Source organism: Carya illinoinensis, chromosome 1 (assembly GCF_018687715.1).
Source record: "Carya illinoinensis cultivar Pawnee chromosome 1, C.illinoinensisPawnee_v1, whole genome shotgun sequence".
In the NCBI taxonomy this organism is placed as follows: Eukaryota; Viridiplantae; Streptophyta; class Magnoliopsida; order Fagales; family Juglandaceae; genus Carya; species Carya illinoinensis.
In genome coordinates this window covers 40,296,824-40,367,947 of record NC_056752.1, presented here as the reverse complement: position 1 = coordinate 40,367,947, position 71,124 = coordinate 40,296,824, and the positions used below count along the sequence as shown (strand labels likewise).

The 71,124-nt window shown below is 34.1% G+C and overlaps 7 protein-coding genes, 1 long non-coding RNA gene, 1 other non-coding gene and 1 pseudogene across 11 annotated transcripts; 5 read left to right on the top strand and 5 right to left on the bottom strand.

Annotated features, from left to right (window-relative positions):
• The first annotated feature begins 1,119 nt into the window (after nt 1–1,119).
• On the top strand, nt 1,120–2,197 carry LOC122318859 (60S ribosome subunit biogenesis protein NIP7 homolog). Its single transcript, XM_043136558.1, has one exon. The coding sequence runs from the start codon at nt 1,217–1,219 to the stop codon at nt 1,778–1,780; it is 564 nt and encodes a 187-aa protein (XP_042992492.1). The 5' UTR covers nt 1,120–1,216; the 3' UTR covers nt 1,781–2,197.
• Nucleotides 2,198–6,176: 3,979 nt separating this feature from the next.
• Nucleotides 6,177–6,247, bottom strand: TRNAG-CCC. Its single transcript has one exon. It is a non-coding gene; the product is annotated as a tRNA-Gly (tRNA).
• Nucleotides 6,248–8,915: 2,668 nt separating this feature from the next.
• Nucleotides 8,916–9,679, top strand: LOC122302729 (flowering-promoting factor 1-like protein 3). The gene has a single exon (XM_043114134.1). The coding sequence runs from the start codon at nt 8,988–8,990 to the stop codon at nt 9,324–9,326; it is 339 nt and encodes a 112-aa protein (XP_042970068.1). The 5' UTR covers nt 8,916–8,987; the 3' UTR covers nt 9,327–9,679.
• A 4,474-nt stretch (nt 9,680–14,153) lies between these two features.
• Nucleotides 14,154–17,899, bottom strand: LOC122318849 (vesicle-associated membrane protein 724). Its single transcript, XM_043136547.1, has 5 exons — nt 17,441–17,899; nt 15,544–15,685; nt 15,322–15,442; nt 14,687–14,749; nt 14,154–14,607 (listed from the first exon to the last, which is right to left on the bottom strand). The coding sequence occupies exons 1-5, from the start codon at nt 17,628–17,630 to the stop codon at nt 14,458–14,460; spliced, it is 666 nt and encodes a 221-aa protein (XP_042992481.1). The 5' UTR covers nt 17,631–17,899; the 3' UTR covers nt 14,154–14,457.
• A 3,064-nt stretch (nt 17,900–20,963) lies between these two features.
• On the top strand, nt 20,964–23,477 carry LOC122318844. The gene is made up of 7 exons (XM_043136535.1): nt 20,964–21,309; nt 21,391–21,429; nt 21,688–21,741; nt 21,862–21,915; nt 22,874–22,927; nt 23,013–23,087; nt 23,215–23,477. Exons 1-7 carry the CDS (start codon nt 21,256–21,258, stop codon nt 23,338–23,340), a joined length of 456 nt encoding a protein of 151 aa, XP_042992469.1. The 5' UTR covers nt 20,964–21,255; the 3' UTR covers nt 23,341–23,477.
• A 3,428-nt stretch (nt 23,478–26,905) lies between these two features.
• Nucleotides 26,906–28,719, top strand: LOC122302715 (heavy metal-associated isoprenylated plant protein 35-like). Of its 2 annotated transcripts, none has more exons than XM_043114115.1 (3): nt 26,906–27,156; nt 27,258–27,333; nt 27,700–28,719. In XM_043114115.1, exons 1-3 carry the CDS (start codon nt 27,109–27,111, stop codon nt 28,461–28,463), a joined length of 888 nt encoding a protein of 295 aa, XP_042970049.1. In that variant the 5' UTR covers nt 26,906–27,108; the 3' UTR covers nt 28,464–28,719. The 2 variants fall into 2 exon arrangements, with proteins under 2 accessions (XP_042970049.1, XP_042970055.1); XM_043114121.1 differs by having other exon boundaries at nt 27,096–27,156; nt 27,690–28,719.
• A 3,260-nt stretch (nt 28,720–31,979) lies between these two features.
• Nucleotides 31,980–33,903, bottom strand: LOC122318836 (40S ribosomal protein S21-2). The gene is made up of 4 exons (XM_043136522.1): nt 33,751–33,903; nt 33,202–33,292; nt 32,968–33,100; nt 31,980–32,229 (listed from the first exon to the last, which is right to left on the bottom strand). Exons 2-4 carry the CDS (start codon nt 33,249–33,251, stop codon nt 32,164–32,166), a joined length of 249 nt encoding a protein of 82 aa, XP_042992456.1. The 5' UTR covers nt 33,252–33,292; nt 33,751–33,903; the 3' UTR covers nt 31,980–32,163.
• A 4,862-nt stretch (nt 33,904–38,765) lies between these two features.
• Nucleotides 38,766–52,535, bottom strand: LOC122298836 (annotated as a pseudogene).
• Nucleotides 52,536–56,156: 3,621 nt separating this feature from the next.
• LOC122318832 (protein RALF-like 33) lies at nt 56,157–56,728 on the top strand. The gene has a single exon (XM_043136508.1). The coding sequence runs from the start codon at nt 56,204–56,206 to the stop codon at nt 56,588–56,590; it is 387 nt and encodes a 128-aa protein (XP_042992442.1). The 5' UTR covers nt 56,157–56,203; the 3' UTR covers nt 56,591–56,728.
• A 1,731-nt stretch (nt 56,729–58,459) lies between these two features.
• LOC122318830 lies at nt 58,460–62,325 on the bottom strand. Of its 2 annotated transcripts, none has more exons than XR_006244913.1 (4): nt 62,220–62,325; nt 59,939–60,013; nt 59,534–59,619; nt 58,460–58,778 (listed from the first exon to the last, which is right to left on the bottom strand). It is a non-coding gene; the product is annotated as an uncharacterized LOC122318830 (long non-coding RNA). The 2 variants fall into 2 exon arrangements; XR_006244914.1 differs by lacking the exon at nt 62,220–62,325 and adding an exon at nt 60,106–62,209.
• Nucleotides 62,326–71,124: the final 8,799 nt, after the last annotated feature.

Genomic DNA, 71,124 nt, shown 5'->3' with positions numbered 1-71,124 from the left:
AACAATGATGAATATCATGATTCTTGTTAAGTAATGTCGTACCATTGGCAGCAAACCTTGATTGAGTACTAGGTCTTATAACTTATAATTTTGTGCTCTTAATAGAATCAAGGACAATTAACCAGTACTTAGCACGCAAGCACAAGGATGCCGGGATCGATCTTCTCCTATCAAATAGCCTGTCGGAGTCGGCGCTTGTGGAGACATGGATGGAAGTGGAAGCACATCGATTTAATAGTCCAATTTCAGAAATCCTCCGCCAAATAATAGTCAATCCCATGTATGGGATGGCTAGTGAGAAGCAAAAGATGGAGACTGAAATGGGGAAGCTAGGAAAAGTGCTGGACGTGTAGGAGGAGAGGTTGTCCAAATCATTTACCTAGCAGGAGAAAGTTATAGCTTGGTTGACCTTCACCACATCCCCACACTTGTTTACTTCATGCCAACTCCCAAAGCCAATGCCATAACTTCTCGTCCCCATTTGAATGCTTGAACTAGAAGCTTTTTGGGAGGTCGAGGAATGTGTCAAACCAGCTTGTTTTTTCGTTGATAAGCATGTTAGAGCAACTTGAATGTCTTGTGTCTCGGTCTCCTGCTTATTTGCATTTCCTCGAAACAACCCACTTTTCTATTGCAAGAAATGTGTTTTGAAGTTAAAACTTGATATGTAATCATTTAAGTGTCATAATCGCTATGTCTTTTACATTTATGAATTTTAGCGTTATGATTTATATGATAAATAAATTTTTATGTTATTGGTATTTAAATATGATGAATGGGATTATGAGAAGATTAAATGAGAATGACTATATCTACAAATGATTTATTATATTTATTTTATAATAAAAATAATTTTATATTTTGATAAAATATATTAGTTTATAAAATTATTTTTGTATAATTTATTTATTGTTAAAAGTATTTCTCAATTTAAATATGAGAATTATTGTGAAACAGTTATTAACTTATTATTAAGAAAATAATTGGGCTCTTTGTCGTGGGCCTCTCGAATAGGTGGGCCTATATCGGCAAGTTTTTTTTTTCTTTTTTTCCTCCTTCTGGACACGGCCTCCAACAAATAATTATTATGGTGTGGGTTCACGTTTTATGAATAAATAGAGATGAAACCCTACTAGGAGGAAGGGAAGCCGCTAGGCACTAGTTGAAGCAGCCGGGAGAAACAAGCTCCTTCAAAACCTCATTGTTCCAGATCGAGATGAGACCTCTGGACGAGAAGGAGACGACCTCAGTCTTCGAGAAGCTCTTCAAGTTTACCGGTAACAACCTCAAGAGCATCGTCGAGAACCCCTCTCACGAGGGCCCCGAATCCAACCCCGGCCGCTACTGCTTCCGCCTCCACAAGAACAAGGTCTACTATGTCAGCGACTCCCTCGTCAAGCGCGCCACTAACGTCGCTCGCCCCCAACTCGTTTCCCTCGGTACCTGCATCGGCAAATTCACCCACGGCGGCAGCTTCCACCTCACCGTTCAGTCTTTAAGTATCCTCGCTCCAAATGCCAAGCACAAAGTTTGGCTCAAACCCACCTCCGAGATGTCGTTCCTGTACGGGAACCACGTTTTGAAAGGTGGGTTGGGGAGGATTACCGAGAATATTGCGCCCGGTGACGGCGTCGTGGTGTTCTCCATGTCGGATGTGCCTCTGGGTTTTGGGATTTCCGCCAAGAGTACCCAAGATTGTAGAAAGCTGGACCCAAATGGGATTGTGGTGCTACACCAGGCGGATATTGGGGAGTATTTGAGGATGGAGGATGAGCTTTGAGTTTTAGGGGGAGGACTTGCAGCTGATTTGTGGTTTTTGGGAGGTCTTGGTGAGTGGGTCGGTGGTATGTTGTGGATCTTAACTGATTTTGGTTAATACGAGGTAGAGTCATGTGGAGTTTTGATTATCATGTTGGACGCCCTGGCGTATGGTGTGTTGCTTGAGTTATAAATGTGGCTGAATCACACTTGTGGCAGGTTTTGATCAAGACTAACTTTTTATTTATAATCGATCAAAACTAACTTAAAAGTTCGCTTAGGATTTTGAATAGGCTAGTAGTTTATAGTTGATTTGTGGGCTGAAAGTCTCTGTTTGTGCTTCTTAATGGTGTAAATGTGACGAAATTTCAACCGACATATGCATCTTCTTTTCTTTATGCATTCTATGTTAACCTGGTAATGTAAGTTTTGTTTCAAACTGTGATTTATGGCTTAGGGTTTCTTTGTTTGGCTAGGTTTAGAATTGAGTTGTTGTAGTTTTAATACATAATTGATGCATATTGCTACTAGATCGCCTATGCTGTAAAAGTACGTACTAAGCCGTCTAGAATGGAACTATTCCATTCTATTTCAAGGTGATGGGATGTCTTTGAGCCCTAAATGAGAGAGAATTATGAAACAGCATTAATGGCTTCCAAATTCAGGTACTGAAAAAGGCTTATCTTTGGCCATGTCTTTTGGGGAATTCGTATCTCTCTCCCATGTGCATTATTTATATTAGTGTCTTTTACCTGATCGAACATCCAGACATAGTCAAGTTTCTATTGTGGCCATTATGGTAGGGACTGTTACATGTCTGGAAAAGAAAATATGGAGAGAAAAATCCGATGGATGGGCTTCCCATTTTCGTGATTAATATCTCCTGAAGGTGTCCATCGTTGCCCGGTTATATTCTCTAATTATTATTCGAGCTACATCTGGATTCTACACATCCCGATTAATGTACCTAGACTACTTACCCCAAAAAATGAGTCTTTTTCTCAATTTTATTGTAGTTTATTTTTCTTTATAATAAATTTTATCATCCTCAGCCAAACCGACTGATGTATCACCCTTAGCAGCAACCGACTAAGTGTACCTACTTTTTCTCAACTAAGTGTGACACATAAGTTATAAAAAAAGAAAGTGTGACACATAAGTTGGTGTGCCTAAGGAGGATGAAATTCAGGATCTAACTAGACTTTGAATCGAAAAAAGGGATCTAACTACAGGTTTAAACTCCCATATCACTCATGTGATTGCACTGCAACACATTTTTTGCTTAGACATGGTCTTTCTCTGGTTTCTATGTTAATTTTGTGCTTCAAGTTTTTATTTAAACAGTGATGGATGGGATTAAGGCCAATTTGTAGATTGTGTCAATAATTATACTAAGTTATAGATAATAAGATATGTCTTTTGAATCGATGACAATTTGTGCATCCGTACTAAGCCATTTAGACATGAATCATTCCCTACTAATTGAAGGCAGCATCTTTGACCCCTGACTGTGACAATAAGGATAAAAACACGAAAGGCTTCCCAATGCAGGGACTGCAACTCTGCTTATAGATGTCCCTACCTAAGCCCATCTGTTTCTCTGTCACATGTGTGTTATTTGCATTGGTAATTACTACTGTATCAGTCATCCAGACATAGTCAAGTTTCTATCGTTTCTATTATGGTAGGGACTGTTACATGTCTGGAAAACAAAAGACGGAGAGAGAAATCTGATAGATGGGCTTCCCATTTACCTGATAAGCAACTCCTTAAGGTGTCCATCGTTGCCCAGTTTTATGCTCTATTAATTATCTGAGCTACATCTGGACTCCACATCCCAACTTATGTGAGCTATACCAGTTCAGTTTTTGTGTTTCAAAAATTCTTTGTGCAGTCAATTCTGCATATTCTTTTGCGCATTCCACTAATGTGATTGGTTGAGTACAAAAAATTAATTAATGCAGCCAATCATATTAGTGGAGTACTCAAGAGCACGCAAAAGTGATTATATGTAGTATTATTTTAGTAACTTTTTGCATATATCAATGTATAAAGAGAAATGTTTTAGCCATAAAGGGATATCACAAAAGTAAATCTACAAGTTGATATGGTTTGATGTGGTATGTCAGATTGTAAAATTACTTTTATTGTAAAGTAGATCTAACGTATCATATAAAACCATATCAGTTGCTGAGTTTACTTTTAAGAAATCTTTTTTTAGTTGTAGCACTTCTCATATATAAATATTCTAACTTGATTCTGGACGCCCTCGTGGGGTTGGAAATCTTATTTTGCTAGTACAAGTTTAAGCATCCATTAGGATCCCGGCACGACTTAGCCTAATCGTTGCCTTGGGTGCACAGCTCTATAGAATCCTACCTTTTTCTTTGAATCGACTTAACAAAATTAAAATAAAGCGGTAGAGATCTAACAATGAGATCTTGGAGGTCAAATATTTGCATGCTTTTCAAGCTTGGTCTCATGTGATCTCCATAACACTATTTTCATGATTCATTGTTTCTCCTGTTTCTGTTGCTCGTTTTCAGTTGCTGCTGGTGTTTGATTCAATCTCATTGATTAATTAGTGTACGATTTTAATCAGGCTATACTCGCTTGCTTGATTTTATCTTGTGTACATGGGAAACATGGGATGTGTTTATTGCTAATTTGTGTGTTCTTAATTTTTTCTTAGTAAAAAGAACATGTTCTAATTTGTGTGTTTGTATGTCTTAATTTTAAAAGCTTTTGCAGTGATTCTCTTTTGTTTACTTCAGTTTCTGTGTGCACCTTGTTTAGTCCTCCTTTTTCACAATCATTTGGCATGGAGGCTTCCACTTCCTATTATTGCAAACACAACAATACTACAATTGAAAGAGTGTAAAATGTTTTTGACTCCAGACATCTGGCATCCCATTTGGTTGCTCAATCCTCAACTTGGAATGCAATCTATTGTAGTGGATTGTGCTATGGAGGGTAACAGAAGTGGAACTTGACATAAATGATAAAACCCACAGTACTACTGACTGTATGCAATGAGATAATGTGGGAACTTTCATACCCTCTATGTGGAAGTCTGCATTTTTCAAACTCACAATAGTGGCGGTACTGTACAAGAGTGGGGATCATATCTCTAGCTAGGATCTTGTTCTGCAATATATGGTAAGATTACAGTATTTATTTCTGCTTCTAATGGAATTTTGGTGTTCATGTTTGAGATAAATATTTCCCTATCAAAAACATTAATTGATTGTGGATGTAGAATGTCGAATCCTGTTCCTAATAGGAGTTTGTGCTTCATCACTTCGAATTCAAGAGGTGTGTACGGTAGAGGATTGCCATACAAGGCTTTGTATTTTAGACGGCTGTTATATTTGCTTCTCTCTTCTTTTTTCTTTTTGGCCATAAGATTGTATTGTACACATAGATGCATGTTATCTAGTTTTATGAATCATATATCGGACTTACGTATATCAGACTGGTTGACAAATGATTCTTATAAATGATGTTGACATTCAGATCGTTGATCGGTCTTCTTGACATGCTTTACAGAGGTTTTATAAGCTGACTGTTGACTTACTGCCATGATAGAGAAGGGCTTTATATCCCATTTCGCTCGGCTTGGGGGATATAGAACTTGAAATGAAGAATCAGAGTTGTGCATGTTCTCTTAATAGATTGTGACTGATTTCCTTTTAGCAAGTCAATTCTAGATTCGCCTATGGGTTGAACTTACCCCTCTCCCGGTTGCGTAGTTTCTTTCCTTTTTTTAAAAAAGAGGGGGGAAAAAAAAGAAGGGAGAAGAATGAATTCACTAGAGCCCTATCGAGTTTTCTCAAAATTGGGCCTTCCTCTCTTCTATTAGACCAAGTGAAGAAGTGACCCAAAATCATCAAGATCAGCTTCAATGATGCACTCATCAAGGGAGTCTATCCAGTTCGGCCAATCTTGCGAACTGCCCACCCTTCCATTCTGTTTTCTTATCGCATTAACCAGGGGCCGCCTCTGAAAGCAGAATCAAATTCAATTAGACCACGCAGTGATCAACACAAGGAATGTGGAAGATCCATATGTCTGTATTGCATTGCCGGTATGGAGACGGACCTCTTATCATATCACCTTCTGCCATAAAACTTTTCCGACATTTTCAACTTTGACTTCCGAGGATTTATTGAATCATTGCTATTAAGTAATTAACTAATTCTTGACAAAATCCATTCAAATTATCAAATTATACTGTACAAAAGAATAAAAACCGCTGTTCGAGGAGCAACTTTGAAGTTCAAAAAATATGAATTGGCGTGGCACAAGAAACATGAAATGGTGGAACGGTGCTTGCTTAAATTTTTCTCTTTATTGCTGACCTGCCTATATGCACATGACTGCAGTGTCATCACGGACAGACAAAAACTTGAAGAAAATGCACATCCGGGGAATCGAACCCCGGTCAGTACCGTGGGAGGGTACTATGATACCACTACACTAGATGCGCTTTGTGAGCTAAACTTGTGTATCATTTTCAACACATCACTGAGTAATTTTAATTGTAGTTTGTAGCTACTTCCAAAACTTGCGGTTCCTCATGAATGCATGCAATATTAACGGTCTTTTCGTTTTCAACAAATTTATTACGGGATACGTCGACTAAATTCCTGGCCCTGGCCTTATTGATCGATTTGTTCTCTGATCACGAGGGAATCGATCCTGCATTCCAAATGTTTGGTACTCGATCTTTTTTATCATGATAATAATAATCAACGTCGTAAATAGCTGGCCTCGCCTTGTTCCATGCATCCTTTTTTCTTTAAGAATTAAAGTTAAGCATAAACCTTGCTATCCCTTTAACATGATCATGAAATTAATACGTTCTCTGATTGATCATCACCTTGCATATATATGCATGGCAGACCAGACAATTAAGTTCGCAATCATGAATATCTGATCTGCATAAACACCATTAATTAGAAGCACTACGCACAACTTTGATAATCCCAATGATTCTGATCATATTATTCTATTACGACCATATGTAATGTAGAATATGTTCAAATAAACAGATCGATGGGGCCCCCCGGCGGCCAGTAAGACCGGTAGTTTATGGAAAAGAAGAGATTCTATATGCATATATGGAAAGGCAAGGCGAGGCATATACAATATTGATTTAGAAAAGATGATCATGCAAAGTACCGTACGTACGTATATCTCACTACTAAAATATAGCAGCCAGGACTCACACTACAAGGAAATCAGATTTTTATGATTAATTTATTGTAACTAAAAGACTATTTACAATCAATTTTAGCTAGAAATAACCATTTTGTTGAAATTTACTGATCGCAAATAAACAATTTTCTTATAGTGCCAGATAATTTTGACATTAATTTTTGAGCAAACGTCAATAACACGCGATATATATATATGATCTCTGACATGAATTTTCCTTGTTTGAAAGGCTGGAGAGAATTAATTAATTAGGTGATACTTATGAGGGTATGATCACCATCATGTCTATGCAAAGTAATTACTTTAATTACAGATCTAGTAGCTTATTTCCTTGATTTGTTGTTGAAAGTGATACGTACTTAGGTATCATGTACGTACATGATATTGCAATTTATTTAACAAATCGAATATATAGCTTTCCTTTTGTTCTTGGAAATGACCCATGCATATATGCAGCTCGATCTTTAATTAATTAGATACACACACACACATATATATATATATATATATATAGTTCCATGCAATGCAATTAATTATAAGCTGCATATATATATATGCAGTTGCATGAGCTGCTAATTCATGCTTCAACAGTACTAATTTGGATCTACAACATTTGTTAGGAAACTGGTGTACGTACGTAGAGATTATTAATGAAAACCAAGATCTAGAAACCAAAAAAGAGAGAATTTAATTTAAGGTTGTTCTTTATTAACAAAAATGCTAGAATTAGAGTGGAATATATAGTACGCGTACTAGTAGGGGCATGCATGGCAATATTGCCGGGTCTGGTCGGGTGAAGTTTTCATGCAGGAGGCCAGTACCATGTGGCCACGACCGAGGAAGGTAGGCCAGGTATACGTACGTACGTAGTCAGGGCAAAATCTAGCTAGCTAGCAGGCGTACGTAGGCATAAAACCATATTAATATTAATGCTGGATAAAGGAAGTAAATATTTACAACGCGTCTTAAGCTAGCTCGGCCTACGTACAAATCATGATCTGAAATCCTTGATCATTAATTACTTTGCATGCATGGTTTGAATATATAATAGGAAATTGAAAGGAAAACATTTGTTTTTGTTTGGGGTTTCAACAGTATTTAGGCAAACAAAAACATAGTTAAATAAATTAGATAAGGTACTAATTATTGCATAAAGTTAGGCCAAAAAGTACCGTAGCTACGTACGAAAAAGCCGAACATTAATGTTGGCGCCATACTGCATGCAAAAGATCAACTCGATCTCCATTATACTCATTATACGAATACCGACAGCAGCTAGGCCAGCTAGTGTAATAATATGTATGATATAGTCATGTAAATTATATAATTTTGACAACTATCATGTCAACATTGATGAATAATAATACACAGTATTCAAAGCCATTTTCTGTTAAAATTTTCTAGCTAGATTTAATCCATGTCTTATAATTAATATATATATATATATCGTCACTACAAGAAAAATAATTTTTTACATCACCTAAATTGGATGTAAAAAATAGAAAGTTGTTGTAAAAAAATTTTTGATAACCATTTTGTATTTTTTATATCCAATTTAAGTCACGTAAAATGTCATTTTTCTTGTAGTGAATATTTCTTCAAACAAAAGAAATTAAGATTCCATGGTAGACTTAAAAGAGTTGCAAGGAGAGATTAAATAAATTACAGGGATTCGCCTCAATCAATCCGATTATATATGCATAGATGCCCACACATGCAGATAATTAATGCATATATAGTAAATATTAATATATATATATATATATATATAATGTGTGACCCGCCCGAATGTATCCTCTGGACCCTCTACCTAGCTAATTATTGGACCCCACATATGACCTAGCTATACCTTCACCAAAACATATATACCCATACATTAAAAAATATAAATACCATACATGTATGCCACACGACTGAATTCACCCCTATATAAATACCCTACTCGACTACTCCATCTCCAAGCTAACAAGGTGATCATAAATATCCTCACAAAAAGAAAGAGAAGAGAAATGTCTGGTGTTTGGGTTTTCAAGAGCGGGGTTGTTCGTCTGGTTGAGAACCCTGCGGCCGAATCGTTGGAGGGAAGCCAGCAAGGTTCACATGCTCGGCGCAAGGTGCTGGTTCACACTCCTAGCGAGGAAGTCATAACCTCCTATGCTGTCCTTGAGCGCAAGTTGTTGTCGCTTGGGTGGGAGCCGTACTACGAGGACGCGGACATCTTTCAGTTCCACAGACGAGCTACAGTCCACCTCATCTCTCTCCCCAAGGATTTCAACAGGTTCAGGTCCTTGCACATGTACGACATCGTCGTCAAAAACCGCAACATGTTTGAAGTAAGGGATATGTAGGAGTTCTTGTCCCTTGCGCTAGCTAATTAATTCGTGGTCTGGTTTGCTCCTGTTTCAATGCAATTTCTTCATTGCCTCTGATGTCTACTCGTATCATATGTAACAGCTAATTTCTAGGATTATATATGTCGGTCTAGTTTAGTTGGTCTATGTTTTACATATATGGTGTTTCTTTTTTGTCCCTAAATGATCGATCATTTAGGTCAAGTTTGTACTCAAACAGGGAAGCTATCCATATGTAGTTAAAGGGTCGTCGTCTGCTGCTTGGTGAGCAATATTGCCCGTTATGGATCTGTAAACTCTTTTAGTACTCTCTGTGCATGGAATATTAATGGAAATTTGGTTGTTTTTCATTCGTCCCCACTTCTTTCTGAGAAGACATGGCAATTCGTGTTCATGACTTCTTTGCTTAATATATATGAACGTGTAGTACTTCTAAATATCCATTGGAATGCTTGTTAATTAAGAAAGCTCAAATTAGGTAAAAAAAAAAAAACTGTGGAATATTGAAATGCAGTTGTACAATATCTATATAGCAAGTAGTTGGGTGGGGGCATGAATTAAGAGAATATATTTTCCTTGGCTCACAGACTCATAGCATTAAAGAGGTTTCATTGTTTCCTCTTAGTTGTTGGCATATAAAATAATTAAAAAGAATGTGGGAGGCAAGAAGGGTACAGGGTCACTTTTCGTGGAGCCAACTATTTTGCTTTGCTCGTTCTGCGACGTACGTACGTGTTGATACTCAAGTGGCCGACAAGTCTATCTTGCTATTTTGATCTAATGGAGAAGAGAGGAAGAGTTCGCATATTCTGATCTCTCTAATTCTTTGAATAAGAGCATGCATGACCAGATCTGATCTCCAAACTGGAATATGGATATTGACGTAAAACTAGAAAAGTTGCGTTATTTTTACTTGTCGTGAAGTAGAGGGAGCTAGCTAGCTGGGAATATTTTATCTGGGCATAGCAATTTATAATGTGCTTTCCCAAAATAGTTATACTTTACACAAATGGAAACTAACCATGGATGATAGATATAATCAAAGGGCCAGGTCCCTTATTAGCCCTTAAGTTGCCCAAGCATTGTTAAGAAAATTATAACTCTTTAGTAGTACCTACTCATGAACTAATTAAAAACAAATTATCAGTTATATATTTATTACTCATGAAGATCTATCACTAGTTAATATTATATATATATATATAGTTAATGGTAATATATTTATAAGAAAGAGTAGATATATAATTAACGCTTAGAGAAGAATTAAGTAAAGCGACAAAATTGATAAATTTAAAACTAATATTGAGAACAAAAACTCTTTATACAATCACTTTTGTATACTTTTTACACATTCTATTAATTTATTGAAAAAAAAGTACGTATACGTAATATTTTGATAGAACAAATCGATCATGATCAACATAATTTAAAAAAAAAAATTAATTGATCCCTTTTAGGAGGACATGAAAGTTTGTACAAATTATGATCAGAAAAGAAAAAAGGCCGGAGCTGCAGCTATCTCTAACAAGAATAATATTGCTACGTAGAATATGCGAGTCTCACGTACTCTTAAAAAAAGATACGATACGTACGAAATCGGTTTGTCGCTTATATAATATTGATAACGAGTTAATTTATGCCAACACGGACAAGTTTAACCAAATTAGAACACTTTTATATTAATTGCATCTTTTAAGTACAGTTTTTACTGTCAGTATATTGCATGTCCTTTCGTCATGACCGAAAACCCCCTTTTTTTATTTTTTTATATATCCTTTTGGTTTACGAAATAAGTTCAAATTGCTCAATGCGTCCATTCGACAAAAGGACAGACAAATATATAATAATCACAGTATATTGAAGCAGCAACGAACCAACGATGCATGAATCCAAACTTTTGGCAAAACGTCCATGCATGATTAATGCTTCCAAACAACAAGTGCTTCGAGAAAGATATGATCCATTAATATTCCTGATGATCGATCTACACTCCATGACAAAGATCGCAGGAATTAGTTCATACTTTCTAGTGTGGATAGAGACTTATCAACACGTGTCCAAATACTGTAGAAGCAAGCCCATAAATTTATAAATTAAGAAGGGGTCACGAAAGATCAGCTAGCTGTAGAGTCTTTCCTCATTCAAAGCTACTCCCAACCCATTCCTGCTCTGAATGGGCTACAATGCACTTCTCATTGAGTAGTCATTGCTAGCTAGCTCGTTCTTCATCATCTATTACTACTAAATGATGATAAACTCACCAAAAAGTCGAAAATCAGGATGCAGGAATACTCTTGTCTTGATCATCTTTTTTTCAGTAGTACTACCTTATCCACAAAGGATGGGTCAGAGAGATCTTTCTTTAATTTGTCTTCTCATGAGTTTGATTTAAACCACCGGATAAGAGCTTGTCTTATCATGATCCAAAGCATGCATGCAGCTAGGTCTCAATCATTGCTCAATATTTTTCATTTTTTCATCAGTACGGGGTTAAAAGTTTTACCTAGCTAATTTGATTTTCAGTCATAAATCTTCTTCCATGGCAAAGGATTTGTGATGCTTTACATTGCTTTGTGATGAAGTCCAGAAGTAATAGGATTTGGGCAATTTGTATAAACTCATGTTAGCCAAATCTGTAGATAATTTTATATATACTATATGCTCCTCTTTTCTTTTCTGTCTCTTTCTCTTTCTCTTTCTTTTTTTGTGCGTCATATGGTGACATCAATGCATCATTGTTTCATGGAATTTCTATCAAGCACATCTAAGACAAGTGTGCCAATGGTATATGTAAAATGAATACCGAGATGATGCTTTTTTGACAAAATTAAAAGGAACAGAAAGTGGCCGTATCAATTAGGTATATAGGGATGTCAGGTAGGAAAGACCTAGCTAGCTAGTACTGAATATAATCACTACATCAATTTTTGTGACACTCAACTTTACGTGTAAACATAGATTACTCTATATACAACACATGATGGGAAACATTCACGTTAAATGGTGGAGAAAAATGGCATTAGGTTTCAATATTTTAACATGAGAAAAATAATAACTTTTATGATACGTAAAGTTTGTATAATGAGTTAAGATGAAAGTTGAAAGTTAAATAAAATATTATTATAATATTTTATTATTATTATTATTATTATTTTAGAATTTGAAAAAGTTGACTTGTTTATTATATTTTATGTGAAAATTTGTAAAAGTTGTAATGAGTAGATGAGTTGAAATGATTTTAGTATCCAAACTGAGCCTTAACGTGCTAATATCGTGTAAAATAACCGGTTGTTTCAAAAGTTTAAAATGATGAAAATAGATAGATTTTATTATTTATATTTACATCTTTTAACAACAAAAATTGCTTGAAGATAATCATTTGTCATGCAATTATATATGCTTCCATAGGCTACCCCCCATCATGATTAATTTTCTGATGCCCATGACAGGCCGATGCCTCTAGGAGGTTGTCATGACTTTTAATTCCTTCAAAAACAACCGAAAGAGTTGTTCCACTTTTCTGCACAGCCAATGATGTATGAATATTATACCAAAGATCGATGGAAAAGAAAGTAGCATATATATTTTAGTAGTTTAATTAGTCTAAGACTCTAAGCACCGCCCTCAAATATTCTATCAACATTAATGAATCATATTCGATCGAGAGTTTGAATTTCTGTGATTTATAATCAATGTTTCACATAATTCTAATTTTCAAACTGCACGCGTACTGGAACATGAAAGACAATTCCATCACAACATTAGTATGCTTTCCCGGCTGGCGCCTACCTTAAGTTCATCCCATTTAGACACCCTAAAAGTGTACTAGAGTGCCGGTTGGCAAGCAATAATGACTTGTGACGACTCTAAAGTTATAAACTTTTTCTACTCGTTTTCGTCGAAAATAGTCCTTTTAATTGTAAAATTTTAGTCGTAAAAATCCGTTTCTCTAATAGTGTTGCTAATATGTATATATGTGTGTATATGTATGTATGTATATATATTTATATATATACTTAGTTAAAATTTGAAGATATGTAGCAAGGAACGTTACAAGGACCCTTTATTTCCTAGAGTTCAACCATGGCCGGAATAACAAAAACTCTGAAAATCTTTCCCTAAGATAACCTTTAAAAGTGACAAACTCTTCAGTTTTTTCTGAGTTTCTTTTTCATTTATCTGGTGTTGAGAAATATTCACTGGATATACATGATCTCCGTGTATGTAGAAGAACTTCTGAAGAGTTTTCCAAGAGCATACACCAATATTATGAAAAAGCACTGAACGATGCTACTCATAATTTATTTTACGTTGATGTTTAGCTTAGCCTAGCCTTTGCCTTCAAATGTGGCAATATCCAAAGTACGGGGAGCACTTGGACCCCTATTTGTCAGATTGTCGGACCAACAATGAAAGGATGAAGTAACACTCGCAATGTCTAAGCAACGTGTATTTTTATTAAGGACATAGGGTCCGCCCATTTTAGAAGAGTTTAAAGGCTTGGATAGTCTTCGGCCCAATGATGGACCCCATAAAAACCACTCGCTGTTGCAGTGAATATCAACTTCTGAGCTATATACTTTTGGGTGAATCTATTTTCGAACAATTTGCTTGCCAAAAAAGGACAAGAAGGTCCAGAACCTGTTAAAATAGTACGGAAGTATACATTCGACTAAGTCCCTCGTTGTATGAAAACATCTGAGCGAGCAATTGATTAATTGGACCTAAACAAAGGACGAGTGATAAAAGACAATTGCTGTTGAGCATGCAAGATGTTAGGTTGATTTAATGTAACAATATCCAGAACTGTAACTGGACTTTGAATATCACAAACTATTGCTATATTGGATTCAAAATAACATCTTGATGTATTATTTGACAAGACCTACCATGACCCAGCTCTCTCTCTCTCTCTCTCTCTCTCAACACTGAAAAAAATAAAAAAATAAAAATAAAACAAAACTCCTACACCGACTTGCAAAGAATTCCTGGACTTTACTGTTGAGCACAACTTCACTTGTGATTTTGAAGATACACCCCAAATTACAGAACATGGTTCATGCGCACAAATTGTTTAATCTAAGTCTATGTAATTTTGTTCCCATTGCTGTGTACTGAAGAATTTCTACTAGTTGGTGCAGTCAAATCCATGGCAAATAGAAAGCCAGATTATCAGGACCAGAAGGAACAAGATTCCAAGAACCACCAGCTTTATTTTCATGTTTTGATACCACATCTTTCGTCTAATTTGTGTTCCTTTTTCTTTGTACAATTGGGCCTGAAATTTCCAAAGAAGAATCTTGTTCAGTATGAAGAAGAGAGATAAAGCCAAAAGTTGCTCTTGTTCTGTCAATTACCTGCTTACGCAAGTCCTCAGTCTTGTCAACAATATTCGCTAGGTGTTCCCCCCTATCAAGAGCCTGCAACGCATATATAAAATCAAATCATATATCATGCAGCTTCTGTTGCATGGTTTTCTTATAATGTAAGAAATGGTGCAACTTTAGCAAGCAAAGTTGATGTTAGAGATATTTGCTAGCCGCCCTACCAGGGTGGGTCTTTGGCACTGAGGAGTGGCTTGGAGGCAACAAAGCTGCCGTTAGTTTATTTAACAGAGTATGAATGGGATGATTCAATGGATAAACTTTGCAAATTCATGAAGCAAAATAATATATATACACACATATATATATATATAGAGAGAGAGAGAGAGAGAGAGAGAGAGAGATCCTGTTTTAGTACTTGGCCCAAAAGGAAAGCCAATTTTCACTCAATTTAAAATAAATAGTAAAAAAAAGGGCACAAAATTCTGTATTGGTTCCAGCATAAAGAGAACCATGGATGCATATGGTTAAAGCATCATATAAAGAATCCCCAAAAACAAAAGAGTAAATGTACAGTATTATTTTATGACACGAAACCTAACCAAGGCAGGGATACACAGTATTGTGGTAAAAAGAACAAATTTTAATTAAAAAAACTAAACTATTACCTTGTCAATATTCTCCAACATGATACTTTTAACTTCTGAAACTTGAGCCTTCACTTTCAACAACTTCTCAATCTCTTCAGCATGGTCAATAATATACTTCATGTGCTCTTTCATGATTGGTCTGTAAACTTAAACTCGCTTTATTTTTCACCTCCCGGTAAGATTTTCTGTTCAAATGCATGGATATTTAATGCATCATATTCAAGAGTCAAACTTACATACCCGAATTCCTTGTTAAGACTTTTGGCCATAGCTGTATCTGCTTTACCGCCCCCATATCTTTTCCTAAAGTCTGCCTTCATCCGTTCCAAGAATGCAATAGATATCTGCTTGCCAACAGATTCATTGGCCACAACACAGTAAGCTGCAAATCACAAAGATCCACAATAAGACAGTCAACCTATTAAGAGCTAAACTCAATGGTTAAATTCTCAACTATTTTATCTAAGTAACTAAAACATCTCCGGTTAATTTAAATCACTCTGTGCAATTATGTGCTCGAGAGAAAATATAAGATTCCTTATTCATCATATCAATATCCACGCATCAGATCTGGTGAACCACTTCAAGTACTGAACAAAAAAACATGTGGTATTCCGCCACAACTATTTTGGCCACTTCACATAGATTCGAAAACCTCTAGATTCAAAGATTCTTAGAAATAAATTATGAGAACAAGACATTATGAAACAGGCATATAGCTATGGTAAGGGTCCATCTAGTGTCATATACCAATGTGGGATACATTGTCTGATATGTATCCGGTATCCAAAACACAAAATGCTCTAATGTTGAAGAATGGGAGACACATGGCCAAGGTATATCCCATGAGAAAGGGTTTGACACTCTGTGGGGCATCCAAACCAGTGCACTTCATAACATAGAAAAATGGTTTCATATAAATCCGGCTTTTATATCAATCCAGCAGTTCCCCTCACCCCCCAAAAAAACACAAATCCTCCCTCACGTCATGCATGTGGTTCTCTATCCTATAAACTGGTAAAATACTTCAAACCAGTATATTTCAGCTTCAATGGCATAACAGGACAGAGCCCATTCACAAGTTCCATATTAACGGAATTCCTTACCTCACATGCGTCCTTAATGGTAAACCTCATCGGAAAATCAAAAAAAGAAGACGCCTCATACAAGGAAATTTCCCCACAGTGAAGCAAAGCTTCAGCATTAATATTTTAGTCATGAAGTCGGAGATTATAAGTTCAACTGGAGCATTAAAAAAGGTAAACACTTGAGTCATGCACGCATGCCTGGATTTACCGAACATCCTGATTATCCTCCTTCCGCTAACTTTAAATATTTATTCTGATTTTCTTCATCACATACCCACGAATAGCACATTCCACGCCCAACAGCATATATGATATATCCATCAATCAATCAATCAAATAAAGGTCAGCCCTACAGACTAATACTTCTATTATAAGAGAGGAATTCATACAGATTAATACCGATCAATCTCAGTCCATCTAAACGTGTTAGTTGGCAATTTGAAAGCACGATTTGTCCCGTATACTTGGGCATTTTGTCTCTCTTTTGATCAATAAAAATTTGTTTACCGATAAAAAAAAATTGATAGCACGATTTCTTAGGAAAAACTTGAACTCGTGCTACGTCACAACGGGCATCTGAAACAAGCTAAATTTCCATTAAGTACGCAGAAATTATGAATATTTAACACTTCAATGAGCGTCAAACTCTGCTACAAAAGAAAAAGAACTTTTTTTTTTAATAGAAAAACAAACAGAAATAACTCAACTAATTCACTCTCTGGGGCTAGAAACAAGTACCGCTCATTGAATTTTCCGGAATATAACTACTTAGCTCACTTTAGGAGACTCTTTAATTCCTTGGAAACCAAAACGACATGGGAACCCCTGAATGCAAAGAGTTAGATTTTCAACTATTTAGTATTTTCCTCAGTTTTTTTTCCAAGCAGTCAAACATCTGCTTAACAAAAACTATAAGAAAACACGAAAACGGAAAGAACCCAGAAAACAAAATATACATGTGAGTGTTTCGGGCCAGATCCAGGTACTTCCTCTCGCAATTCAACTTCCAACTCAAATAAAAAGAGTGAAATGAAAAAGGGAAATTTTACCATAACCATCTTCGACGAGAAAATTGAAGGTGTGGTGGTCGCAGGTGTAGGTGAACTTGTTGTTGGAGGAAGGGAGTTTCTGCAGGCACTGAGCCGCAATCGCTGGGAAGTTGCCGGTAAACTCGGTGTACTCGGCCAAGACCACGGTGCCTCGGGCCACAAAGGTGTATATGAACGATTCCTGACTCATTGTTTTCTCTCTCTATGCAATGATTTAGCTCCGAAGCAGGACAGAGATGGAGCAAAACGAGAGAGAGAGAGAGAGAGAGAGAGAGCCCTGAGCTTTTTTTTCCCCTAAGCAAGATCTATTCATTAACCAAAGCAGCAAAGTAACATAGTCTTGTTAATTATACAGAATTGCTGGGAGGGTCTTTCCCACTGTGAAAAGATAACAGACATTGGGAAATGTTCAGAGCTTGTTGTTCCTACGTTCGCAATTTCTGGGATCTTTTGGCCTGTTTCTTTACTATTGGTTCTTTTATTGGTGGCCTGTTTCTTTATTTATATTTAATATATATATATTTATTTATATAAGAAAATGATAGTACGAATATTTGCCCATCTAGTCATATATTTTTATATTTTTTAATAGTTAAGTAAGTAATTATTAATAAATTTATATTTTTAATAATTAAAGATATTTAAAAATTTCTTAAAAAATAAAAATAATAAAATTCATTTATATTAATATGCACATTTGATAGATATATTTAATAATCATTTTCCTATTTTAAAATTAGCAAAAAGAAGCAATACAAAAACCAAAACAAGGGACCAAATTCAAGTCCTAACAGAATCTGTGTGGGGGCGGGATGGACGCGTGATATATAACCTGTAAACAGCAGGGTTGTAGGCACTAAAATTAGCATTTTTGCTCGGCTTATTACCTAACATCTTCTAGAAGATATATATATATATATATATATATATTTTTGATAATTCTAGAAGATATTCTTTTGCTTCTACAACATTAGATCATTGCGTGGACTCTTCTCTTTTGGGTCCAAGTCTGAAAAATCTATACATCTTCTCTTTTATCAATTATCGTTTGAGATAGTTTTTTACGCTTCCTTACAGTTTCTGTAATTCTCTTTAACTGTATTGATCCCAGTCACTGTGTTAGAAATATCTTGATTGTGTACCCTTTTGTTCTTTACGACTCAAATTACATCCATAGCTTAGCTTAGAGTTAAGAACAATCCAAATCCAACATTGGATTGACCAATATGATTGATTCTCTACACAGCATCTAAGCAGGAAAAGTTGTTCAACAGTTTCAGACAGTACTAAGCTACTCAGATCTTGGACAGAATCCAGATTACCACGTTACTTCTTTATATCTATTAACATGTTATTGTGTGACCATTTCTTAAAAAAGAGATTATGTTCATGTCTGCACAGCATAGATGAATTAAATGTATACATGGAGTTGAAGTAGGTAACCTAACCAATACCTACAACAGAGTACTTAGATTCGTAAAAATATTTTTATGTGTGTATTTATCCCTCACTATCATAAGGTTTGGAGAAACATGCATTGGTCCATTCACACGAGTTGTTCATTAATTCATGAAAATAATAAATCGTGATGAGTCAAAAGTAGCTATGAATGTGGTTTGATGTCTCCTTCCTGCCTAACCATATTATTCCCAAAATTTGGAAAAAAAAATTAATTAATTAATTCATTTTTTATTTGGTGGCAAAGCATAACAAAATTAAAAACTCACTCATCCAGATTGAGTCTAATTTGCTTAATCTTTGATTTCTTTTTTATTTATTTATTTATTTAAAGTAGGTATGCTTCCTATGAATGCTTGATCCACCACTTCCATAGGTCATTTTCTCTGACCTCTTGTTTCTACCCTTGATAGGGAAGTAGAGTGAATTTAAAACTTTTTATAATTTTAAATATCAGGGTTACCAATAATATTTAATATAGTGAAGTCTCTATATTCAAATTATAAAAAATATTTAGATCAGAAAATTATATATATATATATATATATATAATGTAGATTCAAGTAAAGCTCTGTTTTTTATTTTTTATTTTTTTTTTAGAGTTAGAAATAATGAGGATGGAAGGCATGGGTTATGTTATGATGATGAGGATTTTGGTAGTGGGTAACAAGGTGAATGTTAAAATTCTTTCCTTTCCTTAATCATGTATTTAAAGGTAGGATTAAAGTTAAAGAGAATAAAGTAGTAAGCTAATAATGATTGGATGTTTAGTGCTCTAAAATTTGCCAATTACAAGGAATGATGCCCCCATATACATATATCTATATATGTGCGTGAATAACAAAAAAAAAAAAGCTTTGAATCCATCCCCAACGGATCTAGAAGCCTCTAGATCTCCCTTTTTCTGTGTCCAATTACTTCAATTCTCGAACCTTCTTCCTCATACATATAACTTTAAAAAAATATTAAAAAATCAAGCGGATCTAAAAAGTGGTAGCTAAATCAGTTGCTCAGCTATCTAAATAATTATAAATTAATATAATTTTATGGAATACGTTCTATCTAGTTTATAATAAATATAATGTTACGATTCGACGTATCACATTAATTTATAGATTTATTTGTATATAATATTTTTGTGTCTAAAATATTTTTTATTATAAAATATATCTAATGTATTATATCAAATTATATTATTTTGTAAATTTATTTATATAATATTTTTGTATAAATCTAACATATTTCAAATCTAAGGTCAGATCGTAGATTTGATAATGGGTTCTCTGGTCGTGAACTATGTGAGTTTTTTTTCTTTTTTTAATTGTTCTGAATGTAAAACTATAGGTAGTGCTACAGTTAGATTATTCATAGCATGCATCTAGTGATAATTTGACCCAAACATATTTTCTCTTTTTCAAAACACCTTTTCAAATTCTAATAAAAAAAAAAATATATCTGGCAAGCATTCTCAAACAACATATATTTCTTCGTAACATCGTCATTTCCATGAACCTTAAAAATAAAAAATCTCTAGAAAAGGTTCTACTATTTAAAGATGCATATGTTAACAAATCCCTTATTATATGAATAATTATATTTATAAAAAAATTAAATTACAAATGTTTTCATATTGAATAAATCTATTTACTATTAATTTTTTCATCATTTTAATAACCTCCAGTTATATAATATTATATTATGAAACGATGAAAGAATGATAAAAATTAAGAACAGTACTACAAACACCGTTGGTGGCTCCCGCCACTGTTAGGTAAAAAAAATTTTTATTTTTTTGTTTTTTAATTATTTTTTAATACTTTTAAATATTTTAAAAATATATAAAAAATTTATAATAATATTAAAAAAAATTCCTTAATCATTAAAGAAAAAAATAAAAAATAAAAAACTTTGACCAGCAGTAGCCCCAGCGAGAGCCACTAGCGGTGCCTTAATGCTTTTCAAAAATTAATATAAAGAGAATATTTCTCTTTCATATTATATTAATAAATAAATAAATATAAAAAGACATATTAAAAGACAATAAATAAGGTTGTCCCTCAAAAATGGTACTAAATAAGGTTGTCCCTCAAAAATGGTACTGAGAGTCTGTGAGATTCAGAGTGGAAGCTGCCATTAACTTGTACGAACTGCCCGCCCAAACACATCCTTAAACTCAAATTTCAAAATCCGGAAGCACTGTTTTGTTCTGTTACTCTGTTCCACCGTCTGGGTCCTTGTATATATAACCTCGTCCCGATGGTCGAAACTCTGCGGATGAACAGGCCTACCGACCACAAATCTGAATTCAGAACCCGCTCCAAACAAACCAGATAAATCTCATCGGCATCCTCGATTCCATGGCCAATTCTGATTCATCTCCTCCTCTCCCTCGTGCCAATCCACTCTCCTCCGTACTCTCTTTCTCTCCCACGTTTTTGTATTGATATGTTATTTTGTTTATGAGTTTGATGATCTGTGATTTTTATTTGCAGAAGAAGGAGAATATTACTCCGATTGGCTCAAAGATCGCGGTAATTTGAACTCCGCACCTACCTTTTTTCCGTATCTGTTTATCATAATCAGTGTTTCCTTTGTTTGCTTTTAATGGGTTTTTTAGTACTCTGCTTGGTTGAAGTTTAGATTTTTGTGGAACGGTAACAAAGAGAGAATTGGGGGTCGGGCATTTCTATTTTTTATTTCTATTATCTGTGTTCTCTATATTCTCTGCAGCCAAACAGGGACTTCAAACAGCTGTAGCTTGCTAATATCTGTTATTTTTTGGTTCTCAGGAATTAAATGAATCAAGGGCTGAGCTGCTTGATAGAATTCAAGGTTTGAAACAGGTGACTTTAAGCAATGCTTTCTTAGTGGGAATACTGGTTGTTAATTTCTTCAATTTGGTTTCATACATTTCAGTTCTGACTGCGGACCGCTTTTTATTTTTATCTTTTTGAGCTAATTAGGATTTGCAAAATTGGAGATCAAAGTTAGACACTCAAGTTAAGGTCTATTGCGATGTAAGTGTTCTGTTTTCTATATGTGAAAATTCTGTGCACGGCTTTGGGTGTATTTTTGTCTTTTGAATTTTTAGTCATTTTTGCTCGAATAAAGTATCTTGCTCACATGGGTGCTTGTTCTTTGGGACATGTTATGACATTCTATTCCTTTGTTTGATACTTGGATCTTATTTATGACTGGATTAATTCTCACCCAGAGCCGTTTTAAACAAGTGTTGGAATTGATATTTGGATCTTATGCGGGGTTTGCCCACACAACAGGTTGGGGATTGTCAATAGAAACATCATATGTTTGGTAAAATGGTAGGCTTTATGTAAATAAAACAAATCGTTTGAGATTAAGTAGACAACTATGCTTGTAAATAGATATATAAGGATATTAGCTAACAACGTATATCTAATGTGTTCCCTTTGCCAACTAAGCATAACAAGAAAGAGGAGTGAGGACTTTGGAATAATGATGCTGTCAACATATTTTGAATCGATGATGCTTGCATGCGATAAATTGACATTGGGATTTCCAATTTGAATATTGTCATGGATGAAAGGTGGAAGTGGCTTAATAATTCCTCTTCTACCTATGCACCATCGGAATTAGTCGGGACATTATTTTGAGACACTCGGTGTCATAAAAAAAGAAAATTAATACTAACAATTTGATCATATATACATCATATCTAATGTGGTTGACATCTATGAATTTGTGATATGCATGACTTAATGCAGATGGATTGAATGTAACATACAGACTAATGGAGTTCAGTATTAGAAATACATCAAATCAGATTCTAAGTTATCTTTATACTTCTCAATGGAGTTCAGTATTAGAAATACATCGACGTGCAGAAGTTGAACGTCTAATTGGCATACCAGAACTCACCGCTTTCTAGTTTTCATAGAGATTCCTTTGCTCTTAAACTGGTAACTTTTTTATGCAATTGTTTCTTACTTCATACAGGAGCTTTCAGATCTCAAGAAATCACTAAATGTTGAAGTAGAGCAACTTCGATTGGTAAGTGGTGCTCCAAATTTAGCCTTCCAGGCTCTATTTTCCAGATATATGTATATAATTCTTTTCTCAATCAAATTGGAACCAGGAATTTCAAGAACTGAGGACCGCTCTCCAGCAGCAGCAACAACAGGATGTTACTTCCAGCCTAAGAAACTTGGGGGTAAGCTATTACTAGACTAATTTTTCCTATGCCTTCGGCTTATCTGTTAAATAGATTTCTGGTACAATTTTATGTTTCCAAAACTAATCACTATTACCTGGACTGACGCATAATGAGCTTTTTGCAGCTGCAGGATGTCACAAGGGATGCTAAAAATGCCCAGGCTCAAGATTGCAGGGTTGAGGGAAGTGACAAGGAAGGACATGTTTTGCCTAAGGAGGAAGACAATAATGATAAAGAAAGTGAAAGCTAGATGACTTAATTCGGGAATGTGTATGCCTTTTTGGGTTTTGCACCAAAAGGAGATGGGCATTATTCCGTGAATCTGTACCAATGTTGTTTAAAGAGAAACCTAAATACGGAAAATGATATTTGCAGGGTACACGAAAACTTCTTTTCACGGATAAATTTGAGATTATACGGAAAAAAAAAAAAAAGAACTGTACAAAAACGGTCTCTCTCATCCCGTTTTTCTCTCCAGGAATAAAAACCTTCCCCACCGTTCCATTCGGTATAACTCCTTCTCCACCGGCCAGGGTGGGGGCGGAGTCACGCTCTCCCTGTCATGCTGCTGCTGGACATGTCCACAGTCTTTTTTCCTCTTTAGCTTTCCTAATTTCTGCCCATAGCTCTGAAAAGGCTCGGTTTGCAGTACACCGGCCACCATCGACTGCCACGTGCCCAACTATCAAAACCTCCAACCTCCAACTATTGACTGTCAAGATGGAAGTAGAAAACTTTTAAAAAGAATGGCGCGTGTGGCTCACGTGTAACTTATGTAGCACATGAATCCGCATGAGATTTACGTATCGTCACTTCAAGATAGGTCTATTGTCATCACAAGTGGCACCAACGAGGTCAGTAGCCTCGGATCTTTTAGATCCGATCTATAATTTTTTGCAAATGATGGCGCATGAGCTCTATGTGCCTCCACAATCAATGTTGCTTCATCGGTGATTTGGCCATTTTTCTAGTTGTTATTTTCCTATTTTTTTGTTTTTAAAGAGAAAGTGGTCGTATAAATCTACTTCAACAGTCCAGCCCAACAAATTGTATCACACTTTTCACTACGACTTCTAACCGTAGTCTTATAATATATTCATTAGACTATATTTAAACCGCTTCCAATGGTTTCCTTTTACAAGAAATAAGTGTATTTTTTTTTTCCAAATTCCTCCTCCTTTTTTCCCCAATAGTGTTGTATTTGCTGGTTTTAGAATGATTATCGAGGATTCCTATCCCATTAACTTTTGTATCTTGTAATTTATAGTTTATTTATGAAATGCTTGTTTAGAAAAAAAAAAAAAAAACTTTGAGATTATACAAGATTTATACGAAAATTTTATTTTTTTAATGACTCTTTCTTTTCAAAAAGAGTATATGAAAACTGTAATTTTGACTACTGTATATAACATTAACCAAAAAATTAAATATTTTTAGACTAGTTTTATATTTTTAAGAGAAATGATATTTTTCGTAAGAGTGTGTAAATGTTATATATATATTTAAAATTAAATAAATATAAAATTTACATAAAAAAATTTGAATTTGTAATAAAAAAGAATTGGCAAAGCTGGTATAAGTCATAATTAAAAGTAGAATTTCATGCAGCAAACAAGATTTGTTTCCTTAAAGAAGTTCGACTTAACATTCATGGTATTTTTATTTTCTATAAATTTTGTACCAATAAAAAATTATGAGGATGGTCTTTTATTGGTTGGGCCAACTAATCAATCGTATGGCAGTGATTTATTGTTGGGGGGTAATTGCAGCCCTATATATCTACCCATATCTACCACTCATGATTTATTTATTGCGTCGTGCAAGATGAAAGATTAATGTGATGTCCGGTCTCGTCTTATCAACCTCTCTCTTTTTGCACCATTTTCTGAGCACAGCGTCAGTTTTAATTGGCATCGCGATAATAGAAGCTTCCGTGTGCAGATGTTGAAACCCATATTGATTGCTCGACCAATTCAGGTTTTGATACCTGAAAACTTGAATAGGGCCGACAAGAATTGCAAAATGAATAATAACAGGCTTATTATTTTAATTTATATATAGTTCTAAATAAAATAGTATTTTTTATTAAATTTAAATCCATCAAATTAAAAATAAATTTTAAAATAATATCATTTTATTACGTAGATATAAACAAGTTGTGATAGAGTAATAATTCTATAATTGAGTGCCTCTACGGCAACACATGAATCCAAGGCAATTTTTTTTTTTTTTTTTGTTTTTTTGCTTTTTTAATTTCATGTATTTTTTCTAATGCTTTTAAATATTTTTTAAAATAAAAAAATCACAACATCATTAAAAAAAATTTCTTTAATCACTAAGGACCTGTTTGTGATTGCGGTGGGAGGTCCAAAAAATAGGGTACAATGGTATAAAGTGTCTATATGACAAAATTTATCCGTTTGGTAGTTTTACATTAAAGTAGTTCTAAACCAAGAAAAAAATAAAATATTACGTTTCAATAAAAGTACCAAAGTGATGCTCTTTCTCAGAAGTACTTCAGAAAAGGTAATCCATATTTTACCGTGCTATGTATATTACGAAATGACCCTCGTCATTTAGCACAATGACAATTTTATCAATTTATATTTTTTTATTATTCCTATATAATCTACTCAAAACTTTGCTCATCAATATTTTTTATTTTTCTCCTATCACTTATGTATCGTTGAAGAAATTTTCTTTTTCATTATAATTATTGAAAAATCTATTAGACTATTTTGTTATTATTTTATTTTTATCAAATATATGTTCTTTTATGTCATTTTTATGTCAAAAAGTACTTTTTAAATTTATTTCCAAACAAATTAGTATGTTTAAAAGTGCTATATACATACGGATCCTAAACAATAAATAGCTTTTTAATAGTAGAGCTTATTACATTAAACTCTAAGTTATAAATTTTAAATTAAAAGTAATATTTTCTACCACAACTCAAACACATGCATTAAGTAAAAAACAAAAACCAATGGAGATTTCCAGTTAGGAAAAGCCATGTGTGACTAGCATTTCTGTTCTAAACTTTCTCTTGTAAATAAAATACATCCATGCCTCACTCAACTAGCCTTCCGATCACAATTAAATTTAGTAAGTATGATGAATTTGTAAAATCTACAACAAAATTTGCATTGATTATGATAAAAGACATTTATAAAATGGAAGTCTTATATTCATAAAAAGATCTTATAAAAATAAATTTATATATTAATATAGTTTTATATATTACGTTAAATTTTATAATAAAAATAGTTTTATAATTTAATATATTATATCAATACATATCAGTTTGTGAATTTATTTTTATGAAATCTATTTGTGACATTTATCTAAATAAAACTTATAAATAGATATGCCTTGATTACTTTAATTTAAAAAATACAACATCAGTCAAATTACATTAATTTATAAAATAATTTTTCATAATTTCTTTTAGAGGACTACACATTTTTCTTAAATTCATTTAAATAAATGAAAATTTATATTCTTTATCTGCACACACCATACAGTACTTTTTTTTTTCTTTATTTTAAATGTGTGGTATTTTAAATAATAAAAATGATGTATAATATGTAAGAATGATAAATAATAAAATTTGTATCTTTATTTATTTTTAATACAATATCGATTAGAATATTGTTCGAGGACTGCGCCACTCGTCTAATACAATATCGAATACAATTTATATCTTTATTTTTTTAATACAATAAAATTTCTTCGAGTACTGCACCACTCCTCTCGTTAATTTCCGTGGGTTCTCTTTTGTCATTTTCAAAGTATACTTTGACAGTTATCTTTGAGACTTTGCACTCTCCCCCCGATTTTAAGTGCATAAAATTGAAGTACTTAAGAGTTCAAAGCACACGGGTACCGCTTTGACCTGAATTTCTCTCACATTCATTCCTGCTTCTTCCTGAACGCCTTCAAAACTCCCAGACTCCCCGCTACTCTTTTCTTTACCTCCTCAATTCAATCTCAAATCTTTACATTCCTCCCTGATCTAATGGCTGCAAATTCTGCTCTAGAACCATCAGAAGCACTGAAGTATCAGGTATATCCTTGAAGACAAACCCCCTTCGTATTCTTTCTAATATTTTTCTTTCCTCGCTGCATGTTTTGGCATTTCAATGCTTGCTTGCTTTATTTTTTCAGACATGGGTCCTGAAGGTTTCTCTCCACTGTGAAGGTTGTAAGAGGAAAGTCAAAAAAGTTCTGCAGAGCATTGATGGTATTGAACAGAAATATGAAAACCCTTTTATCATTTCGCTGTTGAGAAAATAAAGTAATAGAAAAATATATCACTAGAAAAATAAATCCCACACCTTTTCTTTTTTTGAGTTACCTGTCGAACCGAAAACATATTACATAACTGAGCTACACAGAACTGTCCGACTTAATGCAGGCAAGTTTCTCTCTTTTGTGAAGCCCAGAACAGAAAACATTACCTTTAAGTTTCGTTGTTCTTTCGTTCGATTTTCTATTCATCCAAACAGTGTTACAAACATATAATCTGGGAGATAAAACTCTATACACTCGTTTTCGGGGTTATCTTTTGTTGCATAGCCTTTATTGTACTTTCTTTAGTATTTTGCAGGTGTTTTTGCCACAAACTTTGATTCACAGCAGCATAAAGTTACGGTGACAGGAAACGTCACAGTTGAGACCCTGATTAAGAAGCTGGTTAAAACAGGGAAACGCGCCGAGATTTGGCCAGAAAATACGGTCGGGAAAGAGAAGAAGTCCGGGAGAGCAAAGAACAGGGACAAAGGTAGTGACCCACAAAGTCGCATAAATTACAATGTTCAAAAAGTTGAGAATCCATGCGAGAAATTTGAAGAGAAGCATAGCTCTGCTAAAAAAAGTGGAGGCGGAAGTGGAGAGAAGTCGCAGGTAAATCATATCGCCAGTGAGGAGTGGCCGGCTAAGGGTCACAAGGGCAGTGAAAGTGAGGGCGCTGCTGTGCTTGCTGCAAAAGGTGGTGGTAAAAAAAAGAAAGCGAAAGGGCAAGAAGGTAATAATGAGAGCAGTGGTCAGGGTGCACCATTCTTCGGTACGCCTGCAGGCACGAAATCTAAAATTCATGGTCCGGGTATGAATCATGGTGGTGTGGCCCCGCTAAATCCCAGCCCTACACGTCAGCAATCATGCCAGTACCTACAAGCAAATTACCCTCAGCCGGAGTATACAAGTTACAACAGGATACATCCTGCCCAAAGTTTCGGTCCCTCCTATTGCGTTCCATCAGTACCGTACACGTACGCAGGTGCCAACCACGAGATTTATGCAATGCAAGCAGCACCGTTGGATTCGTTTGGGATTTTCAGTGATGAAAACGCCAATGGGTGTTCCATCATGTGATTTCCTTCGTTGTGGGATCGAACGGTGGTAGTGTTGGAATAGGCCTTTGTGTTCAGATAAATAGAATTGGTAACTAAAGTAACCATTTTGGGACTCATATTACTTATTACAAAGTTGGTTAGACTGTTTGTCGAGGAAGAATTGTATTTTGGGCTCAAATGGGTATGTGTTTTTTTTTTGGAATTCGGTCTTTTAAGTATTGTGACTTGTTTGGGCTAAGTTGGTTGTGAAATGGAAGCTGAAATCTGCAAGGTAATTATTGTTTGCTCCTAGTATTTCTATTTCATAAAGACATATTAATAGGGTCAAAGATATATAAAAGAACGGGTGGATAGAATGCAATTAACATATCGTTTTATATATGGCAAAATCCCAAAGAAAAAGAAATAGATAGATTGAGTTCATAAAGAGAATGTTGTAAAGGCAGTTGTTGGAACCGTTCATAATTTTATAGAAGGGCAGGCTTCATTTGTTTTAGACCCATTTGGATGTTGAGCTGAGTTGAATTTTTTATGAATAGTAGTGAGTAGAAATTGTAAAGTGCGTTTTGTGAGGCATACCTTAGATGAGTTTAAATGTATTTATAAAAATTTTAAAAAGATTGTAGATCCCAAGTATAAAGAGGTGTTGAGTTGAAAAAAGTTGTGGATCTCGCGTATAAAAAGGTGTTGAGTTGAAAAAGATTGTTATTTCTGTGTGTAAAAAGTACTGAGTTGATTAAGGTTGTGAGTATCATGTATAAAGAAATTTTGAATTGAAAAAAAGTTGTAGTCTTACATGTAAAAAGATTTTGAGTTGAGTTGAGTTTAATGATTTGAGAGTGGACTGTTTGAATATTAAACTTAACTTAAAATTAAACCAGAGTGAGTTTAGTTCAAATTTAAAAAGATGTTAGTCTTTTTAGGAACACAATTGTTTCCTTTCCCCTTGTGCTCTTAAAAATATTTTAAACTAAGTTCTTTTTAAAACATTATTAAGTACTAAAATAACAATTTTTTTTGTTTTGTTTTGTTTTTGTTTTTTTAAATAGAAGATTGTCGGTCCACACAAACCATACTCATGCGCGGGTTAGACATTCTTGTTGGGTGGTTGGCCAACCACCCTTTTAGGATGGCTAGATCACCCGGCGTGGGTGGGGCAAGCTAGAGCAATCCCACAAAAGTGGTTTGTCAGCCATCCTTTGGGGGTGGTGGTGGTGGCTAGATGGTGACGATTGAACCACCCATTTGTTGGGTGGATTTGGCCACATTGCGAGGATGTAATTGAACCATACATTCGATTTATAAAGACCATAGTGTCAAAAGAGTATGCTCTCCTACCATTAGCCTTAGCCCAAGTTTCTAGCAGCTTAAAACAAATGAGTGCATGGTATGGTAGACTGTACAGTTGCAGTGGCACGAGCTCTCTATATATCATATAGTTTTGTTTCTCTTGTTTACAAAAGGCCAAAATAAGCATTAAAAACACTACCTTTGTAGAGCCGAGTATAATATAGTTACTAGCCCCTAATGTAGTAGTCAACATGAGGACTATTTATTCTTTACTTTACGTTTTGATCTGGTATATATAGAATTAGTTTTGCTTTCCAGCTGTCTACATCGCATATCACATCTATTTTAATTTTAATTTTAATTTTTTTATTTCTATTAAACTAATTGAATACTTTTATTTGTCATCTCTACACTACTTACTTTTTAAGGAAAAAAATAAAAAATAAAAATAAGTATTTAATATAGAGATGGTAAATAGAATTTTTTTCCCTATAGAATACTAATTATAAGAGTTGGTATTCCTTTTCATGACATTTGAAAATTTGAATAGCACAATTTGATTCCCATTTGTCGTGACTATGGTCAACCCCAAAGATCAACACTAATTGACATTCCGAGGCTAGGGAACCTTACGGCCATTTTGTTTGTTCTTTGGTGTATGTATTATAGATTTAATTATTAAATCTATTAAATTTAATTGTCTAGGGGAGTAGGATTTGAAAGAGCATTTTTATCATTAAAAAACAATTATTTGGTCAATGTCCAAAAAATAAAAAAGAAAAGAAAAGAAAGATTCCCAAGCACCTACTTTGATCGTGAAGAAATCTTGTGAAAACGACGGAAACAAGTTGCAAAAAAGCACAAAGAGAACAGGGTATTGTCAACAGCAGCTCCATTGTCAAGAGGCTAAAGGCCAAGAAGCTAAAAAGATGATGTTAGGAGAAACAAAGTGGGATTATATTCATGTAAAAAGGTAGTTTTGCTGTAAGATTGTTTTTGTCTTTAATCATCAATCCCGGCCAACGAGTTGAGGACAAAATACTAACTGCAGGTTCAATGTGGACCAGTAATGAAAATGACCGCATCATTTGAAGTTCATGTCACTAGGTGTTATTTTTTTTTAATAAATTTTGAATGGTGTTTTTAAGGTCCATAAAAATAAAATAAAAAAAATAAATAATTGAATTTACTTGATATTATTTTGAGTTTTTGGGACAATTTTATTTATTTATTTTTTATTATAGCAGCGATCTTGGATTCTAACATAAACTAACTTTGTTCTTTATTCTCGTTTCTGTTAAGTGTTTTTACTCAATAAATTGTCATTTAACAAATACCATAAGTAGTTAAATCTCAAAGCTTGCCCTTTAGAATCCCAATACGAACAGCATTTATTAAGTACTTTATAAATAAACTATTTCATTACTATTCACAGATGAGCTAAGAAATCTTAACAACCAACAACTCAAGACATACATCCCTATATCTTAACATAACTTTCTTCATTATTTCATTTTAAATAAGTTCTCTTTTCTTAGTTAAGAGTTTAATTCAAGTCTGTGCGCTGTCCTTGCGAGCATAAATGAACTCGATCAGAATTAGGTAGCCAGACATTTACATGTCTTAACAGTCATCGACAAACACAAGCCTGTGCAATCCTAATTTCTCATGACCTAAATAATTGTATCCCTTCCTTTCATGAAAAACTAACCCCAAAGGGCCCAAACACTCTCCCTTGAAGTTCCAAGATAACTTCTACCCTGCAGAGAATGATAATCCAGACACAAAAGAAAAAAACACCTTCTTCGTTGACTTCAAAGATATGCGAGGAAAATCAGCTGTCGGGACACATGGTAAGACAGCACCTTGTGCTAGTAAGCAAAAGGTAAAACTTACTGGAAATTCAAACCACCAAATATCTATGAAACATTACGGTACCCACTACCAACTGCAACATCATTCATTACAATTCAAGGGTCTAAAAGCCCAGAATAAATGCAGGCCATGGATTCAAGATGAGGAAAATTCAGGCAATAGATAGTTTAGAACATTTTTTTTCCCTTGCGATACCACTATTTCCTCAAAGCAAATTTCATAAAACTAGGCATCCCTTTTATTTTCGTTTTCCTTTTGGACACCGATCCCATTGGCATACACCCATACCTTGCTTGAACTGTGATGGTCAAGATAATTAGCTATTCAGATATGTGAAAAGCCAACGATGTTATGCAGAGCAGTCAGTATATATGTAAAAGGTACGTTAGATTTTATGTCATATCCACAATTCAAACAGCCACACGTGAAAGATCATAAAGTAGTTTCAATATTCATAAAACTAATGAAAGGAGTAAAAATCCTTAGACCACATTGCATCGACCTGAGAACAGAATTTCAAACACGATAATGAACTAGATTCTCTCTCCCTTACTCTACTGTTGACGAACTTCAACTTTCTTTTTCTGCCAAAGGCGATCAAGCCCACTGTCAGCATCTCCCTGGAATAGAATATAAAAGAAAGAAAAAAAAAACACAATAAAAAATAAGTTGTGAATAAATTGTCTAATTTATTCACATCTTGGTTATTGTGAAAAATTAGACAACCAAGATGTGAATAAATTGTCTAATTTTTTTTTTTTTAAATGTTTATGAAAGATTTTTCTTTTATATAACAAGTAAGGAAACCTGTTCGTGAAAGATTGCTATAGAAGCACCGAAATAGACAGGAATGAAATATAAAAACACAGGCCATGTGGTATGTCTCATGTATATACAAAATACATAACAATGCACCCACCAAAGGCAGAAACAAAAGAAAGAAAGACTTTCACGACTTCCACAATCAAAGACAGAATCAAATAACAGATACAGAACACAATTCCTAAAAGATAAAGTAAATGCTTCAAGTTTCAGTCAGTGTTCGACACTACGTGGCACAGAGTTCATTCAACCAAAAGAATATTGAAACGATAAGACTGTACTTTGCATGCTAACATCAAATGTTTCCCATCAACAAGACAAAACATCAATTTCTAAGGCACTTACATTTCTATAAGATCTAAAGGCATATTCCATTTACTCCCCAAAAGTAATATCAATCTTCAGATTAAACACACAAAGCAATATCAACAGTCATTCCCTAAGAGTAAACTTCAAGTGCCATAATCTAAAACTCAAGTAACTCATGCAAATAAAACTGTGGAAGTAGAAAACTGAAATGGGGAGAGAAAAAAAACCTGAGCTCGAACAAATCCACAGAGAGCAAAGGTGGAGAAATGGCCGTTGTACACGCCATTCTCATCCAAATGCCCGACGTTGATCTGAACGGAAGCATGGTCCTTCGAAGTAATCAACCTGTTTGTGGCCGAGCTGCATTCACAAGAATTTATCCAAAACACTAAATCAAGATACATTCGAGAAACACAGAAACTGAAAACAATGAAAATGAAAAATGGAAACATATTAAATACCACTTCCTAGGAATGTAAAGCTCGGTAATAACCCCCTCTTCGTTCTGCATCTTGGCTTCTGTGTAAACTACTTCTTCAAACCCTTACCAATCTGAACAAACAAGACCAAGTATCCAAACTTTTAATGGACTAAGAAAGAGGAAAAATTAAAGGGGAAAAAACTAGGGGCAACAAATGAATAGCATAATAAAAATATCAGGGTCATCTATATGAATGAAAACAAGAACAAATGAGCACTAACACTGGGAAAAAAAACAGAGAGAGAGGGTTGCTAAGAAAAAAACAAAGAATTTAAAATACAAAATTTCATAATCTTTAAGAGAAACGAAATTTAAAATAACATCTTCAGTTTTTCACAGCAAAAAAACACGTTTTTAAAAAGCACATAAAACAAAGAATTCAACCAGTTTCTTAAGAGAAATAAAACCCTAATTGTAAGATTAAAAGTAACAAAACCCTAATTCCCAAGACAGAAATTTACCAAGGAAAACAACTACATTCAAATACCGACATATATAAGAAAAATAGAGAGAGGATTAAGAAAAAAACCAGTGAAGAAGAAGGATCACACGAGCAGGAAGACAACGGCGAGTGGAAGCTTTGGGATCTGGGATTACGGGAGGGTTTTAAAGCACTGGGACGCGAAACCTAATTTCCGAGGAATTACTTGGGTCAGATTTTCCCTCTCCCTGTCTGACCCAAACATTAATGGGCTTGATCATAACCTCCCAAGCTCGCGGTCACAACTTTCTATTTATTATTTTGGAAACTGATAAAATTGAAATTATTGATTATTATTTTGAATAGTACATTTACAAATAAATCATATAAAAATAAGAACAATGTTATATACACAATGTATGCTTAAGCAACTTTTATATTTAAAATTTTATAAAATTACAAAATATTCCTCATAAAATGACTTTTTTTAATTTAATAAATGGTCTGTACATAATAGAATTTCTCTAAAAATAATCATATAAATTGATGTAGCTTGATCTAATCTATTAAATTTACTTTATAATAAAAATAACTTTACAATATAATAAATCATATTAAGTCACATCAATTTATAGAATTATTTTTGTATAATTCATTTGTAGTTAAATATTTTTCAGATAAAAGAAAACACTTTTAATATTATTCAAACGGGGATCTAAATTATATAATTAGAACGCCCAAGCTCATGGACTAATTATTTCAAAAAAAAATGATAACATCTATACCATTATTTAAAAAAGAAAATACTAAACAGATGATGGTTTATATTGATAAAATGCATTGGTAGTACATTTATATTAATTTTTTAATTAAAAAAACAACATAAATGCACTATCAGTGCACCGGAGCGGAATCAATAATTTTTTATTGGAGGCCAACCGACATAAATATAAGGAAAAATATAGTTGCAAGTACAATTGTGTACTAATCTGTACACCAATATAATGTGATTGGCAAAAATAGATTTTATTGAAAATAGTGTTAATTTAAATTTTAAGTATGAATGAATCAGTATTGGTATACAGATTAGTACGTGACTGTAGCAAAACTCTAAATATAAACGTATGTAATTTCTTTTAGTCTCCCTCTGTATGATGAGTAAACGTTCATTACTAAAAATCTATTTAAAGACTTAAAAGTAAAAATAAATAAATATTGTAATCACTTAAAATTGATTAAATAATAATATAAAAAAAGCCAATATTGTTCTATAAATCCATCATAAAAGCATGAAATAATTTTTTAAAAAAAGCCAATATCTCAAAATTTTTATCTTGGATTCGGGGCTCGAACTCTAAAATTTTTAAAATGGAGTGAGACTTCATAATTCAATAAAACTCTGTGATAAATTTTTTTTGTATTGGATTTAGTAGACATGACTTAATTAATTAGTTCGACCAATTTGTGTTTTACCAAAAAGAAAAAAAGCTATTATGCCGTCCATTTGTTAATACTGTTTCTTTGACCATTTACTTATTGATTAAGAAAGTAAATTTTAATGTATTTGTGTATCTTTTATAATTTTTAAAAATATAAAAAGAAAAAAAACTAAAAAATAAAAATGCCCGAATGTGCTAGCTAGCGGTAAGGAAGAGTGAGTAGCACCGCTCTTAACAAAAATGATACATCCTTCATTAATAGCTTTCCTGATCTTGATGTTAAATCTATCATGTGATATATGGTCGGAACTTCATTCCAAAGATCAGAAACAAATGTCTCTTAATTGCCTACTCACAGCTTACAGACAAAAAATATATAACATGCATGGCATAAAAAATCATGCATGTGTACATGAGATTCTCGTACTTTGAGATCTAAGTCCATGATGTACCTGGATATTAGTTTAATGCTCTCCGTTCGCATTCATGGGTGCAATATGTTACAGTCCCTAAGTTATACAGCTTCTCCTCCCAGTAACTGTATATATTAATATCCAATGGATGATCAGTGGTTAAAAGCAAGCCATCGTTAATTTCTGTTCAAGGGAATTGAAATCCTCCTCCACTAGCTTCTGTTGAGCTTGCTTTGGGTGTGTAAAATTCTGTAACTTGAAGAATCTGTAACTTGAAGAATCAAGAACAGAGAAATAGAAACATGGAAGAAAAAGGAGAGAAAAACTTAATGCAGAAATTCTCAATGAATTGAATGATCTGAATACTGAATTGTACAAAAACTTCCTTTACATCATTTCTATTTATAGACACGTATACTAACTAACATTACCTAATTTATTTCATTTGCATTTCATCTTAATTTATCTGTCATTTAGAAACCTTAACTTTTCTGTTTAGCTTCCCTTGACTTCAACTCCAAAGCTTCAATCTGAGTTTGTATATTCCAACACCCCCCCCTCAAGAGGGGAATGGATGTTTATCATTCCCATCTTGCGGATCAAATGATGGAAATTGAGGGAACCAAGTGGTTTAGTCAGAATGTTTGCCAGCTGATGTTTGGATGGAATATGAATTATCTTGATTAAACATTCTTGCAGTTTTTCTCGAACCAAATGGCAGTCTAGCTGAATGTGCTTGGTTCTTTCATGTTGGACAGGATTTGAAGCAATTTCACAGGCTGGTTTGTTGTCTGTATAAAGCAAAACAGCTTGTGGATGAGGGATTTTCAGGTCAGCTAATAGGTAGATCAGCCATTGTAGTTCACATGTGGTAGAGGCTAGAGCTCTGTATTCGGACTCAGCTGAGGATCGACTAACTGTTGGCTGTTTCTTTGATTTCCATGAGATAAGAGAGTCACCAAGGAAAACTGTGAAGCCAGTAACACTTTTTCTAGTATCAATGCAGCCACCCCAATCACTGTCTGAGTAGGCTTTTAGATGAAGAGATGAATGAGCAGATAGAAAAATTCCCTACCCTGGTGTTGCTTTGATATATCTGAGAACCCTTTCAGCAGCTTGAAGATGATTGCTGTTAGGATGAGCCATGATTTGGCTTAATGCTTGTACTGAGTAGGATATGTCAGGTCTAGTTATAGTGAGGTATAACAACCGACCCACTAATCTTCTGTATTGTGCAGGATCTGATAAAAAAGGTGATGAGTCATTGGCACTCAGCTTAAGTGTAGATTCCATAGGGAATGCCACAGGTTTACAACCTGAAAAACCACTATCTTGCAAGATATCTAAGGCATATTTTCGTTGGCACAAAGTTATGCCTTTGGTAGATCGAGCTACTTCAATCCCTAAGAAATACTTTAGTTCTCCCAAGTCTTTGATAGTAAGAGAGTCATGTAAGAACTTTTTGACAGTGAGTATAGCATCAAGATTATTAGAGGCAAGAATCACATCATCAACATAAATCAAAAGTGCTATGAAACTATTTGAATTATGCTTGATGAATAGATATGAATCAGACTTCCCTTGAATAAAACCAAACTGAAGTAGAGAAGATGACAGCTTGGAAAACCACTGTCTTGAAGCCTGCTTTAGACCATATAGGCTCTTTTTGAGTTTGCAAACTCTTGGGTCAGCTGGTGAGGAGGAGTACCCTGGTGGTAGTTGCATATAGACTTCTTCATTTAGATCTCCATGGAGGAAAGCATTGTTTACATCAAGTTGATGTAAATGCCAATTCTTAATGGCAGCAATGGATAACAAAGTCCTCACTGTTGTCATTTTAGCTACAGGTGAGAATGTATCAAAAAAATCAAGACCTTCTTGTTGGGTGTAACCTTTTGCTACTAACCTTGCCTTGTATCTGTCAATTGTGCCATCAGCCTTGAATTTAACACGATATACCCATTTACATCCAATTGCAATCTTATTAGGAGGTAATATTGCAAGTTCCCATGTTTTATTTAATTCAAGAGCTTTTATCTCATCTAACATGGCTGCTTGCCATTGTGGGTAAGAATTGGCTTGTTTGAAGGTCTTAGGTTCAAAAGTAGATGACAAGGCAGAAGTAAAAGCTGCATGTTTAGGAGATAATTGATGTGTTGAAAGAAAATAAGCAAGAGAGTATGGCTTACCAGAAGAATGAATACAGCAACTGAAGGATTTTTGAGATGTTGAAGTAGATTGAGCCATATTACCACAATGAAAATGCTGCAGATATGAAGGAGGATTCTTTATTCTTTCAGATCTTCGAAGACTTACAATTTCAGGATTAGTCTGTGAAATGACAGTTGTTTGAGTTTCAGAAGAAGAATTTTGTGAAATAACAGGTGTTTGATTTTCAGATGATGGATTTTGTGAAGTGATGGGTTCTGAAATTTCAGAAGATGGAATTTGTGAAGTAATGGGCTCTGAATTTTCAGAGGATTGATTTTGTGAAGAAGTAGGTCCTTGAATTGCAGAAGGTGGATTCTGTGGGCTAGTAGGTATTGTGAAGTCATGTATTTGAGGAAAATCAGGGAAAATAAAGGGTATGTGAGTAGTGTTTGGAATGGAAGGAAAAACATTATCATGAAATATGACATTTCTTGAAACAAAGATTTTGAGAGTAAGGAGATCAAGCACTTTGTAACCTTTGATATTTGGTGGATAACCAAGAAATAAGCATTTTGAGGCTCTTGGATGAAATTTGCCTCGACCAGTGTTGATTGTGTTGGCAAAACACAAACAACCAAAAGCTTTAAGATAATTATATGCAAGAGGTTTATGAAAAAGCATGTCATATGGTGTTTTATTGTGTAGGACAGATGAGGGGGTTCGATTTATGAGATGTGTAGCTGTCAATACACATTCAGTCCAGTATGTTAAGGGCAATTTTGATTGAAAAAGGAGAGCTCTAGCAACATTTAACAAATGTTGCTGCTTTCTTTATTCTGCTTCTATGGCAGAATCCTCTGATGACTCTTCTCCTTTGGGGAATCCTTCTAATGACTCCTCAAGCTACTACTATCTGCATCCATCTGATAATCCTGGAGCTCTTCTTGTATCTGAAATTTTTTCTAGTGACAACTATGTAGCTTGGAGTCGATCCATCACAATTGCTCTCACAGTCAAGAACAAAGTTGCCTTCATTGATGGGAGTTTGCCTCAACCTAACCCTGCAAATGTTCGACTCAAGACTGCTTGGTTACGGGCAAACAATCTTGTGCTTTCTTGGCTAATGAATTTCATTGCAAAGGAGATTCGAGGTAGTCTTCTTTACTTCAATAATGCTGCTGATGGCAACCCAAAGCAAGGAAAGTGCATGTGATTGCAATAAGACCTGACCAAATGAACACAATTGTCGGTGTCTTCCCTAATCTCCTCCCCATCAAATCTTTTGCAAACGGATACAAATGAGCCAACACCCAGAAGCTGAAGAATGCTCCACCCACGAACTTACTCTGTTGAACCCAAGATTTCAAGTTTTGTGTAATTATATATTTACACATGGATTTTGATGATAACAAATGAATTCAAAGAATAAAGAAGTCTCAAACTCAAGTTGTCTACACAATAGAGTCAAGCACATCAAGGAAACAAGCATGAGCAAGAAGGGAACAAGTTCACATTAAAATTATAGAGTAATGTTGTAAATCTCTTCAAAATTCGAAATTAGGATTAATGCTCAAAATTAATATTTTATCATAAAGCATTAAAATACATTTTCCACATGTGCATGAATATTTTTGAAAATTAAATTTGAAAATTTTGAAAGATGATTGATTGTCATCTTTTGCATGTGCATGCCTTGATTAAAGGGTTGAACTTTGAAAATATTAAAGATGATTGATTGTCATCTTTCACATGTGCATGTTTTATTTGAATATTTTCAAAAGTGATTGATACTTTTTTAGACTTATACAAAAAGTAAAAGATTAGGTTTGAATTTTTTGAAAATGAAAGTGTGCTCATTTTGTCATATGCCAAAAGTAAAAGATTAGGTTTGATTTTTTTGAAAAAGTGAATGATGTTGTCTTGACAATTGAAAAAGAAGAACCTTTTATTTGAATTCTTTGAAAAAGTGAATGATGTTGTCTTTGACAATTGAAAAAGAAGAACCTTTTATTTGAATTTTTTGAAAAAATGAATGATGTTGTCTTTGACATGTGAATCCTTTTAAATTTGAATATGAAGTCTCATATGCCTATAAATAGATCATTTGAGAGCTTCACATTTACAACACCAAGAGCATACAACATTCATTTAAAGCTTTCATTCTCTCTTCTCTAAGCATTGAGCCTTAATCCTTGTTCATTTTGAGAGATATAGTTTGCGCTGTATTGTTCTTATTTCACTCATTGAGGAGTGTTTTCTGATAAACTACCCACTATCAGCTTTTGTATCAGAAAAAGGGTGTGTATAACCCTTGTGTGTGTAGAAAGCATTCTACACGGGGAATAGTTGAATCACCACGTGTAAGGTGATTGCAAGTGTAGAGGGTGTTCTACACGGATCCTTTGTAGCGGCGTTGTTCAAAGGTGTAATAGGTTTCTATCTCCACCTGAAGGAGGTTGAATAGTGAATTTGGGAATCCTCAAGGGGTAGCTTGAGGCGAGGACGTAGGCAGTGGGGCCGAACCTCGTTAACATACTGAGTTTGCTTCTCTCTTACCCTTACTCTTTATATTTATTGTTATTTCATATTTTGTTTATATTTTATATTATATATTTGATTTATAATTGTCAATTTTTTAATACAACTCAATTCACCCTCCCTCTGGGCAACAATTGGTATCAGAGCTAAGAGCTCTATTATAAGATTAACTATCTTTTGAGTTAAGATCTTATGGCTAACATTGCAGCTTCATTTGGTGAAGGTCAATCTAGTAGTCGGCCTCCACTCTTTTGTGGAGATAATTACTCATTCTGGAAAGTTAGAATGAGAATATTTCTTCAAGATCAAGGTAGAGAAATATGGAAATGTATTGTAAATGGACCTTATATTCCAACAAAAGTGGTTGGTGGAGTAAAGGTCAAAAAGGAAAAAGAAGAGTTTGATCGTGAAGACGATAGACTTTATACTTTAAATTTAACTGCTATGAATTTATTATATAATGCTCTTAATGGAAATGAGTTTAATAGAATAATGAATTGCGCTACGGCAAAGGAAATTTGGGATAACTTGGAAGTAACTTATGAAGGAACTTCGCAAGTCAAGGAATCAAAAATTTATATTCTTACTCATGAATATGAAATGTTTAAGATGAATGATGATGAATCTATTTCTAGTATGCATACTCGTTTTACTAACATCATAAACAGCTTGACAGCTCTTGGCAAAGTTTATTCCAAGGTGGAGATAGTAAGAAAAATTCTCAACTCTTTACCAAAACGTTGGGAATCAAAAGTTACAGCGATTCTTGAAGCTAGAGACCTCAAGAAGCTCGAAGTCAATGAACTCATCGGGTCACTTATCACCCATGAGTACACATTGAAAAGAGGAGAAGAAGAAGGAAAGCCAAAGAAGAGCTTAGCACTTAAAGTTGTTCCTCATGAAAGTGAAAGTGATGAAGATGAGGAAAATGACGATAAAGATGAAGAAGTTGCGATGATAACAAGAAGAATTCAGAGGTTCTTGAAGAAAAATAGAACTCCTCCGAGGAAATCTTTCAAAAAGTTTTCCAAGAAAGATTCAGGTAAAAACGACACTTTAATTTGTTATAAATGCAATAAACCTGGTCATATCAAGCCAGATTGTCCTCTGCTAAAGAAAGATCGAAACAAGGGCAAGAAAGCAATGAAAGTTACATGGGATGATGATTCAAGTAGCTCAGATAGTGAAGCAAGCAATGAAGAATCAGCAAATTTTTGTCTTATGGCTAAAGATGACATTGAGGTAACAAATCTTGATAATATTGAAAATCCTTCATATGAAGAATTGCAAAATGTTTTAGAAGAGATTTATGAGGAATTTGAAAAATTGGGTATCAAGTATACTGCTTTGAAAAAGAAAAATTCTTCTTTAACAAACGAAATTGAAATTTTAAGAAAAGAAAGTATCATTTTGAAAGATGAAAATCTTGAATTGAATAAGAAGAAAACCGATTTAGAAAATATTGTTGAAAACTTTACGAATGGAAAAAGAAATTTTGAAAAACTTCTTGGTAGTCAAAGATGTGTTTTTGACAAGGCAGGTTTGAGATATATGCCAAAACAAAAATACAAACCTTATAAAAATTTCTTTGATAATCATTCTACCTCAAAGACTAATATTCAAAATTCTTTTCATAAAAATAATTTTGTCAAAAAAGGATATTATTATAATCATTCAAGTTTTTCATATATGTTACATGCTATTTGTAATTTTTGTAATAGAAATGGTCATAATTATCATACTTGTCCTATTAGAAGAAATCATACAATGACTATTAGGGCCATATGGGTACCTAAAAATCTTGTTTCTTCTAATACTAATAAATAAAGGACCCAAAGAACTTGGGTACCAAGAAAAATCATTTTAATTGTTTTTATAGGTATGCATGAAGTCATCCACAAGCAAAAATAGGTGGTTTTTAGATAGTGGATGTTCAAGACACATGACGGGAGACAAGACTAAGTTCTTTGATCTTAGATCTAAAGAAGAAGGACACGTGACATTTGGAGACAACTCGAAAGGGAAGATCGTGGGAATAGGTAAAATTGGTAATGAATCTTCTCTCATAATTGAAGATGTTCTACTTGTTGAAGGTTTAAAACATAATCTTTTGAGTATAAGTCAATTATGTGATAAAGGATTTACAGTTACTTTTAAAATGGATAAATGCATTATTTTGAATGATCATGATTGTAATATTTGTTTTATTGCTTTTAGAAATAATAATGTTTATACAATTGATTTTGAAGAAATTACCTCACAAGATGCTATTTGCTTGTCAGCTCAAAATGAAACTAGTTGGTTATGGCATAGAAGATTAGGTCATGCCAACATGGAACTTATTTCCAAACTTTCAAAAAATGATCTTGTGAGAGGTTTACCAAAAACATATTTTCTTAAAGACAAAATTTGTGATGCATGTCAATTTGGTAAACAAACAAAAACTTCTTTTAAAACTAAGAAACATATTTCCACTACTAGACCATTGCAACTGATACACATGGATCTTTTTGGACCAAATAGAGTTGCAAGTCTAGGAGGAAAATATTATGCATTTGTTATTGTTGATGATTTCTCTAGATATACTTGGGTCATCTTTCTTGCTCATAAAGATGAGGCACATAATGCCTTTACCAAGTTATGCAAGAGAATTCAAAATGAAAAGGGCTATACTATTTCAAGTATCCGAAGTGATAGGGGAAAAGAGTTTGTTAATAAAAATATTGAAACATTTTGTGATGAAAACGGTTTTATTCATAATTTTTCTGCTCCTCGAACTCCTCAACAAAATGGGGTAGTAGAGAGGAAAAATAGATCTCTTCAAGAGATGGCAAGAACAATGCTCAATGAGAACAACTTGCCTAGTTTTTTTTTTGGGCCGAAACGGTAAGTACTGCATGTTATGTTATAAATAGAGTTATGTTAAGGTCTAAATTAGATAAAACCCCCTATGAGCTTTGGAATGAGAAAAAGCCCAACATTGGTTACTTTCATGTATTTGGATGCAAATGTTTTATTTTGAATGACAGAGATAATTTAGGCAAGTTTGATGCAAAATCTGATGAAGGTATTTTTTTCGGGTATTCTACTAATAGTAAAGCTTATAGAGTATTCAACAAAAAGACTTTGACTGTACAAGAATCTATGCATGTAGTATTTGATGAATCTAATTCTCCACTCTCCAAGAAATCTATTGATGAAGAAACAGAAGGTATAAATAACACAGAAAGTCTCAATCTCAACAAAGAGAAAGCAATAGAGGAAGTTCAACATGGAGCCATCAGGAAAGATCATCAAAATTTAATACAAGATGCAACCAAACAGTGGAAATTTGTGAAAGATCATCCAGTGGAACAAATTTTGGGAGAACCTTCACAAGGTGTAAGTACTCGATCATCTCTTAGAAATATTTGTAATCATACTGCTTTTCTATCTCAAATTGAACCCAAAAATATTGATGACACACTTCTTGATGAATCTTGGATTCTAGCTATGCAAGAAGAGTTGAATCAATTTGAAAGAAATAATGTTTGGACACTTGTTCCTAGACCCAAAAATCATACTATTATTGGAACAAAATGGGTTTTTAGAAACAAGAAAGATGAGTCTGGAGTCATTACTAGAAATAAGGCTCGACTTGTAGCCCAAGGTTTTAATCAAGAAGAAGGAATCGATTATGATGAGACATATGCACCTGTCGCAAGATTAGAAGCTATTCGAATGCTACTTGCATATGCTTGTTATAAAGATTTCAAACTTTTTCAAATGGATGTTAAAAGTGCTTTCTTAAATGGTTTTATAAATGAAGAGGTATATGTTGAGCAACCTCCAGGTTTTGAAAATCATATTTCCCCAAATCATGTTTTCAAACTCACAAAAGCTCTATATGGACTTAAACAAGCTCCTAGAGCTTGGTACGAGAGACTCAGTGGTTTCTTGATTGAAAAAGGTTTTTCAAGAGGAAAAATCGACACAACTCTTTTTATTAAATATGAAAATGATGATATTCTTTTGATTCAGATTTATGTTGATGATATAATATTCGGTGCTACTAATGAAAATATGTGTCAAGTTTTTGCTAAGACTATGCAGGAAGAATTTGAGATGAGCATGATGGGTGAACTTACATTCTTTCTCGGATTGCAAATTAAGCAAGCAAAAAGTGGGACATTCATCAATCAATCAAAATATATTAAGGAATTACTGAAGAAGTTTGGGATGGAAAATGCTAAGGAAATTGGAACACCAATGAGCCCATCAACTAAACTTGATAAAGATGAATCCGGTAAGCCAGTTGATTCGAAGATATATCGAGGTATGATTGGTAGCTTATTATATTTAACAGCCAGTAGACCAGATATTATGTTTAGTGTGTGCTTATGTGCACGTTTTCAATCATCTCCAAAAGAATCACATTTAATTGCAGTTAAGCGCATTCTTAGATATCTTAGTGGTACAATTAACCTAGGGTTATGGTACCCTAAGCACACATCTTTCGATCTAATCAGCTACACAGATGCAGATTATGCTGGCTGTAAAATAGATCGAAAAAGCACTAGTGGAGCATGCCATTTCTTAGGTCATGCATTAGTTTCCTGGTTTAGTAAAAAACAAAATTCTGTTGCACTATCTACTGCTGAGGCAGAATATGTTGCTGCGGGTAGTTGTTGTGCTCAAGTTCTCTACATGAAGCAACAACTTGAAGATTTTAAACTCAAGTATAATCACATTCCAATCAAATGTGATAATACAAGTGCTATAAATCTTTCAAAGAACCCAATACAACATTCTAGAACTAAACATATTGAAATAAGGTATCATTTTCTTCGAGATCATGTGCAAAAAGGGGATATAATATTAGAGTTCACAAACACACACGATCAGTTAGCAGATATTTTCACAAAACCTTTACCAGAAGATAGATTATGTATGATCAGAAGAGAAATAGGTATGATGCATGTTATGAATATCTCTTAAAAGATAGACCAGAGTCAATAAAAATAGAGATAGATTTTTTAAATACTTTTACATAAACTTGAGATTCTTAGCCTCATGTTTGAGACGCTCATTCTCTTCATACAATATCATGTCATTCTTATTCATGGGAACCGGCAAGCGGAATGAAGAATCTAATAAAGATTTCAACTGTTTATTCTTCTGCCGAATGATTCCTTCCCTTGTGTGAGACTCTTGAACAATTTGTTGAAGTACAACAATTTGTTCTTTGAGCTTTTCAACTTCGTGATTTTTGGCTTGTAGCCGCTGAGAAAAAGTTACAATAGAGGAAGAGTAGCGAGTCCCAAGACTCACCAAGTCATAAATAGCATCAGAATCTGACTTATTAGTCAGATTATTATTTTCTTGCTGCAACATGGCACCAATGGCAGCTGCAGAAAGGACAGGAGGTTGAGATGCAGAATACCTCATAGATGGATCTAGAGAAATGTTAGAAGAATGAGCCATTGAGAAAAGAATAGAAGGCTTAAAACGAGAATGCTGAAGGAATGCAGATGAGTTATAGAGATGAGATGAAAACTTGATGCGGATTGAATGAACTTCAGGACTGATTTTATAGAGATAGCATAAAGAATAAGACAAACTATTTTCTCTTCAAATCTTATTTAGTCAAAAGAAATACAAGATATGCTGGACACACATTGTCAAAAGTTTTCTTACTAAGCCAGCGAGATTAACAGTAGATTGTCCCTATTTTTCTAGTAAACGATGAACCTCTGCTGTTATCTGCCAATGTTGACCTTGTATCTGAACCCTTTCTCGTTCCAGCTCCTCTATTCGTGGTTGCAGATCATGAGCATACCAATCTGTAAATTTTTTCAACTCTTGGTTTTCTTGCTTTAGCCTTTTATTCTCACTATCCTTATTAGCAAGCTTCTGTCGTAACTCAGATATTTGCATGTTAAGATAATCAATCTCACTCACCCTCGCCATTAACCTTCGAGACATGATCGTAACAGAGGCAGCATATTGATTACTGAGCATTCTTGATTCTGCAATAATCTCAGAATCAGCCTTACTAGAAAAACGGTTCACTGCTCCTATCATGGTATTGACGGCCTCAGGAGAGAAGATTGATGATTGATGCGTCAAGGGTTCCTGATTCAAGTCTGGAACATTAGTGGAAGAGAATTGCTCAGTCATTCTATCGTTGTGGAAAAACAGAACTCAGGTCAAGAAGTGATTATTTTTTTGGCATCCGATAGATGAAAATGATCATTTTTTTATAGAAACTCGGAGCTTTCAATCCCGTTTGTCAACAACATCAGGCGATTGTTTAAATCTTCAGCCGTATTAAATTCATAGAGTTAGGCCTCGAGGCTTTGCAGCACTTGTCGGGTCACAGACGGCTCCATTTTTCAACTATCTACAGTGACTATTAAACGCATCGTTTTCTTCAGTCCATTTACTTGTTGCGGATCCTTTTTAATGATGCCAAAAGGGGGAGAAGTGTTAGACTAGAACATTAACATCGTTTGAATTGCTAAACTTATTATATATATTTGGAATTATATTTATACTTTTGCTTGAAAAACTAACGCACATTCTCAGGGGGAGCTTAAGTATTAATTCAGGTTTCAGGTTCTATCAAGTATTTGTCATCATCAAAAAGGGGGAGATTGTTGAACCCAAGATTTCAAGTTTTGTGTAATTATATATTTACACATGGATTTTGATGATAACAAATGAATTCAAAGAATAAAGAAGTCTCAAACTCAAGTTGTCTACACAATGGAGTCAAGCACATCAAGGAAACAAGCATGAGCAAGAAGGGAACAAGTTCACATTAAAATTATAGAGTAATGTTGTAAATCTCTTCAAAATTCAAAATTAGGATTAATGCTCAAAATTAATATTTTATCATAAAGCATTAAAATACATTTTCCACATGTGCATGAATATTTTTGAAAATTAAATTTGAAAATTTTGAAAGATGATTGATTGTCATCTTTTGCATGTGCATGCCTTGATTAAAGGGTTGAACTTTGAAAATATTAAAGATGATTGATTGTCATCTTTCACATGTGCATGTTTTATTTGAATATTTTCAAAAGTGATTGATACTTTTTTAGACTTATACAAAAAGTAAAAGATTAGGTTTGAATTTTTTGAAAATGAAAGTGTGCTCATTTTGTCATATGCCAAAAGTAAAAGATTAGGTTTGATTTTTTTGAAAAAGTGAATGATGTTGTCTTTGACAATTGAAAAAGAAGAACCTTTTATTTGAATTCCTTGAAAAAGTGAATGATGTTGTCTTTGACAATTGAAAAAGAAGAACCTTTTATTTGAATTTTTTGAAAAAGTGAATGATGTTGTCTTTGACATGTGAATCCTTTTAAATTTGAATATGAAGTCTCATATGCCTATAAATAGATCATTTGAGAGCTTCACATTTACAACACCAAGAGCATACAACATTCATTCAAAGCTTTCATTCTCTCTTCTCTAAGCATTGAGCCTTAATCCTTGTTCATTTTGAGAGATATAGTTTGCGCTGTATTGTTCTTATTTCACTCATTGAGGAGTGTTTTCTGATAAACTACCCACTATCAGCTTTTGTATCAGAAAAAGGGTGTGTATAACCCTTGTGTGTGTAGAAAGCATTCTACACGGGGAATAGTTGAATCACCACGTGTAAGGTGATTGCAAGTGTAAAGGGTGTTCTACACGGATCCTTTGTAGCGGTGTTGTTCAAAGGTGTAATAGGTTTCTATCTCCACCTGAAGGAGGTTGAATAGTGAATTTGGGAATCCTCAAGGGGTAGCTTGAGGCGAGGACGTAGGCAGTGGGGCCGAACCTCGTTAACATACTGAGTTTGCTTCTCTCTTACCCTTACTCTTTATATTTATTGTTATTTCATATTTTGTTTATATTTTATATTATATATTTGATTTATAATTGTTAATTTTTTAATACAACTCAATTCACCCCCCTCTTGTGTTAGTCATCTAGGCAACATACTCCATTGAGGGACCGTACTATAAATGGTCCTTGAAAATGCAATGGCCATAGCGATTATATTCACCATTGCAATAACAATTGCTGGAATCATCAAAGAGGTCCACTATACAAGGTATAAATCCTTTACAAGGTACATGATTGCTGCCAAGAAGTCAGGGTGAAGGAAATCTCAATCCCAGCAATCATGCTATAAGAGAAATAGGCTTTTGTGACCAAATTTTAGTGATCAAAAGGACTATTTGGTCATTAAAACCGTGGGAAATAGTCATTTTGGTAATTAAATTTTAATCACAAAAGCTCACTTTTCTTCTAGTGACTTTGAGTAGGCCTTGCACCACAGCGGCCAAGTGAGCACTGGTTCCAGAAATGAGTCAAAAATGTTCGTTCCTCCACCACTCTTCCAATCCTATACCAGCCCATTTTACCTCTAGAATGGCTAGCATGATGAGGCATACTGTTATGACTAGTAGATAGATTAAGAACGCTATGCTTAGAGTTTGGACGATGAAGTTGCCGGAGATGAGTGAGAGTGCAAGGAGGAAGCAATATACAATAAGGAATAAGGAGGTGAAAGGATAAATGCCAACATTAAGGTAAGCCAAACGCTGGAGAAACACGAGGCGCCTTAAACCCAAAAAGGGATTATTCGTGGAGAAGAAAATCTCAACGGAGCCAATCGGCCAACGGACCACCTGATGGAGTCTATCAGTGAGGTTAATTGGAGCTGAGCCACAAAATGCATCACGCTTGGTGATGCAGTAGACAGAGTTCCACTCGCGGTTGTGCATTCGGTATCCTGTCACAACATCTTCCGTTACTGAACCATAAATCCAACCAACCGGATCACCCCATTCAGTCTTATCTTCATACGTATCATGAAATACATGCAATTTTGATCATGTTAGTTCTTTTTCTCTATTTTTTTTTTTCTAAATAATCTCATGATATATGTAGTATGAGTTTATTAATTAGATGTTGGACTTTCGTTCATTTTTACGTACATCAGCACTAACCGAAAACACATGACCGGATCGTATAATTAAGCTCATATCATGTAATGTTATTTTTAAAAATGAAATTGCACAAATTAGTCCTGAATTCAAGTAAGCGATAGCTAGCGTAAGGGGTACTAACTGTTTGAACCAAAATTTCTAATATGATTTTTGAAGGTTGTGCTTTATTATAAGAATCACATGAATCATATTAATTAAAAAGATCACGTACCAGCAAGAAATGGCAGAGACGGCTTCAGCAACGGTTGTGGCATCAAGGGGATCACGTGGGGTCTGGAGAATGCCGGGAGGCCATCCATACTTGATTGTAGAATAATTAGCCAAAGGGCGACCATGATTCCTCAGCTATGGGTATGGACTCGGCTAGCATTGTAGAATTTCCAAAACGCTTGGGAAGTCTACTCACATCAAGATCAGGATCAAGCTCATCTACCTTTAAGCTTTGCATCTCAGAGTTTGTACTTTAAGAAATCTTGTCTGGTTGTGATGGGTCGAAGCCATAGAGTGCAAACCGCCTAAACATGCAGCTGACCTGTTCCCACATAAACTGGCCCTTGCATGTATAGTAAGTCATGATTAATAATATTAGTGCTACATGACAACTTTCCTGAATTTTTAATAAAAATACTACGTATTAGAATTTATATTTTTATCCCAAATGAAAAATACATGCACCCCGTCAAGGGCACGCATGTTGCCATCAAAGAACACAGTACTATGGTTGGCATGATGATCAGAAGGATCAATGCCTTCAAATCTCTGTGGGAATTGAATGTAGCAAATATTATCACCTCCACGGTCCATAATGAAGCACATTCCTTCACGTATAGCTTTGCAGTTGTAGATGTAGTGATCACAATCAAGATTGAGAATGAATGGGCCATTGGACAAGATGGTAGAAGCTCGCACAAGGGCATTCAAGGCACCGGCTTTCTTATTATGATCATAGCCCGGCCGTTTTTCTCTTGATACATATACAAAACATGGGGAGGAGTATATCCACATCGGAGAAGTCTATGAGTCTTTCGTTTGCCCCTCCCATTAGTGGATCACTACTTGGGGGCTTCAACATCACCTGTGCGTGCATTGTTTAGTCTTTGAAAATCAGCAATGATTTGAAATCATGTAATCCAAATCAAAGCATATATAGTTCCTCATTAAGTAAATCGAAGTTACCAATTTGAATCTTCTTATACCCCATTTTAGGCCTAGGTCACTCACCCAAGGAAAAGAAATTTAAATTGAAATGAAGATAGATTCATCAGTAGCAGTGTACCTGAAGAATTCCTGCACGGTCACCTTTGGCATGGTCACTGGCACAGATGGACCAAGTACCAGGCCAGTGGGTGCCATCAGCTATCCATGTGGCTTTTTGGACCTTGATAATTGGCTCCAAAGGATCAGCTCCGCTCTCCCTTGTGTGCTTCATCATCTTCATTTCCTCTCTTGCATTGAATGCTTCCGATCTCCTCCTAATTGAGTCTGGAAGTCCATTTATCCTTACCTTGAACTCGTCGAACTCTCTCTTGACCTTCCTTGTATCCTTAACCAAATCCAACCTACTTTTGTTCTTGGTTGGGTCTACTTTTAAGCTAAAGTAAGTCTCAGGATTCCTTGACTCAATATCATGTTTTCGACAAAATTGAACCCATAAATCAAAAAAACTTGCAGCCTCAGCCATTGCCTCAAAGGTAAGGAGGGCACCTCCATCATCAGAAACGTAACAAGCAATTTTTTTCCACTGGGTAATCAACGGATAGAATTGAAAGGATGGTGCAAGCAATGACGAGAGGTGGTTCTTTCTCGGGATCAACTGTGGAAACGAATATATCAACACCAGGAAGGTTAGAGTGGCCAGTGTGATTCGCTGGTGATGGCATATCAAAGTTGTCATGAAGAACCTGCAGGTCAGTGGAATGGATGATGGGGCAAAGCTTAGGAATCTGGTCAAGGACCCAAGAAAATGCAAATCATACCTCACACACCACTGACATGAGCCACAACCATACTGCATCCTTGTTTGGATGTGTCAGTCTCCATTGCAAGAAGAAACCCAAAACTACTAGCCGAACAAGGACCAGCAAGCTGTTTAGTGAGAAATTCTTCATCATTTTGTTATATGTATCATAATGATTAGGTGTTACATTAGAGTAATCTCAAATATGAAAAATGCTTTCAATTTTCAAGTAAAAAAAGATAGGATGATTTGGATATATGTTAACCTGTATGGGCTGATAATGGCGGCTGGAATTGGCACTTTTCGACTGAGGGGTTTCCAAGGCTTATCCATCGTTTCCATCATGCCACCCTTGAACCCATCATCATTGTCCTCACCATAGATATCATCTTCTGGCCAATAGGCATTTCCAATGCCATACGTACCTTTCGTCTCAAACAACCACTTGTTATGATCGAATTCTCCAGTTTGGTTCCTCTTCATCATAGACATATTTTTTAGGTCCTTCTTCGAGCCTCCTGGGGCTGGCAATGGTAGTGGTCCTTTTGAAAAGTCTTAGGGATCATCGTCATAGTTTTCGGCTTTGTATGGCTCCTTGCAACCTGGGCATAGACCACTTCCTTTTTGGGCATCCACGTAGCAGTCTCTACATATCTTAAACTTAGACAACATATTTTAATTGTGCATTATTTAGATATATTATTCCTAATTGACCTACTTTATAATCCTTACTTGTAATTATTGTGCATAAAAGTTTGAGAATTGATTGACAATGTAAAAAATTAATGTAGCAACAAATAGTACATACCTACAATCACAAGGGATCATGTCGGCCCCTTTTTCATCTTTCATCACCTTGCCATCACATACTGGCATAGAGCACGCAGAGCCCCTGGCTCCAGCCATTTGAGGATGGCTCACCTTTGACTCAATCACCTTGTCCATGAGATGTGCGCGTGTCACGCTATTGAATCCCCATGTGAAAAGAGAATTCGAAATGTATTGCTCTTCGGCCTTGATGGCCACAGACATGTCCATTGGCTGATTATCTGGCGTCGGAGGCATGTGCACAATGTAGTTCATGTAGTCTCCTGAAAATTCTCCAGACATGATATCAAAATCTTCTCTTGACAAACTAACATATCGTCCACTTGAAGTTCGTCTTGCAAATTTAACAGTTTGCCCACTAAAATCACGACTGCCTTGAGAACCGTCGGAAGTGCCTCTAGCGCTGCGCATGTTCTTCTTTGATGTTTGGTTGGTTTGGGATGCCATTATGATCTTCTGCTATGCCAAATTTAATATATGTTCGTTTTTCTTCTTTTATATTTATCAAAGCTTCCTTCTCTTTTCCCCCTACCTTTTCCTTAATAGCTAGTGCTTATAGCATTTGGAAAGAGAAGGTTCGAACCTATAAATCCTTGAAATCTTTAAGGAACTGCATAAGGCTTCTTACCGTCATAGGGAATGCCCCATTTGAGAAGAGGTATTGCCATGACATACTAGCATTATGAGGAAGAAAAACTTTTCTACGATCAAGCTACATTTCATTTCGATGACTAGATCGAAAATCCTAAGGAAAGCCAAATATGTTTCTAAACAACTACAACTGAATCCTACATGTGTGGAAAAGCGATGTAATTTGATAAGTTTCTTCACCACCAACTTAGGAAAAACAATGTTGGGCAAGTTAGGAATTTTGGTGTGAGAGAGAGAGAGAGAGAGAGAGAGAGAGAGAGAGAGAGAGAGAGAGAGAGATATGGGAACCTAGAAAGAATGAAAGTATGGTGGATTCATGGCGAGAGACCAAGTCCTTGTATGGCTATTTTTAAGGGAGAAAATATTGGGAGCAGCCACTATTAACTACTGTACACCACACACTCTATAAAAAATATCTATATATCCTATGAAAAGTATCCTTACATCCTATAAAAACTTATAAATGTGTGGTGTGCAACATAAATAGTGGCTGATGCATAGTAAATCTCTTTTTAAGGTGTCTCTCCACGAGCTTCAAGGTGTGTGTTTGTGGAGTGGAGAGAGAAGGGTCAATTGCTTAGTCAAATGCTCAACTTGGGGAATCCTAGCTAGTTATTATAATATACACACACATGTATAATTAAATAACTAAATATTTCTAAGTACTTAGACGGCTGTTTAGAGCACTCCCAACCGATTTTGTAAAACTTAACTTTTTATCAAATTTAAAGGTGATAATTCAAAATACGCATATAATGGATTATGTATTTCAAAACTATTATTGAGTTTACTACAGTAACGCCTCTATATTTAGTAGACATTGTAGATAAATGTATAAATTTTTTATTTATTTTTTCTCTTTATGCTTTCTACTTCTTTCTTCCCTGAGGAAAGATTATTTCATTTCAGCCCTAATATCTTTCGCACGCCCTCTTCACTTCCTCTCAAGACTAGTTCTGCTCTTCAACCCAAAAGGAGGCAATAATTGCAAAGTGCCAAAAAACAACACAGCTCATGAAGCATCTAATTCTTAAGGTATATTCCTGAGCTCAAGCTTTTCTCCCTTTTTGAGTGGTTTTTTCTTGGGTAGATTTGTGGATGGTTTAATTCTTGGTCTTGTCCCTATTTGTATACATTGTATATTTGTTATGAGATTCATTGTCAGTGTATATAGTCTATTCTTCTCCCGCTGCCATTTTTCTATTTCGCACGTATATCTATTATTTGTATCATGTAAAGATGTTGTAACTTAGTTTTTCAAAAAAATAATATCAATTGGTTTTTCCCCTCTATTTCATCTTGTTTCATTCTTAAGCAAGGAGTCGAAATCCTGAACACTTGTTTTAATCTAAGCATCTCAACTGAAAACTTGCTGCCAGTTATGGGGAGATCTAGTAAATATCAAAATATATGAAAATATTATTGGTAGTTAGAGAAAATATTTGAAATGAATAAAAAATATTAAAAAACATAATATTTAAATGATATAAAGAAAAAATAGATAAACTGATATATGTCTAAAAGTCAGTATGTAAAATAGAAAAAATAGATTTTAATGATATATTTTAAAAAATAAGATAAAAAAATTATTAAGAGTGCTCTTATATAATTCAAATAGATGGACTTAATATCTTCTTTTTCTTTTCTTTTTTATATATTTAAAGAGAGAGATTTCAAACTTTAGCTAGACTTTATTTTAGAAGTCGTGAGTAATCCCAATCAGCCACCCACCTTTGGCATGGACCTAATATCTGGTATCTATTGAGACTCAAGAGTCAAATCATCACCAGCATATTCACCATCCTCGTAGTCAAGAGAATAACAGCACCGGATCGGAAGAGCTATCGTATATCAACTCAGAAAGATCTTCGCATCAGTTTTGTCACTCCACGATATAAGGCATTTTATTACAAACTTACTAGTAGTTTTGTGGTAGTTTTTACTAGATCAATTGAATCTATCGAATATGCATTAATATTGATCCATATATATATATATATATATATATATATATATATATATATATATCATTCAGGGTATCCTCTTCTTCTTTAAGAATAAATAAATAAATCATTGAATATTGAGTTTCTGTTAATTAGACCCAAACCAAATCGTTAGCCGTTTATATTTAACTATACTTTGGTTTCCTTAAAACTTTTCAGCAGACACAAGGTCGATGCCATGCTACATATATATCAGTAGCTAGTTGATCATGGGCATTTATATATATATATATTGTTTTCTGCCGCATTGCTCTTCAGTTGGTTCAGGTGGGAGGTCTTAATTAACTTTTAAGGATGCCGGATTTTGGGGAATTTGTTCCACAATTATGATAATCACATTCTAGAACCTCCTTTCTGTAGGCCGATATAACCTTGTTTACAGCACATGATGACGGGTTAAATGACTGTCAAAGTGCGGAGTATATTGTTTAGTGTTAGGTGTAAGGGATATATATTAGAATAATGATAGGTTTATTACATTCTTATCACTTCTTTACTATTCTATAATGTATTTAAAATTTTTATTTTTTTATTATTTTAAGTATTTTTTAATATCCTTAATTATTAAGAAAAAATTTATAAAATATACAGCTTCACTAATAGTCACTTCCTTAATTATTAATTAAAAAAATAAATAAAATAAGTAATAAAATAATAATATGAGATAGTAAGTCTATCATTATCTTATATAGTATTTTCATCGTATCACTAAAAGTAGAATCAGGATTATCAATTGATTCTGTCAAGATTTTTAGATCAATTGGCAACACTTTAATTTCTCTCAAAGAGAATCAAACATTGAATCCTCTCCTCTTCATGTATACATAAAAATTAAAATAAAAAAAAAGAAGTAAAAGTACAATCAGGGTTAGGATGAAAATTATATTCATTTTAATGACTTCACACTTATTGATAGAACGGAAATACCACACCTCAAAATTCAAATCGTAATAGGAGGGTAATTAGTAAATTTTCTAAAGAGGGTATTGATGAGAAAGGGATAAAACTGGCACATAGATTTAATTAAACTATAAAATAATAAAATGATCAACTTTTGTATTTCAAAAATGCTAGACCTATCGACATTTGGATCTCCATTGGGTTTTGATAAATTTTTTATAATTTAATAATTAAAGAAATATTTTTTTAATAATGTTGTAAATTTATTTACAAATATAAATAAATAAATTTTCCTTTTATCGGGACGAATCTCGTGCTAGATCCACGGCTCATTGTGTTATTCTTTTCTGGAAAGGGACTGTTACTTGATTCACACAAGGAATGATTTGGGAATTCTCCCAATCGTCAGACTGAAGCATTTGCTGTCCACTAACTGCTGTTAAAACAGCTCATAATTCATTTGACAAATCTACTACCTTTTAACAACGTCAAAAGGCTTGATTAGTGGCCCTAGTGGGTGTCCACAAACACATTCTTAGATTACAAGCAAACCCCTTCGTCAAGTCCTACTTCCCGTAATTATTTCTAAAAACAGTGGCCTTTTCTCTCGAGCCGTCACTTATAATCCCAAACCTACCCTCGTTCTCAGCATAAACACCACCTCCCCAGTCCCTACATCTCTCTCTCGAAAATGGAACGCGCAAACCCCTGCGGTTTTCTCGTGATGTGTGCCATCCTGGCCGCCCATTTGATACTCTGCTCATCCTCACCCGTCGAGTCCTTTGGTGGTGGTGACCACCGCCAGCTGGGCTTCTTCCCGATGAAATCCGAGTGCCGCGGCTCGATCGCCGAGTGCCTGATGTCCGGCGGCTACGAGGAATTGGACTCGGAGTTCGCGATGGATTCGGAGAGCAACCGCCGCATTCTAGCCACGAAGCAGTACATAAGCTACGGTGCCCTGAGGAGGAACAGTGTGCCCTGCTCTCGACGTGGCGCTTCCTACTACAATTGCCGACCCGGAGCACAGGCCAATCCCTACCGTCGCGGATGCAGTGCCATCACTCGCTGCAGACGCTAATTTTTCTACTCTATTTTTTTTCTTTAATTTTTCAGTTTGACTCCCCTTTTTAGCCTTTTATTTTCCCTTATATATATGTGTGTGGGTTTGGATGGGATTTGTGTATTACTATTACACTTAACGAAGTGATTTGAATAAGGATTATTTTACCTCTTTTTTTTTTTTTTTTCTAAGCATAGATTATTGTACCTCTTATTACACAAATGATGATTTTCTTCTTTGGTTCTGTCGGTATTATTATCTATCATAATCGTAGATATTCCGGGTTAAAATCAGGGTTATGATTTTATTGTTTATTTATTCGAATTCTAGAGACAAAATCCTGTTGATTCCGGTAAGAAATATGAGGTCGATAAGCGGTGTGTTGGGTCTGTATTGTCGGTATAATAAGCTATTTTTTTTTATTCTTTCTTAATTTTCCTTCTTTAAAATTTAAATACCCATGTTTCTCTGAATAATTTAGGGGTGATCAGTAGTACCGACTTAGTCGGAGTACTCCGATTTCGACTTTGTCCGAAATCAAATCCGAACTCCGACTTGTCGGAATCTAAACGAAGTTAGAATTGAATTTTTTTTAACTTCAGATTTAATCCATTTTTAAAAAAAAAAAATTTGTGGACTTTCAAATTTTAATTTTTTCAAATAATTTAAAATTAAATCTACTTTTACTTCTATACTAATATCTAACTTATTTTTATATTAGATTTATACTATAGTCTAATTATATGTTATTATATTATAGTATTACGTATTATTTTTAGTGTCTAATTATATATTATTATATATTAATATTAAATGTTATTATACTAATGTCTAACTTATTTTTCTATTAAATTTTTTAATATCTAATTACATGTTATTATATTTTAATAAATTAGTATATGTGTTATTAATTTATTATACTAAATTTATTTAAATACTATAGTCTAATTTATTTTTATATTTGATTATGTTTGATAGTAATATCATGATGTTTACATATAGTAAACTATCATTAGTTTATGTATATTAAAGTATAAATATATTATTTTGTAATAATTAGTTTATACTAATATATTATTAAATTTAACCATATAAATTTTACCATATTAATATTTATGATAAATCTATAGATAAATACATATTTTTATAATATATATATATATACAATATCGTTGGACTCGAAGTCAGAGTCATATTTAAGATCTGATAAGAGCCGGTCCAATGACATCTCAGATTCCGACTCCACCTCTAACTGAAAATTTTTTAAAATAATACTTCATTTTATCGGAGTCGGAGTTGAGCAAGCCGAATTCATAATCAAATTTTCAAAATTTTCCTCGTCTCTACTCTAAAATCCCATTCCAAATTCGAGCCGAGATTCCCGGTAAAGCGATGAGCTTATCCAAGTCCAATGAGGAGAGTCTAGGCAACTTTCGGCCAACCGAAGCCAGGCTGAGATGGCATGAAATAAATAATGCTTTTTCGGGAATGTCATTTCCCATTCCCTTGCCAACTAGTGCCAGGCCCACACGAACATGCAAGGAATCAACAGCAATGGATGTCGATGCCACCACACTATAATGCATCCATAGATGTCTTTGTCAAAGCATCTAATTCAACATCAGGCTTCAGGACCCAACTTAGTGGTGGGACACGTGTACATTTCTCCTTTTTTCGATTCTTTTGAAAAATGTACTTCTCACAAGTATGTGGCATACAAAGATGTATTCACCTAAACGCGGTTCCTAGTGCATCAATCTATATATTTTAAAGAAAAAGAAATCATGCCCACAACTTTCTAGTGGTGATGCAAGGTTGTCTATAGCACAGATCATTGCACCTATCCACAGAATATAATCTGCCCAGAAAAAATAAAATATCACCGACTTAAAAGGCCAGATATATCAGCATTGAAAAATTTGGGAAGATCTTCGACTTCTTTCAGTTCCACAGCATGTGAAAGTAGAAAGCAGCAGGAATTACAAATCCACAGAACGTTTACATATTCTCAAATTAGTTATATCAAATCCCTTTTTCAAATCAGAAAATCAAAAACAAAGAAATCGTACTATGCTGTATCATCCCGTGGATTCTAGCTTCGGCTTGAAAGGGATTGAAGAAGAAGGCGAGCCCTCCACTCCAATTGCTGCTTTGAGCTCATCGATGCTATGCTCTAACTCATCTATCCTGTTACCCATCTCATCAACTACATTACAGCAAAAGAAATCAAAATATCATTTCGTACCAATTATTATCAAGCCCACTTTGGGGAAGGTAGCTTCACATATTTCCCACTATGCAACAGTCGCAATAATACATATTGAACTAAAATTGTTCAAGACTAATATTCCGTGTATTAAAAAAAAAAATCAATAGCAATAGGCAGACAAACAATAGTTTGCTGAAAAAATTATAAGAAAATATGGATTTGTCTCTTCTTTCATTCATATGTGAATCTTGGCACGGCAAAATGTTTTGCTTTATCTAACGAGCGCCAAACACCATCCGAGGCGGAATAGAGGGGCAGCCCCGAATGCAAAAGCCCCAAAGGATGATACCATGAAAGGGCAGTCTGCCAAAAAAAACAAAAACAAACTAATGCACGTTTCCAGATCATTCTTGATGAGGGCATCAGCACACTATGCGAATATGCCCTCGACGTTTGAAGCGTATAGTTGTTTTTTTATAGCTAACTGTAGAAAAAGCATGTCAGAGAACCTTAATCCAAACACAATCCTTTTTTCTACAAGTAATAAATAGTAAGGGTGCAACATGAAAACTTTTCAGGAGGGCACTCATCCTACAAATATTCCCGGCCAAGCATGCATAATTGCGGAGTTCTCGAGGGATCTAGTGCACTAATGCAGTTATAATAGCACCGCTCACAATCCTTATAGCCACATCTGTCCTAAATTGTAAATAGTTAATAACAAAAGGGTTTTAAAAAGGTTAGGAACTTACAAAAGCTGTCATATCAGCAGTACTCTGTTTCGGGTCATCTCCTATTGAAGATACTCAGCAAATCTCACCATAGATGGAAACAAAAGCTGTCATACATAAACAAAGCCAACTCAACCTTACAAAGACCCAAGGCACTCAACGGCTATAAAGTCATACATGGAAATAAAGACACCCACCGGCTACATTGTCAATATGAAAACAGAGAACTAATCTGTTTTTCCGATTATTCTTCAATTGTAAACATTAGACTATAACACTTAATTTCCTTGTACACATATGTACGTTGAATATATATATATTGAAAGGCTCTCCGATAAGCTCTCCTGCTTTGTGAGACATTGTGTCAAACAGTTGTGTTTATTTATCTTTATGGAAATCAGAGCCTTGTGAGAGCAAGAGTCTTACTCCCATGGCAGCTATTTCACTCTCTGTGAACAACTTTGTCACTCTACGGTTGAATCAGGGAAATTCATGTACATCCTGCAGAAAAGAAGTGAAAGAGATAAAATGTTTGAGAAACACACAAAAATGCTAGTAATAAACAAGACAGAACAAGTAGATGGATACATAACGGCAATTCTTGAAAGAACTCATTTCAGCTGGTGGAGGTGAAGTTCATGACTAATTACATTGTTTGTAAGAGATGCTAGACAGTTTTTTTAAGACAACTTTGACTGACATATCTCCCGGTATGTAAATGTTCTAATCATCAAACTGACTCTCTTGCAACAGTTGCACCACTATTTTTCCAATCACTACTGTTTGGCCAAAGATATTTAGGCATGTTTCTGTATTGAACACATACACGTGATAGGTTTCATGTTGTCGTTTATTTATTCTTTAGATGCTCGATTCAAGGAATGAAGTGATGACAAGCTCAAGTCAAGGAGTGAAATTTCTCAAAAAATAAAGGGTCAAGGAGTTGATTTTTATGGGCCTAACAGAGAGAAAGGTGCTTAGATGTAATTGAACAAACCAACCAATTGAAATTAGGGAATAGGGCTAATGCAAACGAGAAACTTGCCCTTCTAAGTGAAGACCATCACAATGCTGTACCCAGTAATAGGGTAACATGAATCCTACCATCACCAGCATTCATAAAATCTTCAACAAACTTTGCCCACCAAATGGATCAAATAGTGTTACAAATACATACTGGCAGGTCTCTAAGTATTTTCCTCAAAAAGTTAGTCTTTATATATACCCTCCACTAGTGAGGCAAATCTCATGGGTGGGGTGAGCCCCCATCAACACGTGCAAGCTCCCCAAGTACCAGGGTGAGATTTTAAGGTAAGTAAAACATTATTGACGAGACCGTTCTTCTTCTCCTCTAGACAAAGAAGCTCTGCTTTCTCTCTAGAAATTAAACCGATCCTTTCGAGTGATGTTGCAGGAGAGGAAGGTGTGAGTCTCAACTTCGCTTTTCTCTCCATTTCCTTTTCATTTTTTTCTTCCTTCCACTACCTTTTTGTGTGTATGCTTCTATGGTAGTATTTTTCCACCAATTCGGATTTTCTCAGATCTGCAGTTCTCTGACCATAAACAGTTGACACACGCCCCACTACAATGTTCCTCTCCGGCCGATCTATTGGGACAACGTGGAACCGTGTCCAAAATGTCTGCACGTGACCCTCACGCACTGCTTGTTTCCGCTCATGGCATTCACCGGCCGCCACGCTCTGACAGCTCCATCGGCTACACGCGCCATAATAGCAAACTCCCCACCCTCCAATCCTTCAAATCGACATGACCATTCCACTAGCGCATGGTCCTCACGTGCCACTCCAGAGGCGCAAGTTGGCTATTCCGTCACTGCATATCTACCCTTCCAATGCCAGTCTATCCGAGTTATTGCTTTCCATAACAGGTAATCTTGTGAAAAAATTAAGAACCTCACCAACAAATACGTCAAGACTTTCAACTACAGTGCTTCCACTTGCACCACCTCTAACGGTGGTTTACCTTCAAAACGTGTTTTAAGACGGTATCATCTTTATAAGGCTTGGGTAGAGACCACAAAATTGGTCTCAAAACCTTTTTTTTTTTTTTTTTTTCACACATCTTTTGCATTGTGGTTGTTGTTTTGGGATGTTTTGTTAGGGAACCCCACCCTCTCTAACTTGTATCATCTTTTATTTTAATGAAGTTTGCTTGCTTAGGTTAAAAAAAAAAAAAGGTAAAACATTATTGACAAGTTTCATTGAAAGCAGCTCAGGATCATAGTCCCCCAACTTGAACAAATGATCAATCCACACTAGTGTAAAACTATATCTAAATGACACAAAAGCGTATGTTTCCCGAAAATATCTTTTTCTGGGAACATTGTCAACCAGAAATTATTACGTTGGTGATTCTTGATCCACCGATGCTATCTCAGCGGCCGGACTGAATGTCCGGATTGAGCCTTAGTCAGATAGGCAAAGTCCCTAGGCCTTATAATTGCACACTAACAGAATACAACCAAAGAAAAAATGTATAAAATTTAACTAAACCGAAGACAATGACAGTGAAGATTAATGTTGAACAGATCTAGGGTTACATAACAAGCATTTTGCAATCACAGAGAGAGACAAGAAAAAAACCAAAACCCTAAGTTGAATTTACGACAAACTTGCATTAATGCGATAGTAAAAATTAGCATAAGATATTAGAAAGTAAAAACAACAAACGAACTTATGTCACTTACTGGAGAGTGGTTCCAAGTTGATTGACATAAATAAAAAACAGAATACCATTTTCAGTGTCTTCTGCTATGAATGGCCTTGGACAGGGGTGGACCTACATTTTCAAAAAAATTTCACTCACACCTTTTTTTAATTTTTTTTTTTTTTTTTGTCATTAATAAAATCTAACATTATCATTTGTTTTCAAGGTGAGAAAATATTTTGGTATTTTTTTATAAGCTATTTGGTAAATTTATAACCTCATTTTTTCTATTTATTTATTCTAAATTATTTGATTTTATCTTTGCCTTCCACTAACTAATGTTTTAATTTGGATTAGTTTTGTTAGTAAGTATATATGTACTACCATTGAATTAGTAATTAGGAGTAAAGTCAAAAGATAAAACCACATAATTAATTTTTATTATTTGTTTATTTAATTGTTATCGTTTATTTCAACAAATCTTACATAGCTATTTCTATTATAATTTTTATCGTTCACTTAAGTTCGATAGAGCTTTAGTGAAAGGTTTAGATTGGTGGCTTTTATAATTTAGTTGTTCTTGAATAATTATCTTATATGATTAATGATAAATGTTGGTGACACACTTTGTTATCTTAAATATCGGTTATTGTTCATAATATCTACATATGACACACTTTGCTAATCCCCCTCCCCCCCCCCCCCCCCCCCCCCCCCAAAAAAGCACCAAATCCCAGTTCCGCCCCTGACCTTGAGGCTTCACATAACAAGTTGGGTCTGTGAAGGGCAAAGCGAGGCGTCATGCTTTGGGTCAAATTCAGCAAGGAAAGGGTGGCGTTGCTAGTCAAGTGGCGATGCGTAAAATACGATTTTATCCCTACCTGGTTGAATTTAAAATTTTGAGTTGTTGGTATAAATAACAATTGAGAAATGCTATACCCACCGAGAGATGATTCGGAAGATGCGTCTAGATTTATTTATTTATTTTTAATTTAATGATTAAAAAATATTTTTTTAATGATGTTGTAATTTTTTAAATATATATATTTAAAATGATAAAAAAGACATGAATAAAAAATATAATAGATGAAATACATTCATGAGGACCTAACTCGGTAGCTTTAGAAGGACTCCAATTAACAATTTTACAAGGGGCAGCTGGATTTTGCTATACGAGAAAATGCATCTTTTTTTATGGGACTTTTATAATGAGAAGTGTTTGCGTGAAATCCAAAATTTAAATTAAGAAAATGTAAGTACTTGTGCTAAAGTTTTCTCTTAAAAGACTTGTGAGATAATGGATATTGTATTGAAATAGTTTATTGTGCGTGTCTGAATGTGTGGTATATTATTTCAGACACGGGGAGTCCTTATGAGTTTTGAGGGTGTCTACGTGTCGTCGAATGTGTCTGAATTATGTTTCCTTCAATTCTTGTAGTACCGTAGTAACGGGTATAATAGGGCAATGGTTTTATAAGGAGAGTTATAAAAATAAATATATAAATTAACGTGATTTGATATGTTATATTAAATTTTAAAATTATTTTTATTATAAAATAAATTTAATATATCATATAAAATTATGACATTTTATAAATTTATTTTTACACGATTTTTTTATGTCTACAATACTTCTCAAGATAACATACTTATTATTTGGGTCGGCTATTATGCCACCCAAGCCTTTTTTTTTTAAATATTTTTGTAATATATTTAAATATATTTAAAAAAATAAAAAAATCAACTGAAAATTACTTTCTTCATTATTAAATTAAAAAAAAAAACATTTATTGAGTGATACACTTGACCGGTACATCTTAGACGACATGGTAGTTTTTCCTTTATTATTTATGCTTGTTCTTACCTCATTCCACTCTAAATTTTGGATCGCAATTAATTTTGTTTTATTGGCATTTATTTAATTCGATTACAATTTTATAATTCCGATTCAAGGTTTCAAACCGTCATCACATGACGTCATTTTATGTTTATTTATTTATTTATTTTTCTCAAATAATTTCAAATATACTAATCTCTTTCATTTCTTTGTTTTGGTTGATTGCATCCATCCCCTATATGGCATAATTATTTTTCATTATCTTTTATCTTTTTTATTTTATATAAATAATTTATATTACATATGATCACCAGTCTTTCTTGTACTCAAACTCTAATGTATCATTGATATGTAAGATTTTGTGCAATATAGATGTCACGTAGATATTTAATAACGTATCTAACAAATTACAAATAGAGAGAATCTCAAATTATAATAAAAACAAGACAAAAGTGGTAAGACAAAAAATAAAATAAAAATATGCCAGGCATGAGAATTAGGCATATTATCATACAATCGATAAAAAAAAATAGAGGGCAGATTTTGAGAATGAGATAAAAATTTTATGAATAATAGTAAGATGGTCTGTAAATAGTAGTGAGATAGTTTGAATTCAATATTTTTAAAGTTTTAGAAAATGAGAGAAAAAGTTGAATAAAAAATACTATAAAGTTAAAATATTGTAAGAATATAGTTTTATAATATTATTTTTATTTAAAAATTTAAAAATTTTAGAATTTTTTTTAATTTTTTATTTGAAAGTTTGAAAAAATTGTAATGATTAATTTAAAAATATTGTATTTAATTATGTTTAGGAATAAAATATGATGAGATAAAACGAAATCAGATAAAAATTTTGTATCTCATATAAGACTCCAAACCTGCATTTTTCTTCAAATCTTTATGGCATCATCTAAATTATTTGTGAAAATATATGCTCTCTAAATTATCATCCTAATTTAAGAGTTTAAAGTGAAAGAGATATTGGCACATAAAATGAATCTTATATTATTTATTAAGTATTTAATGTTATCAAAATAAATTTACACAAATAGTAATAAATATCGTAAGACTTATACCATACGGCTATTTCCCATAACTTGAAGCTCAAGTTAAGATAAAAATTGGAAGAAATGTTAATCTTTCATTTCAGCATGATATTGATTCGTTTAGTAACGAGCATTATCAACCACAGACATCAATTAAAGTATATATTAATCTCCAAGTAGTTATCATTCTGGTTTTATGCTACAAATATAATAAAAATCTTAATTATGTATTGTATTAATATGATTAATTATGTTATTTTTTAATATAAAATAAATATTTTGATTAATTATATTAGTAAAATATTACGAAGATAATGAATTAACATAACATTAAACTATATCGTATTAAATATTGAATTTATATTATTTATTTAAAATATTTAATACAGTGAAATTTCATTCCTCTATATGTATTTTTCTACGTTGTAACAATATTAGGAGATAAATTATTGGCGATCGTGATTATTATTATTATAAGAAATAAAAATTTTATGTACAGTTATTTTTATGGATTTTTTTATGCACTCTAATAATATGATTAGTTGTGTATTAAAAAAAATTAATCTAATTAATTATATCAATAAAATATATAAAAAATATGTAAAAATGACTATACGTAACATTATTATATAAGAAAATATCGAGAAGGTCTTGGCTGTTGCCCGAGATGTTAGAAAGCGAAATATGCCAATGCACCGACGTTTGCCACGCGTTAATAATCTTCAGTAGACAGGCAACAACTAATTTTGTTTGTATTCGTAGCGTAATACCAATACGACTGGCCACCCTTTATCTCACTGGAAAGATATTAGCTGTTAAACCGAACATCACGAACTTGCACGTGGACAACAACAAGCAAGCCATGTGTTTTAAATAAATGCAGTGTGTTCCCCGGCCTATCTGCCATCTAATTCATGTATCTTGGGGTGAACAAAGACGTTTTCGCCTTTTTAGATGGTGATAAAGATAATATATTTTTAGATAAAAATTAAAAAATTAAATAAAATATTATTATTATTTTAAAATTTAATATTATATTTTGTACAAAAATTTAAAAAATTATAATAATAAAATAAAATAATATGAGAGTGTTTTTCAATCTAAATAACGTCTTAATTTTATAATTTGATAATACTCATACTGTTATAAAACTATCGAAAGGAGAGAGAGAGAGAGAGAAATAGAACTCAGAGAAGTTATGAAACTTATGAATTTCTTAAAGAATTCAACGATATATATAGGCGTACAAAGGGAACTATGCAAGTTACTATGCAGTACTATGCTAGCACTGTGCATATTTACTATGCAGTACTATGCTGGCACTATGCACTGTGCATTTGACGGCTAGCTCAAGGTGGTCATACAATTTTACAATATGTTATTTTACAACACTCCCCCTTTGGATGACCACATATAATGAATATGCCTCGTTAAAACCTTGCCAAGGAAAAACCCTGTGGGAAAAAACCAATGGCGAAGGAAAAAGAGTACAATATTCATGTGTACCGTAAAATGCTTTAAGATTGCCTCATTAAAACCTTGCGAAGGAAAACCCAGTGGGATAAAACCTTAGCGAAGGAAAAAGAGTACAATCAGCATAAGTCTTCAAGACGTTACTCCCCCTGAAAAGTGCATGATAAAAGGTCTTCAAGTCTCCGCATTCCAATGTTCTGCACAATCTTCTTAAATGTTGCAGTTGGTAATGCTTTTGTGAATAAATCTGCCAGATTATCGCTTGATCGTATCTGCTTGACTTTAATTTCACCTTTTTCTTGAAGTTCATGAGTATAAAAGAATTTAGGTGAAATATGTTTGGTTCTATCACCTTTGATATATCCTCCTCTAATTTGAGTAATACAAGCAGCATTATCTTCGTATAAAGTTGTTGGACTATCATTAATCACTGGAAGACCACACTTTTCTTGAATATGTTGGATCATTGATCTTAGCCAAATGCATTCTCGACTTGTTTCATGAATTGCAATGATCTCTGAGTGATTTGAAGATGTAGCAGATAGTGTTTGTTTGACAGATCTCCATGATATAGCAGAATTTCCATAAGTAAATACATATCCAGTCTGAGATCTACCTCTGTGTGGATCTGAAAGATAACCTACATCTGCATATCCAACTAATTGTGGACTTGAACCATATTGATAAAATAATCCCATATCAACCGTACCTCGAAGGTATCGAAGGATATGTTTAATGCCATTCCAATGTCTTCGAGTTGGTGCGGAACTATATCTTGCAAGTAAATTAACTGAAAATGCAATATCAGGCCGAGTGCAATTTGCAAGATACATCAGGGCTCCAATTGCACTGAGATAAGGTATTTCAGAACCAAGAATTTCTTCATTGTCTTCACAAGGACGAAATGGATCCTTCTGCACATCAAGTGATCGAACAACCATTGGAGTACTCAGGGGATGAGCTTTGTCCATGTAAAAGTGTTTCAAGACTTTCTCTGTATAATTTGATTGATGAATGAGAATTCCATTTGGCAAATGCTCGAGCTGCAGGCCGAGACAAAATTTCGTTTTGCCAAGATCTTTCATTTCAAATTCATTCTTTAAATATGTAGCAGTTCTTCTGATCTCTTCAGGAGTTCCAACAAGATTTAGATCATCAACATAAACCGCAATAATAACAAATCCGGAGTCTGATTTCTTAATAAAAACACATGGGCATATTGGATTATTCTCAAATCCTTCTTTCAATAGATATTCGCTAAGGCGTCTATACCACATGCGTCCGGATTGTTTTAACCCATATAAAGATCTTTGAAGCTTAATAGAATACATACTTCTGGATGTACTCAGATTAGAAGCTTCAGGCATTTCATAAAAACGGTGGCCAGCCTTTTTAGATCAGACAAGCATCTCAGGCTTTTTCAACTCTTCTGTAGGTGTCAGGCGTGTTGTCAGGGGCCGCAGCTGTCAGACGTGCTATCAGGCGTGCTGTCAGGTGCCTCAGCTGTCAGGCGTGCTGTCAGGCGCCGCAGAGCTATGAAGCTATATTTCGTCTCTTTTCTCTTGCTTCACGAGAGATAATTTTCTCTATAAAAGAGATATTCAGCTCATTTTCATTCGCATCTCATCTTCTTCACTTTTCTGTAATCATACTGCATTTTACTCTGCAATTTCTTTCTGCATTTTTATTCTGCAATGGCTCAGCGATCTTCTCGTGGCCAATATATGAGGTACTCTGCACCTAGTTCATCAGCTGTACCTGCTACTACCACAGGTGCTATCATGCAATGTAATGATCTGACTCATAGGGCAGATAATGAAGCTATCTATGAGCTTGTGAGTCTCGGTACCCGATACTCATCATCCATTGTTGCATTTTCTCAGCGACTGCAATCCAGAACTTGTGGAGTTGACTATCTCCACGAGAATATTGCTATACTTCAGCGACTTCTTCTGGAGTCCAACATGAAGATAGAATCAATAAAGAAAGAGAATAGGAATTTAAAATCTTTGCTTAAATCTTCTTTTCGATTGCCCACCGCTTTAGATAGGGATGACATGCAGATTCTTGAAGAACAAGAGCATTTGAAGAATGAGGCAAAGTGCCTTAAATTTCTGTAATTCTTGCTTCAAGATAATAAAATAATATTTCACAAATATTCATATTTGTGTTTCTATCTTCTGGTAGATGTTCTGTGTGCTTCATTTTTATTTCTTCTTTAATAATGCACACTTCTTATTAAACCTATAATATGAATCTTGAAATACTAATTGTATTTAAAAGATGGTATTTCATGACTAATAACATCATCCATCTTCCCCTTGAAGCCGCAAGGGTTTCAGATTTATATTTCAAATATGTGCAGTTTCATGAGCTCTTCTGGAGCCTCAATGACATTTAAATCATATATATAAACTGCAATAATAGCTTGTTTGCTTTTGGATTGCTTTAGATCATATAAGGATCTCTGAAACTTGATAGAATACATATTTCCAGATGTATTCATATTAGAAGCTTCAGACATTTTCTATCCTTCAGGGATTTTCATATATATATCATGATCCAATGATCCATATAAATATGCAGTTAATCATGCATATTCAAACTCTCGGTAACTTTCAAGCTAATAAAAATCTCAATATGATTTCAACCACTTTAAAATCATATCAATATTGTTTCTTCGAGAAACTAACTTGTGATTTCTATATCACATTTTCATATTAAAAGTTTCAGGCTTTTTTATATCATGTATATAAATATCCACTGATATTTAACAAAAATCACCTCTTTAGGTGTTTGGATTTCAAGTCAATATTTATCACATTTTACTTAGTGATATCAATTCTGCATATCAATTCTGCAGGAATTGAGAAACTGACTCGTGATTTATATATCACATTTTTATTTCCTTTCCATAAATACCCACTGACATTCAACAAGCATCACCTCTTTAGGTGTTTGGACTATAAGTCCTGATGCATCATATTTTACTAGTGAATCAATTCTGCAGGAATTATTTCTTTCGAATATTGGCCAATATTTTACGTCGGTATTCTTCGACGGTTCTTGATTCACTTGCTACATTACTTCTGGTAATGTCAATTGCCATCTCATATGGAAATACGTTGTCGACAACGATTTTATTTCTATCCATAATTTCTCCATTATTCATGAAATGTAACGAGATCTCGTTATTTTCAGGTACCTGTTCCTCTTCAAGGGAAGACATTTTCATGATAAACCACTTCAGGAGGCACTCTTCAAGAGATTTGTACTCTTCAAGAGTTTATATAGGAGAATTTTATACAGAAAATCTGGATGGACTTTATTGCTTGTTTCGTGGGTATGGCCTCTTCAGGAGCACCAATTATTTGTGTCTTTCTCTTTTTGAGATGCTCTATCTTTTGTATCAATAAGTCTCACATGCTTTTAGACATGTCATATATTCATTAGACTGCTGAATTTCTTAATTATCCTTCAGGGACTTCGATCCTCGCTGGGATTTTAACAGCTCGAATATGAGACATTTTTATCTTATTGCATCCATAATTTAATTATCATATGAACTTCTGGTTCACATATGATAATCAAGATAACGTCGAATTATTTCATCTTATTTGCTTCTGACAAATTTTTCTTTCCACTTCTGGTGGTAAGACTTTATAGTAAAAGAATCTTCTGGTTCTTTTATGGACGTCCATATGAAAATCATTCGACTTATCGTAATTGATTTTGGATGATCAAGATAACCATGAATGATACAAATATTTTGAATCATATCACTTTTTGATGCATCATAATATTTGATTCAATAATTGTATAATATCATCTCAAAGAGAAAGCTTATAGCTTTTCCAATACGAGCTTCTGGCCCGAAAAGATATTCATTATCACGTCCAAACTCTTAGCTTCTTTGAATGAAACGCATCATTCTTTTCACTTCAGGGAATAGAATGATAAAAATTTATTATCATTCACTTCAGGGAATGATGTAGATCTAGTAAGACGTGATTAATGATTATTATCAAAAACTCATTATTTTGCCCAGTCACTGAAAAACCAGATTTAAATTTAGAATATATTGTGAACGTTTGCATTTCATATTGCAGGAGCATACTTGATATTGCTACTTCAGGAGCATATTCGAGACGTTCATTTAAATATATATTCTTTTTACAATTTCAATTATGCAACTTCAGGTACATAAATCATAATGAGTTTTTGGTACACGTATCACTCATTTAAATTATGAGGTACTCAATAAATTATTGATTTAGAGCGATCCTTCAGGGATACTCCATTTCCATTCTAAGATAAATTATATCATCAATAATTCATAACAAGTACAAAAAGAATAAATAAAACTTGTATATAAATTATGTGAATAAATATAGAATTTATCAAGTAATAATAATGAATATAATTATTAATATTCACCTCAGCAATTGTAAATAATATATTAAAAACTTACTTGAAATAGAAGACTATTATCTTCAGTATCATCTGAACTTTCATGCATTGAAGTAGAGGACTATTAGCTTCAAGATTGTCAGAACTTTCGTGCTGATAACGTGTTATAAAACTAT

What these genes read in the sequence shown, in the direction of transcription:
- LOC122318859 (XM_043136558.1), top strand. Translation starts at nt 1,217, where the DNA reads ATGAGACCTCTGGACGAGAAGGAGACGACCTCAGTCTTCGAGAAGCTC.
- LOC122318832 (XM_043136508.1), top strand. Translation starts at nt 56,204, where the DNA reads ATGGAACGCGCAAACCCCTGCGGTTTTCTCGTGATGTGTGCCATCCTG.
- LOC122302729 (XM_043114134.1), top strand. Translation starts at nt 8,988, where the DNA reads ATGTCTGGTGTTTGGGTTTTCAAGAGCGGGGTTGTTCGTCTGGTTGAG.
- LOC122318849 (XM_043136547.1), bottom strand. Translation starts at nt 17,630, where the DNA reads ATGAGTCAGGAATCGTTCATATACACCTTTGTGGCCCGAGGCACCGTG. An exon ending in TCTCGTCGAAGATGGTTATG is followed by an intron (nt 15,686 to 17,440) that starts GTAAAATTTCCC and finishes TGTGATTTGCAG; the next exon opens with CTTACTGTGTTGTGGCCAAT. An exon ending in TGTTGGAGAATATTGACAAG is followed by an intron (nt 14,750 to 15,321) that starts GTAATAGTTTAG and finishes TATGCGTTGCAG; the next exon opens with GCTCTTGATAGGGGGGAACA.
- LOC122302715 (XM_043114115.1), top strand. Translation starts at nt 27,109, where the DNA reads ATGGCTGCAAATTCTGCTCTAGAACCATCAGAAGCACTGAAGTATCAG. An exon ending in CAGAAGCACTGAAGTATCAG is followed by an intron (nt 27,157 to 27,257) that starts GTATATCCTTGA and finishes TTATTTTTTCAG; the next exon opens with ACATGGGTCCTGAAGGTTTC. An exon ending in AGTTCTGCAGAGCATTGATG is followed by an intron (nt 27,334 to 27,699) that starts GTATTGAACAGA and finishes AGTATTTTGCAG; the next exon opens with GTGTTTTTGCCACAAACTTT.
- LOC122318844 (XM_043136535.1), top strand. Translation starts at nt 21,256, where the DNA reads ATGGCCAATTCTGATTCATCTCCTCCTCTCCCTCGTGCCAATCCACTC. An exon ending in GAATTCAAGGTTTGAAACAG is followed by an intron (nt 21,742 to 21,861) that starts GTGACTTTAAGC and finishes TGAGCTAATTAG; the next exon opens with GATTTGCAAAATTGGAGATC. An exon ending in AAGTTAAGGTCTATTGCGAT is followed by an intron (nt 21,916 to 22,873) that starts GTAAGTGTTCTG and finishes TACTTCATACAG; the next exon opens with GAGCTTTCAGATCTCAAGAA.
- LOC122318836 (XM_043136522.1), bottom strand. Translation starts at nt 33,251, where the DNA reads ATGCAGAACGAAGAGGGGGTTATTACCGAGCTTTACATTCCTAGGAAG. An exon ending in CTTTACATTCCTAGGAAGTG is followed by an intron (nt 33,101 to 33,201) that starts GTATTTAATATG and finishes TTGTGAATGCAG; the next exon opens with CTCGGCCACAAACAGGTTGA. An exon ending in GTGGATTTGTTCGAGCTCAG is followed by an intron (nt 32,230 to 32,967) that starts GTTTTTTTTCTC and finishes ATTCTATTCCAG; the next exon opens with GGAGATGCTGACAGTGGGCT.